General features: G+C 38.8%; 1 protein-coding gene and 1 non-coding gene across 2 annotated transcripts; both read left to right on the top strand.

Annotated features, from left to right (window-relative positions):
- Positions 1-21400: 21400 nt before the first annotated feature.
- On the top strand, positions 21401-21507 carry LOC148804438 (small nucleolar RNA R71). The gene has a single exon (XR_016081741.1). It is a non-coding gene; the product is annotated as a small nucleolar RNA R71 (small nucleolar RNA).
- A 24727-nt stretch (positions 21508-46234) lies between these two features.
- On the top strand, positions 46235-51027 carry LOC148804437 (uncharacterized). The gene is made up of 5 exons (XM_088901320.1): positions 46235-47212; positions 47417-48854; positions 49092-49179; positions 49513-50453; positions 50989-51027. Exons 1-5 carry the CDS (start codon positions 46263-46265, stop codon positions 51025-51027), a joined length of 3456 nt encoding a protein of 1151 aa, XP_088757446.1. The 5' UTR covers positions 46235-46262.
- Positions 51028-72089: the final 21062 nt, after the last annotated feature.

The following is a 72089-nucleotide window of genomic DNA, read 5'->3' as shown; positions in this document are numbered from 1 at the left end:
GCTCAGGTTGGAAGTAGTTTCTCATTCCACACACTCCTTCCATTGAATTCATTTTCACTTATTTTGTTTTACCCCTTTTTTTCTTATTTTTTTTTAAATTTGAAATTTTAATTTTGAATTTTAATTTCAAATTTAGATTTTGAAATTTAAATTCTACAATTTAATATCAAATTTGAATTTTTTAATTTTTTTTACTTTCTCTTTTTTTTTTGTTATTATTTTTTATTTGAAATTCGAAATTTAAATTCAAATTTTGATTTTGAAACTTAAATTCCTGAAATTTAAATTCAAATTTGAATTTTTAATTTTTTAATTTTCTCTTTTTTTTGAGATTTGAAATATAAATTTTTGAAATTTAAATTCAAATTCATATTTTGAAATTTAAATTCCTAAAATTTAAATTCAAATTTGAATTTTTAAACTTTCAAAGAAAAAATGCAAACAAATCGACCACACGACCTAGGGCTGACCTAGGGTTTCCTAAACTAGTGGTTCATCAATGTGAATCCTCTTAGGTTCACTTGGAATTACACCACTTCCTTTGGTTAGCCAGGTAAGAGGTGGGGATGTGGGAGGCTCCCCTTGCTCTCGCAAGGACCTAATTAAGTAACCACAAAACCTACTTTGGCGTAGCCGTTTAACCTCTTTCCTTAGACACCAACCGTCGGTTATGGAAAGTAATCACAAGCTTTCCTAAAATTCAGCACACCTTTGAATCAAATGTGAGGTTTCCCTAAAGGATCTTGCTATCCAAATTTTAAATTAGGGTTAGGGTAAACTACACGTGAAGGGTGGTGATTTTTGGGCCAAGGAATGATGACGAAATCCCCACCTTATCTTATTTAAGTTGGATGCCCTTAAAATGGATTAATGAAAAGACAAAATAAACACAAAATGAATGCAACTAACTACAATGCATGAGCAATTATTTTTAAAATGCAATTCAGCAATATAATATAAAAGAATAAAATAAACTAAGCACAAGAAGCAATTAAAATTAAAAGAAACCTAGCACATTCACAACTAACAAAATAATTTCAGCAATTAAATAAACCTATATGATGCATGCTCTAGAATATCAAACCCTAAATGATGGAATGCAAAAAAAAATATTTTTTCGATTTATTTATTTATTTATTTATAATTTCAAATTTTAAATTTAAATTTTGAAACTTGAAATTCAAATTTAGATTCAAATTAAAATTTGAATTTAAATTCAAATTTGAAAATTTAAACAATTTCCTATTTAACAAGTAATTATTCAATTAAATAACTAAAAAACGGGAATTAAATAATACAACAACTAATTATAACAAACAGAAAACAAAAGAATTAATTATGCCAAAAAGATTAACAACACCAAAATAAATTCTAAGAAGAAAATTGCTATTCTAAAAATTAAACCAAAAATAAAATAAACAAAAGAAAATTATGCGGCAATAAATAAAATAAAATAAAATAAGCGATTTTTTTTTAAATAAAAGAAAAAAACAAACCTAATAAGATAGAAATTTGAACAAGAAATTAAAATAAAGAAAGAAAAATAGATCTAGAAACAAAACTGAAGAAAAAAATAATACTAAAAAAATAAATAATTCGAATCTAGAAAAAAAATTAAAAAATCAAAAATCACTATTCAGTTGAAAAAAAAGAGTTCAAAAACAAAAATAAAAAAATAAAAAGTAAAATGGATCGACTACACCTCAAACACAATCCAATTTCTCTTCTCTTCTCTTCCGTTCCGCAACACTTCGGTACCCCACCTTTCGCTATTATGTCCTACAAAATCAAAGAGAAATAAGAATTAAAATAAGATTACAGATCAAGTAATCAAACGAAAATAAAAAAGAATTATGAAACAGATCCAAACAAAGCAAATAAAAAATTTTCTCCGTTGCTTCCCGGCAATAGCGTCAAAAACTTGGTGTCTCTGGAAGCGTGTCATTAAACACCACGGAACACCAGTTTCAATATTTATTATTTTTATCGTTTCTCAAACAACTACTAATGTAGTAAATGGGTGAGAATGGGTCGTACCCACAGCGTAGCAAATGAAAAATTAATATATACATAGATCCGGACAAGAGAATGCAATCGAGAATGGCAGAAAATACGAAAATAAAATCTAGTATTGTTGAAATTAAATGTTTCGAATTTTAATAAGACAACAGAGATCCCTCCTGACAAGAACCGGGCGTCCGTCCTTTCTACAACCCTCGAACCCCTCGAGACACCTTAGCCTTGAACCGAATGAATGCAGATCAGCAAAACAGAGAAACGAACAAGAATTAAGTCTAAAAGATTGCAAAAAATAACAGAAAAGAAAAGAATGGTTGATCAGATTCAGTGGCGGTAGTTGTAAAATGGTTGAACAGCTTGCAGAAACCCCTCCTGACAAGAACTGGGCATCATCCCTTTCTACAGCCCTTGAAAGAGGGGGGCGGCAGCTGGGTTTTAACAAAAATATGGGTGCCCTAGGGTTTAGAATGAAGGGTTAGGATGGTTCTAGGGTGATCCTAAGGCTGAGAAGAAAAGGAGAAAGCACCTAATATTATGTTAGGCTAAGATTTAGTGGCTAAAGGATAAATGGTGAAGATTAAAAGTTAGGTGGCTCCTAGAGTTAAAATGCTAAAAAGAGAGTGCCCCAGAACGGATGGTGGAGATTAGAAGGGATGGAAGGAGAGGATTTAGCAGTTAGGGGCGACTAGGGTTTGTTAAGAGTGAAAAGAATGGGTTAAAAGGCGGCCTAGGGTTTGCAAAGGTGTGGGGAGCATGCTAATACAATAGGAGTGGCGCTAAACTGAGTTTAGCAGGTAGGAGGCACCCTCCTGCTTTCAGTTTTTCACAAAAACACCCCCTCTCTCAGTTGTACTTTACACCAGCTTCCCAAAATCTGCATTTCAGCCATGAAACTTCCCAGTTTTCTCTAGAATTTACACAGACCCTCAGAGGTCACAACATTGAATTTAACTAGGAAACGGGCATACTTTGACTATTTTAAGGCCGAAATACCCCTAAAATGATGCCCTTAAGGCATCAAAATGCAAAGTTATCACATCCTCCAACTTAACCATTGCTAGTCCCTTAGCAATGCAGCCTTAAAATTACACTGATCATAGAGATCTTTCCCATCTCAAGATCATCCCTAACAGAATTAGTCAAGCACCTTGATTCCAGAATTCTCAGACTCTATCTAGATTGGTATTAGGCTTAAGGGGTAAAACTATCTTACTTTGAATATTACAGAAACTTGACTTAAAAATCTTATTTACCCTTCCATTTGCAGACTGTCTTGATAAGCTGAGATTGATTTTTAAAATCAGACATGCATTCTTCTTATCATTTTTGACAGCGGATTTCTTCCCCTGAGTTTGATATGAATTAGTTGTTTGATTTATGAATTTAAAATAATTGTTGGAAGTTTATCAACTTAATATGGGTTTTGATTTTTTTTTATTTGAGTTTTTACGAGTTTTGGTTTTTGAATTCAATTATTTAAAATGTTTGATGGAAGTTTTTTGGTTTTGACTTTCCCCCTTTTTTTGAGTTTGTTTTGATTTTTGAAAACATGTGATGGAAGTTTAATATGGATTTTTTTTTTTGGTTTTTACGGGTTTTTATTTTTGAAAGATTTTAATTTTTGTTTGTTTTTTTAGGTATTTTGATTTTCGTTTTGGGATGGATTTTCAGTTTTGTTTTGGAATTTTACATGTTTTGATTTTGAACATATTTGATGGATTTCGATTTTTGTTTTCGGTTTTTTACAGGTTTCGATTTTAAAAATTAGTTATTTGATTTTGAGTTTTTACAGGTTTTAATTTTTGAAAATATTTGATGAAAGTTTAATATGAATTTTGATTTTTTTACGGGTTTTGATTTTTTATGTTTGATGTTGAAATCATTTTAGGAAATCATTTTGTAAACTTAACAAAGGTCCTGTGATTGCTATAGCGTGTGTTGTCATTCTGAAAGGTAATAAGATCCCTTCAGATAGGAGTTACTTGCGCATTAAAACTTCGATAATTCAGGCAACAAAAACAGTGTGGTGCAAAGTGTACGATGTTAAAATTAGTCTAATGCCCCCTAGCAACTGTCTGGATTTCATAAAAAGGTGGTTTAAGGATAAGGTGATTTGGTCATAACTTATCAAGCTTTCTGTGCTTTTGGACATACTACCACGCACCAGGGGAAAAAGATCATTGAATTCTATAATTGATCTTCTTTGAACGATTTGCCTGAATGTATCTCACATGGGATTTTTTTTTTTTGTATTAGGCCAAGTAATTGCTTTTGATTGACTTTAAGATTTTACACGAAGGCAAGCCACACAAGGTGATAAATTTTGATGGTAAGAGATTATGCCAAAGAGATTTTGATGAATTTGGATGGGTATTTGATTATGCCTAAAGGCGAAGTGCACAAAGTGAGAAATTTTGATGATTTTTTATGGGTATTCGATTATGCCTGAAGGCGGAACGCACAAAGCGAGAAATTTAGATGATATTTGATGTATATTCGGTTATGCCCAAAGGCGGACCACACAAAGTGAGAAATTTTGATGATATTTTATGGGTATTCGATTATACTCGAGGGTGAATCACACAAAGCGAGAAAATTCGATGATATTTGATGGGTATTCAATTATGCCCGAAGGTGGATTGCACAAAGTGAGATATTTTGATGATATTTGATGGGTTTTCGATTATGCCTGAAGGCGGATCACACAAAATGAGAAATTTCGATGATATTTGATGGGTATTCGATTATGCCCGAAGGCGGATCGTACAAAGCGAGAAATTTCGATGATTTTTTATGGGTATTCAATTTCGATGAAGACAGTTGGATGATTAATGACTTTTGGATTTGGACAACTTAGATGAAAGCAACTTGCATAGAAGGATTATGGAAAAAGACTTTTAGGTGGCTTTGGATTCGGATAGATGATACAAAGGACTTTGGATTAGGTGCATGCCAAAATTTTGGATTTGTTGAAAGATTTTTGGATGATTGGGATAAAAGATTTTGGATTTTTTTGGAAACTTTTGGATGATTTGAAAACAAATTTTTGGATGCTTTAAATGCAAGAAAAAACAGGATGTAATGCGATGATGCAAGGCCTATTTTTTGTGCCATAAGGGACTTTGATGCCACAAGGAACTTTGGTGCTATGAGAGACTTTAGTGCCACGAGGGACTTTGGCGCCATGAGGGACTTTGATGCCGTGAGAGACTTTGGCTCCACGAGGGACTTGGGTGCCACGAGGGACTTTGATGCCATGAGGGACTTTGGTGTCATGAAGGACTTTAGTGCCACAATGGACTTTGAAACAAATTTGATGATCAAGCACTAATTTGTATGCCATGGTGCAGGAAATGATTTGCCCATCTAGAAGCTTGATGATTTTAAAAAGCAAGGTAAACATGTGAAGACCTTTTTTTTCTTTTCCTATGATGATGGGCCATTTTGAAACATTTGGGTTGGAGAAAAGGATAATGCATATGATGCAGGTTGGGAAGATGATGACAAGAGGTTGAAAAGGATTAGGTGAAAGGTGATAGCTTATTTCTGACAAAACAATGACACTCAAAAGAGCCTGTTTTCCCTTATTGTGGTGTGAGATATGATGATAGCAACACTATTGGTTTTAGAGATATGCGTCTTTGAATTGTTAAATGCCAATTGGAATTTCACTTCAGGAAAATGTTCGAGCAAGAGGTAATTGCCCCTCCGAGTAGATGTTGAATCTTCACAATTTTGCTGAATTGAACTTCTTGTGCCTTGATATATTTGCCCTAAGTTTGGAATGTATCTTTCTCTTTTTCTATTTTTTTTGTCCTTTTTGCCCCTAGTTTAGTGTTTCCAGGTCCGACTTCTTTCTTCTTCTTCTTCTTTTACTTGGGGGGCTACACTTGATTCTGTCATTTCTGCTCAGTCACATACACTGTAGCTGAGTGAATTTCAAGCTCATCTCCTTTCATTTCCTCTATAAATAAAGGCACAACTCAGGCTTGGGGGGAGGCCTGAGAGGCAACCTGAGGAAGGGATAGAAGAGAGAAAACCTGAGGAAGTCCCCTAAAGAGAGAAAGAGAGAGAGAAAAGGGAGCTTTCTCCCAACCCATATTGCCTCTTGTTCACTTGAAACTGGAAGTAACCTAAACCCAGATTCCAAATTCGCCTCATCCATTTTCAAGTAGAAGTTGCTGCAACCGAAAGCACTCCCTAGCTCAAGAACTTTTTCAAACTTCGTTCTACCTCATTTTGAGCTGCTGGAAAAATCCCGTCAAGGCACAAACGGAAGGTAAGTCTTTTTTTAGTTTTTCTGGGCTCCTTGAGGTTCTAAAATGTTGGAGAATCATTGCTTGCAATTTCTTCTTGATTGAGAGTAAAGGCAGAGAAGGGAGGGTCTTAGGGAAATCAGTACCTAAGACCCGATAATATCACTTCAAAATTGGTCTTAGGAGGAGTTGAAAGCATGTTCCCCCAGATTTAAGAAATTCTTGCAACCATTTCTGTTTTTTCTGAAAGAAACTGAGCCTAAACAACTCCCGTGTTGGGCTGCAACAGCAGCTTGGAGAGAGGGGTGCCTAGCACCTTCCCTCTCCCAATCCTTGGACTCGAAATCTCTCGGTTGTATGCCTTTTCCCTGGAGGACAGAGTCACTATCAAAGGCCTAAGTTGCATCTGTTCAAATCCAAAAATGAGGGCCCATTTTCTCTAAAAAATGGGTGGCGACTCCAACTCTTTTGAGCCAGCCATGAGCTTCCCAGAGCTCACAACTGGCGACTCCACTAGGGACAACTGGAACCTTTATTGGGTGTTGTTCAGATTTGGTTTCTTTCTTTTTGTTTTGTGATTGTAAGTTCAAGACTTGTTGGTTTGCAATTCAAAATCGCACCTCAGGAAGGTTGGGCATGATAGACCTTCCCAGCATAATCACCCAAAGCCATTCCCATTCCATAATCGCACCTGAAGCTTAACCCAAAACCTTTCCTCTGTCAAGATCGCAACCTCTCGCAACTCCATTACAACCCATAACTTCAAAATCGCAGCCTCTTGTAGTTTCATTACAACCCAAAAATCAAAATTGTAGCCTCTTGCAACTTCATTACAACCCAGAACTCAAAATCGTAGCCTCTTGCAACTTCATCGCAACCCAGAACATCAAAATCACACCTTCCTTTCAACATCATCGCAACTCAGTCGAACCTTAACACAACTCAAATCAACCTCATTGCAACCCAGAAGCCCAAAATCTCAACTCAATCCAACCTCTTCGCAACTCAGATCAACCTCATCACAAACCAAAAGCCCAAAATCGCAACTCAGTCTAACCTTATCCCAACTCAGATCAACCTCATCGCAAACCAGAAGCCCAAAATCGCAACTCATTCTAACCTCATCGCAACTCAGATCAACCTCATTGCATCTCAGAAGCCCAAAATCGCAACTCAGTCCAACCTGATTGCAACTTAGATCAACCTCATCGCAACCTAGAAGCCCAAAATCACAACTCAATCTAATCTTATTACAACTCAGATCAACCTCATCGCAACCCAGAAGCCCAAAATTGCAACTCAGTCTAACCTCATCGCAACTTAGATCAACCTCATCGCAACTCAGAAGCCCAAAATCGTAACTCAGTTTAACCTTATCGCAACTTAGCTCAATCTCATCGCAACTCAGAAGCTACTTATCGCACCTTGGAACCTACCATCGCACTGTATTTCAGTCTTATCTTACCTAATCACACCTAATCACACCCGTTTACCCTCCCCACACCCGATTATCACATCGCAACCCCTGTTGTAGCGCACTGAATGTCTACTGCGACTAGCCTTCAATATAGCTGAAAAATCGTACAGTTCCCGTCTTCCAGGCCTCGCTTTTTCCTTTTTTTTTGGTTTTTTTCCTTTTTTTCTTTGTTTTCTTTTGGGTTTTTTTCCCTTCCCTTATTTTCCTTTGGTAATCTTTCAAAATTTGTTGTTTTTGCTTTCTGTATAACTAAATGTGATTAGCTTAGTTCTGGGTAGCAGTAAATCACATTTGTTCATTGTTTCTTTCCTTCTTTTTATTTTAGTTAAAAAGCACTAAGAGAACCTACCTTCTACTAGATCCCTAAATGTGGTCACTTGAAAATTTTGTAAGATTGCTTGAAAACTTAAGCATGTGGCTGCATTCTCCCCTTTTTCTTTTGCTTTGTTACTTTCCTATTCAATTTTCTTGCATGCATGAACACTCACAGTTACACACACTTTCATGTAATTAAAATTAGAATCCCATTTCACCTATTAGAGGAAGGGTAGTAGGTGTGTGCCCTTGGATTTTGGTCCTTAAAGGATCCACCAAAACCTTCAAACTAGCCACCAACCAAAGAAGCCCATTTGTCCATGGGTGGAGGTTTGAAGGCTAGCAACCATGTTGGAACCTTAGAATCTAGAACTCCCCCAACAACTTCATGCATTGCACTTAGAGTACCCATACATAGGAGCCTTAAATGGAAGTAGGATAAAAGGACCTTAGCATAATTTTGACTAGGAAACTAAGAGTGTTGCACTATGTGGTTTCCATCCTTAAAAGTAAGATCAAAATAAACCTTAAATCCCTTAAAGAAAAAAGAAGATTAATTTAGAAATACATCAAAGTACCCTTTAAACTATCAATGTTACGCCCAAGATCAAAATCCATTAAGTTCTCCAAATCTAAAGTTTTCATTTGAAATACTTAGAGAAGCCTATATTGCCACTCAAGGTTGTTATTCTCAAGGCTAAGTAGATGCATGATTCTATGAGTTCAAATCTTGGGAAATACATCAAAACACTACCCTAACCCACACTCCAGGAGTTTCAAGTGGATATATATGGAAAGGGTCTAACCCTCCCTTGACTAGTATCAAATGATGCTCCATTCCTCAATTGAACATTAGGCCAAGTAGATATTTTGCCTTATGAGTAGCTCTTGAAAAATATCATCAAAAGGCCACTTCAACCTTCATTCCTTCAAAACTCCGAGATGTCAAGTAAGTACAATATGGTGTAGGGTTTGATATTCCCTTAGCCAGTATCGAAAAGAGATTCTCATGATCCTTCAAATATCTTTCTTGCTCTTCTCCAAACTAAGTAAATGTTTGACCCTATGATTTTGCTCTTAGGAAACAACATCAAAAAGCTTGTTGTTCACAAACATGGTATAGAAACTAATTACTCTTGGCATTTCCTTCAAATCCTAACCTTATCTAAAACCCAAGAGTATTTTTAATTACACCACTAACTAGTTAGGTCCCAAAATTAATAATAATAAAATGAGGGAAAAGAACAAATGTGCCAAACAGCATCGAATCCCAATATCTAACTATCAAGTCAACAAAAACACAATAAAGGAAATGCCCGTAAATTAAGGTGAAATAAATTTATCAAACCCTGAAATTCTATTATAAGGATTATCAAATAAAGTCTCTTTATCAAATCCTAACTCACATAATCTCAAGTCAATTGCAAAAATCAACATTCCACAAACTTGAACAAATACCAAAGTTCATGAATGCTCTTTCAAAGCTTAATCAAATTCCTCAAACCCCAAAAGAGTTTTCAAAGCTTCTTTAAACATTGTATTTGTTTTCCAACTTCAAGCTCAATCTTAGTTTTTTACTTTCTAAATGCTTTTTAATTTTCGACAGAGGTTCACTAATTTAAGACATCCCCCTTGCATGACCTAGTCTAGTTGACCATAGATTCCGGCACATCCCTGCTAGGTTCCCTTGACCCACTCCAAGGAAGCTATCCTATCTAATCACCTACACACCTAACCTTCTTAGGACTCTTCTAATCAGTAGTCACACCTACTATAGAATTGACAGCCCTAGCACTTTACACCAAGTCTATTACCTCAACCTTACCCCTAGCACCCTACACCTTCGCAAGTCAAGTTTAACCTTGACCCATCTTGCTTAGGATCTAATATCTAGTTAGGCAAGTCATGGCAGCCTCAATAGCTCTAGGTGCATACTAGGGGGAGGTCAGTTTTGTCGTGGTTTTCTGTTGTTTTTGCCTGCACTTCATCATTTGCATGAGTATATCGCATGTCATCGCATGTTGCATCCCTAGAACTAGTCCTTAGCCCACACCAGTTTATTCCCACCCGTTAGATGCCTACAACCTAGATTGATACCTTTGTAGAACCAACAACATAGACCCTTGAGACAACCAACTTTAAAACATCTACCTAGCCTAACTCCAATAGAGTAAAACAAAAAGATACATCACAAATCAAACAAAAGTTCAAATCCCTCTTAAACCTAAAGAACCCTTTTAGGATCACCATGGAGCAAACCTCTCATCAACTTCTTGAAGGGATGAGAGATCCATCATATATATGGCCAAACCCTGCAGAAAGGTTGGGCAAAATTTCAAAAATTTCTCTCTCTCCCGTCTGGGAATCGCATTCCCTATTTTAGAAAACTGCATTTTTAAGGATCATTCTTGAAACAAAACTCGACCTGATCTGAAACCAAAGGGAGGAAAGGGATATGCCTGATACGAAGTAGCAGTAACTCCCAATGAAGGTGTTCACGCCCAAGGAGAAAACCAAAACCCGCTTCCACTGAAGATGACACAGTGCGTAGTGAAGCAGGATCAGTAGGACGACTCTTTAGCAAGAACCGAATTCTTCAGCAATAATAGAGTAAAGGGCTAGTGAGCACGACTTCAGATTGTTTCTTCATCCAATAAACGATATCAATAACTCTTCTTGATCAGTTCGACAAGTGGAGATCAAACTGGGTAAGGATAGCAAGAACAAAGGGAGAATTTTGTAGGTTGTTGTATGTAAAACTGAGGAATTCGCCCCCTATTTATAGTCTTCTTTGGATCAGCCTCCTAATTTAATAAGGAGAGAGTTTCTTGATCCAAATCAGATATTTGGATCTGGACTCTTAAATGGATAAGACTTATCTTATCCTTCAGCTAATCCGAATCAGATTATAAATCAGATCTAGCCCCTTTTAATTAACTGACTTAAGCCCAGTTCGAATTGGGCCTTAGGCTCATTAAGCCTATGTGCTCACTTACATCTTTAACCTGCTGCCCAATTGGCTCTTTTTGTATGGCGTGGGACCCTTAGACAAGAGGTCGAGAAACAGTTAGGGAGAGAAATTAAAGCCCTTCGATCCGATCGAGGTGGCGAATATCTCTCTGACGAATTCAGGGACTACTTAAAGGACAATGGGATAGTATCACAATTAGCTCCTTCTGCTACACAACAACTTAACGGTGTTTCAGAGAGGAGGAATAGGACCTTATTAGATATGGTCCGGTCGCTTCTCATACACTCAGAGTTGCCCGCATCCTTTTGGGGTTACGCATTAGAGACTGCGATTTACGTGCTGAATCGGGTTCCAACCAAATCGGTTCCGAATACTCTATATGAACTTTGGACCGGAAAGAAACCAAGTGTTAGACACTTGAAGATTTGGGGTTGTCCAGCACACGTCAAAAGAACGAGTGCAGACAAGTTGGAATCTAAGACCAGCCGTTGCCTATTTGTAGGCTACCCAAAAGGCTCTGTAGGTTACCTTTTCTATGACCCAAGTGAGTAGAAAGTGTTCTGCAGTCGAAATGCACAATTCTTGGAAACTGACTATATCCTGGACACCCATCGTCAGGAAGTTGTTCTTGATGAGGAGAGCTCAGGAGCAGTGGGAGATGTCCCACAAATTCCAGGTAGTGACCAACTTAAAAGATCCACTCGGGCATCCAGGCCACCAGTCCGTTATGCTTATGACCAGGATAGTTACCTGGTGGAAACCTTGACCAGTGAGGAGGATCCCGTGACTTACGCGGAAGCTATGTTGGACATAGATTCCCAGAAGTGGGTGGAGGCCATGAGGGCAGAGATGGACTCAATGGAGACCAATGGAGTCTGGACTCTAGTAGATCCGCCCTCCGGGGTAAAGACAATCGGTTGCAAATGGATTTACAAGAGGAAGAAGGGCCCCGATGGTAAAGTTGAGACCTTCAAGGCTCGTCTGGTGGCGAAAGGGTACACTCAGAAAGAGGGCATCGATTATGAGGAAACCTTTTCGCCTGTGGCCATGCTTAAATCCATTAGGATCCTGCTAGCTGTAGCAGCATACCATGATTATGAGATTTGGCAGATGGATGTCAAAACTGCATTCCTGAATGGAGATCTTACTGAAGATATCTATATGCAGCAGCCGCAAGGCTTCATTGTTGCAGGTCAGGAAAACATGGTATGTAAACTTAACAGATCCATTTATGGGCTTAAGCAAGCTTCTAGAAGTTGGAACATCCGTTTTAACTCTGCTGTCAAATCGTTTGACTTCGAGCAGAATCCGGATGAACCCTGTGTCTATAGGAAGTACAGTGGGGATAAGGTTACCTTCTTGGTTCTGTATGTAGATGACATTCTACTCATTGGGAATGATGTAGGAATGTTAACTACGGTGAAAGTATGGCTTTCGCAGCAATTCTCCATGAAAGATCTTGGAGAAGCCTCCTATATACTGGGTCTTCGACTCTATAGAGATAGATCGAAGCGGATAATAGGATTATCCCAATCTGCTTACATTGACAAAATAGTCAAAAGATACAGCATGGAAAACTCCAAGAAAGGAAATGTTCCTTTCAGGCACGGAGTCACTCTCTCCAAGAAGATGTCTCCCAAGACTTCTGAGGAGATTGATGGCATGAAAGACGCTCCCTATGCCTCTGCCGTAGGGAGCATCATGTATGTCATGCTGTGCACTCGTCCTGACATTGCTCAGGCAGTGAGTGTAGTAAGCAGATTTCAGGCCAACCCAGGGCAGGAGCATTAGACTGCTGTGAAAAACATACTTAAGTACCTTCGAAGGACAAAAGAGTTTTGTCTGGTGTTCGACGGTAGCTCACTACAGATCCAGGGATTTACAGATGCCGATTTCCAGTCAGACCCAGATGATAGAAAGTCTACATCTGGATATGGTTTCACGATAGGATCGTGTGTTGTTTCCTGAATGTCAGCAAACAGGGGTCCTAAGTAGCAAATTAATAGTCCACAACCCAAAGCCGAAAGCATTGCCGTAAGTGAAGCTGCCTTATGAATGAAGGTGTTCATTCCTGAATTTGGAATTCAGCACATCACCCATTCCACTGTTGTATGACAACGCTGGACCTACGGGAGGATAGTGTAAAGAGGTAGCATCAGCGGAGAATGTGGTAGACCCATTGACTAAGCCACTATCACAGAAAGTGTTTGAGAAACACGTGGAAAGCATGGGACTCCGGCTAGTACCTAATTGGACCTAAGTGCAAGTGGGAGCTATTAGACAGTTTTGTATGCCCTTAGCTTCAATCAGAATGATGTACTTTATGAGTTTATTGTAAATGAATAAAGATACATATTGGATTCATGTTCCCTTGGTATGTTTCTATGTAATACCCTTAAATTGGACACTTAATGAGACTCGTGTTAGTTTAGAATGTTCACAGCCAGTGGGTCGGTCTGGGGAGACCTATCCTGACAAGGCTGACACTATGGTGCCACCAAGTCGGTTGGGGTGGCCTATCTCAGCTGCCAGGGTGAGACCCTAGGCACATACAGTGTAGGATTAATTGAATCTTTGAACTGGACCACATTTCCAGTATTGCCCTGGACCTTGGAGATTGATGGGCAAAACTGGAAAGTTACACCCGACCCCTTGACTCGATTATGATACTACACTAGGTGTCGGATTGGACTGTCTTTGATGTACCAATCAGTGAGATCCTTAGCGGGGGTCAAAACCTGGGTATGTTGGGACAGCCCGAGAATTCATCTGAGTGGGTGATCATAGTGACAGGATCAGCCCCTTTGTCGAACAAAGGTAATGATCGGGGATGCACTCTCATTGATGGAAACCAAGACTACCGGCAGCCGATTTCAACCGTTGAGATTTGTTTTGCAAAATATATTTTATATAAGATATAAAAGTATATATGTATGGTTTCTAAATTGTTTGCAAGAAGGTTTTAATTCCCGAGATCCATATAAGTGGAGAGTGCAACACTGTTCCTTGCAGCCGAGGGAGAGGTCCTCTCTTGTCGGGCAGTGTATGATCATTATGGACTGAGAGGTTAAGTGTAAGACCATTGAGGTTAATACCTGATGGGCTAATCTTGCATCTGCCCACAGTCCCTGGGTGTTACAAGGTGGCTTGGCCCAAGGACCTCTTAGGGTAAGTGTTGGGCCAGTAGAGCCCATTTGATGGGTTTCAAGGGGTGCACTGTCTTTAACAGTGTATTCGGCCAGGCCTTGTAACAAAGGCTGGGCCGAACCCATGTGGCTGATGTGTAGATCAATGCTTGGGTCCCACGCCATACAAGGAAGCCCAACTGGGCAGCAGTTAAGAGGGTTAAGTGAGCACATAAGCTTAATGGGCCTAAAGCCCATTTCGAACTAGGCTACTTATTTAGTTAATAAAGGGGCGAAATCTGAAGTGGATCAGCTAATAGGATTGGGCTTAGACCCTATCCACTTAGAGAGTCCAAGATCTAAATAAGATTTAGATCTGGAAACCTCCTAATCAGATTAGGAGATGGCTGATCTGATCTCCAGATAAGATAAGGATTATCCCTTATCACTTAAAGGGATTTCTGAACCAAATATGATTTGGATTAGCAACTCCTAATCTGATTAGGAGCTGATCCCTTTAAGACTATAAAAGAAGAAGGGGGCGGCAGCCTTTAGAGACACAATACACACAGATCATCAGGTTTCTTTGGTGCTGAAATCCAGAAGAGAGAATTCTGCTCCCTGCAAATACTCTCTTGCCGCCCTGCTTTCCAGTTCGATCTCCACTGGTGGGAGAAGTCAAGATTGGATCTTGACATCAGTCCTTTGAGAAAGGATTGAAAGGAAGCTGTGCTCACGTGCCATCTTGCTGATTCTTGCGAAAGACAATGTTCTTGGAGAAGAACACTGCTGATTCTGCTCCACCTGCACTGCGCCATCTTCAGTGGGAGCAGTCTTTGGATCCTTCCTCGGGCGTGAACACCTTCGTTAGGAGATATTACTTCTCCGTATCAGGTATAATCCTTCCCACTTCTTTTTGGTTCAGATCTGGTTCAGTTTATGGTTCAGAATTGATCATTGAAAATATGATTTTCTAAATGGGGAATACGATTCCCAGTTGAAGGGAGAGAAAAATTTTTGAAATTCGCCCCTTATTCCGCAATCTTTTGGGCGTCCATAGGATGGATCTCTCATCCCTTCAACATGCACCTTAGGTCTTACCCTAGCAGCTGAGATAAGCCACCCCAACCAACTTGGCGGCACATCAGTGTCAGCCTTAGCAAGATAAATCTCCCTAGATCTAACATGAGTCTCATAAGTGTTTAGTTTAAGGGTATTACACAGAAACATACCAAAACACATGAATCAATTATGTACTTTTATTCATTTACAATAAATGTCATCAAGTACATCAATCTGATTGGAGCTAAGGGAATACACTGTCTAACACTTCCTACCAAGCAAGATTTGTTGATTGTGCTCTACCAAGAAGAATTGGCCAGGATGAAGGAAAACATGAAGAACATATGAACATGTTAACCAGAAGAAATAATTGAGTCCAATACTTTATCCCCTTACCCCAATCTTGACATGGATCTAGAGCTCACATCCTCCTTTATTGTACGGACGCATCTGAGCTTGGATCTAAAAGCTTAAAAGGAGTCGCTTTGGATTGGTATACCCAGTTCAACCTAGACACTCAGAGGACATGGGGCAAATTAGAGGAACATTTATCAAGAGTTTTGTTGATCTAGAACACCTTTGGAAGACGTAGGACAAGTTTTCCAAGATTTTCATCAATTGCAAAAGGCTAGTGCATGCATCGAATGAGGCGTTAAGGATGAGGAAATCCATCTAGCATCCACAAATCCACTAGTTGAGATCAAAGAACCTACTGTAGTTGCCACCACACACAACCTTCCCCCTTCATCGAACTTTAACTAAAAGAATCAAGAGACGATTCAATCCCCTCCCTCTGTAGTATCTATTGCTTCCTTGACTGATTAAAAGCGGACTTCCAACACCTTTATTACCTAAGCCAATTCCCAATCTCCTATTAAAGAGCTTCAAGGACTGATGCACTCAATGAATAATTGCACAGTTCTCAAGGTCAACATCCAAGATCTAATCAACGTCGGATATCCCTTAAAACATAACTAAAATATGTAATTAGATTTGTAACATATTCAAGAACTACGACTAATCTAATCCCCCACAAGGGGTACGTAGGCAGCCTGGGCATTGGCGCTTGGGTGCAACTACACCTAAAACCTTAGGTTATCCACCCAGACACCCTCTAGGTACCAACCCAAATAGTTTAGGCTTTGCTTGCATCATCTTTGCATTCATTCTACACATGTTTGTATTCCATCTAAAGTCTAATGCTCCCAACAGGAAATATAGGTACACCTACCAGAGATCATGTCAAAATCCAACAAGAGATCGAAGAACCTCGAAAAGCAGTGAACCTATTAACCTTCAAAGTTGATTGGCTAATCTCCTGTATAGGAGAAATACCACCAGTTTTTGTTTCAAATCCTACGCCACCGCCTCAACCATCCAAGAAAGAAGTGAAGAAGTCCAGCCCTTTACCTTGCCAACCTTCCCAACTTTTGCCCATCCTAGCCAAGAAATGATACCTTTATTTATTTCCTTGGAAACCTCATACGGATCCAAAGAATTTCAACCAGAAGGATTACTGTGCCTACCATCAAGGACCAAGACATGAAACCAATGAATGCTGGCAATTGAAGTATGCCATCCAACGCCTCATTGATGATAGCCAATACAACCCTGGGCCTCAAGCTTATGGGCATTCTACCACCTAAAGAACATTTGCATTAAACTTTGTTTTTCCTTAAAAGCTTAGTGTACTCGATTTTTACTTAATGAAATCTTGTTTTGTGCCTTCTATCAATCTGTGTTTATGTCCTAATTCTTACTTTCGACAAAGCAACGAATTCAACTAGGCCAAATTTATCCTTCCAATGTATCCAAATGTAATGATTGAAACCTCGCAACAAGTCGCATTGATATGTACTTGAGAAAAGTTAGTCGCCGAATGGAAATTTAAAAAAGGAAATGTTTGGCGAAGGGGACAACCCTAGGTAGTATAGGCACTGGAGGAAATAAGGCATTAAATCAAATCCGCAACAGCTACTCCAAAGTCAGCATCAAGTCATGAAAACCACTACCAATTGTTAATCAATCAAAGAAAGGACTGGAGGCCATTTTTGGTTAATCATTTCCCTCGGTCCCTCATCATTCATTCAGACGATAGTCAGCCCATTTGAGCCTTTCATCAAAATCCTTCTTTGAGAAAACCTACAACTTTCCAAAGATGCTTGAATCAAAAGAAAAAATTAAAGGGCAAAAAAAAAAGAAAAAAAGAAAAAAAAAAGAAAAAGAAAAGGAAAGAAAAAACATGAAAAGAGCATGAAAATAAAAATGGGCAAAAAGGACCAGGGGCAAGTTCACTAAAGGACCCCAACATTGTCAATGAGTAATACTTCTCCCTTGAAGGATCAATCGGGAACAAGCTTAACATGTATTTCTTTTCATAAGTCATGCATCAATCAAGAGACGAAGGGAGGCCATCTATCAATCAATTCACCATGTCTTTGATCCACAAATCAATCCTCTGAACCTCCTCTTTGATTAAACCCCATGTTTCAAGAGGTAGATGTCAAATGTTTGAATGCCCTTACTACAAGTAAAAAAAAGGGGGAATAAAGTCAAAAGGAAAAACTAAGTCAAGAAAGTGCAATTTTGAAAAAAAAAAAAGAAAAGAAAAACTGGGGCAGCTAAGATAAACATCTATTTCCGACTTCATCCTAACCCCACCTCATTCTTCACCCCAACAAAAAGTCTTCCTGGATCAAGAAAGATGTATGGCTCATTAAATTGAAAGACATGAAAAGCATTTCACATCTAAAGGGAATAAAAAAATAGAGAAAAAAAAAGAGGAAAAGAAGAAGAACCAAAAAAGAAAGTGCTAAAGGCCCCATTTGTCAATTCAAGCATCTAAAACCTATGTCAAAAGAATATTTGAGTCTCCTATCTTTCAATTCTGAACCATGTCCTATTTCACTCAAATTGGCAAAGATTCTTCAAAGAAATGGGTGTTCAATCAAGCTTTCTTGTTTGGTGAAACATTTTTTTTTTCGATTTGGGGGTGGTTTTCACGAGTTTTGTGTGTCCAATGGGAGCTTGGGGCGTGCCAGACGTTGCAGCCCCATATTTGGGGTTGATAGTGGAAAAAAATGTAAATTTGATGAACTTTTTAAAGCTATTTTGTCTTTTCTTGGTCTTAAGTAGGGGTTTGTTTGGTATTTTGAGCTTTTTGGGTCTATTAGGCTTTGCTTGATTGGTCCAGGTGTTCTAATGGGTCAAGAATGGGTTTGACATCAGCCATCACCCTTTTAAGGCTTCAGGTTGGGCCAGATGATGTGGCAATTTAATCTGGTGCGTCAAAATGGTATTTTTCTAGTTTGATGGTCAAATGAATGAGTTTGGTCATGAAATTTGGCATCTTGGGGTTTTTTGGGTCTCTGAACACAATTGTGAGGTATAATTGGACAAATGGGGTCGGGATCATTGAGATCTATGGCTGACAAGTTTGGATCAACGAGATTTACTGAAATATAATCTTTATTTGATGAAGGATCAAATGGGGGAATTTTAGGATGAAATTTGGTGAGTTGGCACTTTTAATCATCATGAATCTAATGGAAGTGATGGATCTTTGATCAGAGGTGTGGATTGATTGATTTAGTTCAGATCATGGTCTTAGCTTATGGTTTTCCAATTAACAAGAGGGTTTGAAATGGAATCTTACTTTTTCAACGGTCAAACGGAGGTGTTTGGTTATGAGATTTGATATGATAAGGTTTTTTGGGTCTCTGAACACAGTGGTATGGTCTGATTTATCATATGAAGTTGGGATATTGGATGGTAGGTTCTAATTAATGAGATTTGTTGGAATATGATATAAGCTTGATGGGGGGCTAAATGAGGGAATTTTGAGTTACAATTTGGTAGGTAGGCATGGATTAGGGTGAAGAGTCAAGTGGATTGTTCTGATATATGAAATATAAGGTCGATCTTGATAATCATTCTGGGCCATCCAAATGAGATCTTGATGTTTTTGCGGTCGATTGTTGAAGATTCGTGGTGGGATTTGCTAGTTAATTATATCTTAGTGATCTTGGGGTGATGGATATATTGGATTTGATTTTGGAGTTGGAATTTGGATATCGCATAAATTGGGGCCATTAAAAAGGAAGTTGGCGTGATGATACCAGCATCTAGCAGCTTGATGACTTCTGCCTTCACCACCTCTTTCATATTTGGGTTCAGGCGTCTTTGGAGCTGAATTGAGGGCTTGCTTCCATCTTCCATCAAAATTTTGTGCGTATATATAGATGGGTTGATGCCCTTGATGTCGGCTACCTTCCAAGCCAAAGCTGTCTTGTGTTCCCGTAACACCCGCAACAGTTTTTCTTTTTGCAATTGGGTTAAGGCTGCTGATATGATCACCGGTAGGGCTGACTGTGCCTCTAAGAAAGTATAGTCCAAATGCGGTGGGAGTTGCTTTAGCTCAAGGATGGGTGGCTCTTTGATTGAAGGCTTGCTTTCTGGCATTGGCGGTCTATCCAAGCTCTCCAACTTGAGGAACCCTTTCCCTTGAAACTGTGGATTGGCATTTAGGTATGCTGCCATGCTTTGAATCTCTTCATTTTCTCCCCTTGTAGCTTCTCCTTCTTGTATGGATAGCTCAAGGGGATCAGCCAACCTGCTAACCTGAAAGCAACCATCAACCGCATAATCAATAACATCAATCATGTAACAAGAGTCATCACTAGAATGTGTATGTTTTGTAGCATCAGACATTTTAAAAATGATTTCCTCATCTTGAATCCTAAGGCTGAGTTGCCCTTGTTGGACATCAATCATTGCCTTCCCCATAGCTAGGAAAGGTCGCCCTAGGATAAGAGGGACATCAACGTCATCTTGCATGTCTAACACAATGAAATCAACTGGAAAAATGAATTTGTTTACTTTAACAAGTACATCTTCTATGATTCCCCTAGGATGCTTTATGGATCTATCAGCTAACTGCAATGCAACTCTAGTGGGTTGGAGTTCTCCCAACCCTAATTTCTTAAAAACAGAATATGACATCAGGTTTATACTAGCTCCTAAATCACACAATGCCTTATTAATTTTCAAACAACCTATAGTGCAAGGAATAGTGAAACTCCCTAGATCTTTCAGTTTTTGGGGCAGCTTGTTGAGGAGGATTGCCGAGCATTCTTCATTTAGTGCAATTGTAGCCACATCTCCCAGTTTCATTTTGTTTGCCAATATCTCCTTCAACAACTTTGCATAATGTGGCATCTGAGTTAAAGCATCAGCAAAAGAAATGTTAATACGTAAACTCTTGAAAATTTCAAGAAACTTATCGAATTCTTTTTCCAATTTGTGTTGCTTTAACCTATTCGGAAATGGTACTTGCGGTTGTTGGCTTTTCTCCTTCTTTGAATCAGCTTGCTCTTTCTCCTTGTTTTCAGTTTCTAGGGTTGCATCTACCTAGTCTTCTGCCCTTGCTTTCTTCTCCACCTCTTGCAGCTCCCTACCACTTCTCAAAGTAATGGCCTGCACTTGCTCTCTTGGATTTACATTGGTATTGCTGGGCAGAGTGCCTGGTACTCTAGCTGATATCATTTGTGCTAACTGCCCCACTTGATTCTCCAAGTTCTTGATTGATGCTTCTTGGTTCTAAAATCTCATTTTTGCACTTGCTATGAACTTGGTCATCAACTCCTCTAGCTTAGTTTTCTTCTCCGACTGATTGAAATTTTGGGGGAAGGGTTTCACCGCAGTTTGATTTTGCTAAGACTGATTCGGGTGATTCCTCCATTCGGGGTTAAAGGCACGAGGGTACTGATTGCCTTGCTGCCGTTGTAAATTACCAACAATATCTACCTGCTTGGGGGACTGCACAAACTAATTTCCAACTTGACATTCAGTGCTGATATGACCTCTCCCACACCATTCACAAGTCACAGTCTAAACATGCACGGCTACTATCTGCATCTCATCTATCTTCTTGCTGAGTGCACCGATTTGCGTAGATAGGGTTGTATAGGTGTCCACATTGTGAAGTCCAGACTGTCTCTTAACTTGGGCTCTCTCAGAATGCCATTGGTAGTTGTTAGAAGCCATCTCCTCTATGAGTGCATGGGCCACTTCAGGGGTTTTGTTATTAATGGAACCCCCAGCTGCAGCATCCATAATAGTCTTATTAGCTTCGGTCAACCCATTATAAAATGTTTGAACTTGCAGCCATACGGGAAGTCCATGATGAGGGACCTTCCTTAGTAGTTCTTCGTAACGCTCCCATGACTCATAAAATGACTCTCCGTCCTATTGAAAGAAGGTGGTGATATCATTCCTCATCTTTGCTATCTTAGACGGAAGGAAATACTTGGATAGGAAACAACTGGCCATTTCTTCCCAAGTAGAGATCGATCTAGCTAGGAAAGAGTTCAGCCACGTCTTAGCCTTGTCTTTCAATGAAAATTGAAACAATCTGAGCCTCACTGCATCATCACTAACCCCGTTGTGAATGAATGTGTCACATATTTCCAAGAAGTTGGCGATGTGAGTGTTCGGATCTTCATGAGCCAAGCCGCAGAACTGAATTGTGTTCATTATCATCTGAACGATAGCTGGTTTGATTTCAAAATTGTTGGCAGCTATTGCTGGTCTAACAATGCTCGAGGTGTTCCCGATAAGGGTTGGTTTGGCATAATCCATCATGGTCCTTTGTTCGGCCATCTTTGCACTTTCAGCTCTCCCTTGCTTAGAAGCTCTAACGCGGCGACGAAGAGTTCTTTCAATATCGGGATCGTAGGTGATGCTCTCCTTTTCACTTTTGCGTGTCATAAACTGTACAAGTCATAGTCATAGAAATACTAATACACACATATCATAAACATAATGTACAAAATTAAAATTAGATTAACAATGACAAATGGTTCCTAATATTCTTGTGATAAATCCCCGGCAACGGCGCCAAAAACTTGATGCGTATTGCTTACACTAGCAAGTGCACTAACCGATCAAGTAATACAATGATGAGTAGAGTATCGTTCCCACAAGGATTTATCCAACAACTACTAGTAATGAATCAGCCATTTGTTATCTGATAAACTGAATTATTAAACAAATCAAAATCCTAATTCCTAACTAGCAAGCTATCCTAATCAGTTCGGATCAAACCACCTTCATACAATGAGAAGAAGAGTTGTATGTGAACACTAGCAGATTCGGTTCAGCAATTAAACCACTAAGTTATTCAATTGAATTGGAATTCAGCCATGGTTTGGTGAAACCCTAATGGCATGAGTAGCCTCTCTCGAGCACAGCTCACCCTATATATGGGTGACAATTCTTATATCTCTATCAAGAATTTAATCCCCATGGACGCATTAAGAACAAGAAAGTCGAAGGGCATCAATTCAGATCTGAATGATCACCAACCGAACCATACAAATTATCTCTAAGATGCATTAGATTCGGTTTCTTGATTAGCAGATCTGATTACCTAAATTCTTTCTCAAGCAATTCAAGCAATTCAAGCAATCCAAGAACTAATAACAATTCGGCCAAGATTATTCTAGCAATTAAAACCCTAATCAAGAAACACCAAGAACGAATCCAATCAATCGAATAACCTAAGAGAATTAATTATAGATTTGAATCATCATCATACATGGTTCGAATACTAGCAAGAAAGAAAGATTAATTGACAAAATTCCATGAAACCCTAGCTGAATTCGATTACCAATTGCGCAAAACCAAAGAAGAAGACAACCTAGAGTTCTTGCTTCAATTTTCGATCTCCTTGATGTGTTTCTCCTCCAATTCGCATTCAGCAACCTTCTTCTTCCTCTAGTTCTTCTCTTCTTTCTTCTCTCGCACCTCTCTTCTCCAATTCTCCTTATGGGGGTTCAAACCCTTTTCTCCCCTTTTTCTTCTCCTTTTATACTCTTCTCTTCAGTCCTCTCTCTTCTAAAAGATAGTCGCCTTCAGGAGCTTCCACTTGGGCTGCAACTTCGGCTGCACTTGAACCGCCCACTTTGGTGGGCCGAAAGGTTTCCCTTGGAGAGTTTCAGCTGGGCTCTCTCCTTGGTGTCCCCCATAGAGTGTAGCATTGGGCTTTGCTTCTTTATGGGCCAAAAGTGCTCTCCTTGGTGTTTCTCAGGTGGGCATTTCTTCTAGATGGGCCGAATTGTTTCCCTATTTTCCCTCTCAGCATGTCTTTATACTATCTCCTGAAATCATTCTCAATTAGTGTAAGAAATCATGAAAATTATCATCAAAACCTTGTATAAAACAATAGAAATGATGTGTAGCCTACACACACATCAATCCTGTCGACCAGGTGTGAGCTCCGGGAAGCTCATGGCCGGCTCAAAAGATTTGGAGTCACCACCCATTTTTTAGAGGAAATGGGCCCTCATTTTCCATGGGAAAGGCACACAACCAAGAGATTTCGGGTTCTAAGGATTGGAAGAGGGAAGGTATTAGGCACCGCTCTCTCTAAGTTGTTGTAGTATCCCAATACGGAAGTTATTCAGACTTAGCTTCTTTCGGGGAAAAAACAGAAATGGTTGCGAGAATTTCTTAAATCCGAAGGAACATGCTTTCAACTTCTCCTAGGACTGATTTTAAGGTGATGTTATCGGGTCTTAGGTACTGATTTCCCTAAGACCCTCGCCTCTTTGCCTCTACTCTCAGTCAAGAAGGAATTGCAAGCCAAGTTTTTCCAACATTTCAGAACCTTAAACAACCTAGAAAAACTAAAAAAAGAGACTCACCTTTTTGTATGTACCTTGTCGAAAGATTTCCAACAGCTAAAATGACTTTAAACGAAACTTGAGTAAGGCATAGAATTGAGTTGAGCTTTTTGGTGTTAAGTTTGGAAGATAGGAGATGAGGCTTCAGCTTTGGTTCAGGGACTTTGGAATTTCAAGTAGAACGGGTGGATTATAGAAGTTGGAAAACTGCCCTCTTCCTCTCTTATTCTCTTTTCTGGGGCCTCTCTTAGGTTTCCTTTCCTCCCTCTCTTCAGTCCCCCCACCCTTTAAGCTCGGATTAGATCAATATTTATAGAGAAAGGGAGTGGGGTCAGGTCTGAATTCGTTCAGCTACAGTGTCTGGAAATTAACAGAGGTTTTACATACAAATAGGCAAAGGTTCTTCAAAGAAAATGATGCCCAATAAAATTTTCCTGTTTAGTGAAAATCATTCTTCGATTAGGGGTGGTTTTCATGGGTTTTGTGCGGCCAATGGACACTGAGGGCGTGCCAGACGTTGTAGTCTCATATTTGGGGTTGTCAGTGGCAGAAAATGTAAACTTGATGAACTTTTAAATGTGGTTTTGTTTTTTCTTAGCTTTAAGTGGGGGTCTGTTTGGCATTTTGAGCTTTTTAATGGGTCAAGAATGGGTCTGAAATCAGCCATCTCCCTTTTAAGGCTTTAAGTTGGCCAGATGACGTGACCATTTAATCTAGCGCATCGAAATGACATCTTTCTAGTTTAACGGTCAAATGGGTGAATTAGGATGTAAAATTTGGCGGCCTGGGGTTTTTTGGGTCTCTGAACACAGTGGTGAGGTTTGATCGGAAAAATGGGGTTGGGATGATTGAGATCTATGGCTGACAAGTTCAGATTAACGAAATTTACTGAAACAAAATCTTTATTTGATAAAGGGTCAAACGGGGGAATTTTGGGATGAAATTTGGTGGGTAGGCATTTTTGAACATCCTGAATCTGATGGAAGTGATGAATTTTTTATCAAAGGTGTAGATTTACTGGTTCAGTTCAGATCACAGTCTTCTGGTTTTCTAATCAATAAAAGGGTCAGAAATGGAATCTTACTTTTTCAATGGTCAAATGGAAGTGTTTGGTCATGAAATTTGTTGTGCTAGGTTCTTTGGGTCTCTAAAGATGGTGGTCAGGTCTGATTGGTCAAATAAGGTTTGGATGATGGAGATTTATGGAATGTGAGCTTTTAATCAATAAGATTCGCCAAAACAGGATCAAGGCTTGGTGTTAGGTCAAATGAGGGAATTTTGGGATAAAATTTGGTGGGTTGGCATTTTTGACCGTCCTGAATCTAATGGAAGTGATGGATCTTTGACCAGAGGTGTAGATTGACTAATTTGGTTTGGGTCTAGGTTTTAGCTAATTATTTATCAACTAACAAGAAGGCTTGAAATGGAATCTCACTTTTTTAATGGTCAAACGGAGGTGTTTGGTCGTAAAATTTGATGTGCTAGGTTTTTTTGAGGGTTTGAACAAAGTGATAAGGTTTGATTGGCCATGTGAAGTTGGGATGATGGATTCTAGGCTCTAATTAATGAGATTTGTTGGAATAGGATCTAGACTTGACGTAGGGTTAAACGCGGGAGTTTTGAGCTACAATTTGGTAGGTAGGGCTGTTCACAAATAAATTCAAACCGACCAACCTGGCCTGACCCAACCCAAGTTGGCCGGTTTTTCTTCATTATCAGTCGGTTTCGGGTTACAAAGATATACAAAACCGAACCGAACTGAGTTATGTGAAAAAATATATATTTTGAAAAAATATCTATTAAATTTAGCTATTTTAGTTTTAGATAATAAATATATATTCTAAAATATATCAGATATATATTTCTGAAATATATATTTTCAGAAATTAGAAAACATATATTTTGATATATATATATATATATATATATATATATATATATATATATATATATATGTTTTGGTTTTAAATATATATTTCCAGAAAATATATATTGAAATATTATATATTATATTAGCACTTTGACTTCATGTGCATTGTCCAAGCTTGGAGTTGGTTAAAACCCAAACCGACTCAAACTGACTAGGTCGGTTTTACTTAATAGAGGGTTGGTTTCGGTTCAATCTATAGGTAACCTGACCAGGTCGGGTTGGTTAAAAAAACATTAATAAACCAACCCAAGCCAACCCGTGAACAGCCCTATTGGTAGGTTGGCAAAGATTAGGGTGAGGAGACAAGTGGATGGTTTTGATATGAGAATTATATGGTCGATCTTGGTAATCATTCAGGACCATCCGAATGGGATCTTGATGTTTTTGCGGTTGGTTGTCGTAGATTTGTGGTGGGATTCACTAGTTGATTGTTTACTAATGATTTTGGGGGGATGAATATGTTGGATTTGATTTTGGAGGAGTTGTAATTTGAATATCGCATGGATCGGGGCCGTTAGAAAGGAAGTTGGCATGATGAACGGTGGAATTTAGTCATGAAAATTGATGTGTAACTAAGTTGTAGTTTCTCAAGTATGGAGGTGATGTCTGATCAAGGTTCTTGTTTGTCCTATGGATTGCAAAAAAAAGGGGGGGGGGGTATTTTGGGTTTTAGAGAGTGTCAAGTCAATCTGGTTGTGTTTCTAAGTTTTCGGGGTTTAAGAGGGGGTATAAAAAGGTAGGGTGAAGGGACTGAGCAAAAATTGGTTGCTAACACTAGGAGAAGACCTACCAGGGTTATATTTTTATAAGGTCATGCCCTTTAGGCTAAATAACATTGGGGCGACCTACCAGTGACTTGTACACAAAAGTTTTTCTCAATTATTTGGAAATAAAGTAGAGGTTTATGTAGACGATATGGTTGTAAAGAGTAAATACTCTAAGACTTTAATTGCTGACCTAACCAATGTTTTCTCTGTACTTAGAAAATATAACATGAAGCTCAACCCGAACAAGTGTGTCTTCGGTGTCATGTCGGGCAAATTCCTCGGCTACATAATGAACCAACGTGTCTGATAAACCATTCTTTTCTTTTCTTTATTTTCTCTTTTGTTATTTTTATTTCTGTAACCTTTTAGATTTAATTCTTATTTGTTTCTCTGTTTTGTAGATCTGAATTCGTTCGGTTCAAGTCTAAGGTGTCTCAAGGGGTTCGAGGGTTGTAGAAAGGATGGACGCCCGATTCTTGTTAGGAGGGGTTTCTACAAGTTGTTTGGCCGATCTGCAGCTACTGCCATCGAATATGGATTTTGGATCATTTTTTTTATATTTATTTCTTTTATTTCCTTTGTTGATTCCCATACTTTATTATATTCTAATTTTTATTTATTGTTTTGTTTAAATTTAAAACATTTAATTTCAGCAATAATAGATTTTATTTTCATATTTTCTGCCATTCCCGATTGCATTCTCTTGTTCGGACCTAAGTATATATTAATTTTTCACTTGCTTCCCTGTAGATACGACTCGTTCTCATCATTTTACTGCATTTATAATTGTTTGAGAACCAAAAAAATTTATAAATGTTTAAACTGGTGTTCCGAAGTGTATAACGACATGCTTCCAGACACACCAAGTTTTTGGCGCCGTTATCGAGGAAGCACAGAGAAAATTTTTTATTTACTTTTTCCGGATCAGTTTCATTATTTTTTTTTGTTTTATTACTTGATCCGTTATCTCATTCAGTTCTTGTTTCTCTTTGATTCTATAGGACGGAATAGCGAAAGGTGGGGTACCAGAGCATTGCGGGACTACGGGATGGAAGAGAAGAGAAGGGAAATTGGATTGTGTTTCAGGTGTAGTCGTTCCATTTTATTTTTAATTTTCTATTTTTTATTATCAAACTCTTTTTTTATAGAATAGTTAATTTTGAATTTTGAATTAATTTTTTTTCTAGATCCCATTTTTTTTAGAATTATTTTGCTTCCAATTTGTTTCTAGATCTATTCTTCTTTATTTTAATTTCTTGTTCATTTTTTTCTTTATTAAGTTTGTGTTTTTCTTTTATTTCAGATTTAAAAAAAACAAAAACAAAAAAAATCGTTTATTTTATTTTATTTATTTTTGCAGCATAATTTTCTTTTGTTTATTTTATTTTATTTTATTTTTGGTTTAAATTTAGATTCATTTTTTTTCTTTTATTTCAGATAAAAAAATAAAAAACAAAAAAGAAAATAAAAAATTCGTTTATTTTATTTTATTTATATTTGCAGCTTATTTTTTTTGTTAATTTTATTTCTGTATTAATTTTTAGATTTGTATTTTTCTTTTATTAAAAACAAAAAAAATATAAATAAAAACAATTCAGCATATCTTTTTCTTTTATTTATTTTATTTTCAGTTTTTTTTAATTTGTATTTTTTTATTTTATTTTATCTATTTCTTGCATAATTTTCTTTTTGATCATATTATTTTCAGTTTAATTTTTAGATTAGCAATTCGTTTGTTAGAATTTTTTTTTGGTAGTTGTTAATTCTGTTTATCACAATTAATTGGTGTTTTATTTTCTATTTTCAATTATTATTTGTTGCTGTATTTAATTTCTTTCCTTTTAGTTGTTTAATTTAATAATTAATTTCTAAAAAGGAAATTGTCCAAATTTTCAAATTTTGAATTTAAATTTCAAATTTAAATTTAAGTTCAAATCTGAATTTAAATTTGAATTTCAAATTTCAAATTTCAAAAAGAAATAAAAAATTAAAAAAATTAATAAAAAATAATTTAATTTTTGCATTTCAACATTTAGGGTTTCGTATTTTAGAGCATGCATCATATAGGTTTATTTAATTGATAATCATAGCTAGTTGTGAATGTGTTAGGTTTTCATTCTTTTTATTATTTTAATTGCTTTTCTTGCTTAGTTTATTTTATTCTTTTATGTTATATTGCTGAATTGCATTTTAGAGATAATTGTTCATGCATTGTAGTTAGTTGCATTTGCTTTGTTTACTTTGTTTTTCCGTTAATCCATTTAAGGGCATCCAACCTAAATAAGATAAGGTGGGGAGTTCATCACCCTTCCTTGGCCCAAAAATCACCGCCCTTCACGTGCGGTTCACCCTCACCCTAATTTAAAACTTGGATAGCAAGATCCTTTAGGGAAGCCTCACATTTGGTTCAAAGGTGTGTTGAATTTTATGAAAGCTTGAAATTATTTTCCATAACCGGCGGTTGGTATCTAAGGAAAGAAGTTAAAAGGCTACGTCAAAGTGGGTTTTGTGGTTACTTAATTATTTTTTATTAATTAATGTTGGAATGCAAAAATTAATTTTTTTTGTGGTTACTTAATTTTTTAATTTTTTTTATTTTCTCTCTCTTTAATTTTTGCATTTCAAGTTTTAAATTTGCAATTAAATTAAAATTTTAAATTTCAAATTTCAAAAAAAAGAAGAATAGATTGGAGTTTGTGGACTGAGAAATTACTTCCAACCTGAGCCACAAATAGATTGGAACCATGTGTCTCAACAACTAGACAAGATTAATGGTATGGCCCAAAGTCTTGACGAAGTCCTTGCACGTTGTCAACAAAGTGGCCCATACCCAACCTTGTCATTCTATCCATTATGTTCCATCTATGCAAGCCCGACCCATCATCTCAACCAAGTACATGCGGCCCATAGATTTTTCCAACCCAATGCTAACCTATTCTCTAGTCCATTTAACCTTGGGTGGAAAAATCAACCCAACTTCAATTATAGGGCCCAATTCCAAGAAAACCCCTGCCAAATATGCACTCTCAATGGTCTGGAGCCCAAACTCACTCGGAATACAATCAGTACCATGGGACTTAACCGGCTCAATCATGTCAAACCTACACACAGTCCCAACAATATCATCATTCATCTAACTTTATGGCCCAACAATTTCAGAGGCCACAAGGGCAAAACCAATTCCAGCAGATGCATCCTAGGAATCAACCGGCCCAACCTTATCAGACTTACCCACAACCACCTCAAGCACGTATAGTAGATGACCAATTCATGCAACGTCAGCAGCTAATCCTAAATCAGCATCAGTCCCTTGATAGATTAGAAAGCCAAATAGGACAGCTAGCCGAAGCCAAGGCAAGAAGAGGAGTAGGGCAACTATCGAGTCAACCGGTTGCAAACCCTAGAAATCAGCCATCGGGTTTTCCTCTACAGCATATTCAACCACCTCTTAAGAACCTTCAATTTGAAAATAATAAGGCTATTATAACCTTAAGGAGTGTGCAGATTTTAGAGGACCCGGGAGTTAGTGAAGAAGAAAAGGAGCATGAAGACCCAAAGTTGGGGGGAGAAGAAGGAAAGGAAACTTTAGAAGAAGTGCCTATAGTGAACTAACCTATAGTTCCCTTTCCAATTGCACTCACAGTCGGGCCGGTGCTAAAGAACAAAGAAACTCTCAATGAAGAGATTAGGGAAGTCCATATTAACATCCCTCTCCTCAATGCGATCCAACATGTCCCAGCCTATGCCAAGTTTTTGAAAGAGCTATGTACTCAAATGATGGAGACACAATCGGCCCCACAAAAAATGATGCTCTCGGCAGATGTTAGTGCAGTACTCCTAAATCAACTCCCCCGGAATGTGAAAGACCTTAGTGCTCCTCTCATAAGCTGTGGCATCACTGGAATCACCTTTGATTGGTCAGTCAACACTCATTGAATTGTTATTGAGAATGTCATGGTCAGGATGGAGGGTTATCACTTCCCATTGGATTTTATCCTAGATATGACCCCAATCGAGGAGCTGAACCATATCCTGATAATCTTAACATGTGCATTTCTAGTAATGGTCAATACAAACACCAATCGTAAATCGGGAGAAATGAACACTTCATTAGGGAAGCAGAAAGTCTAGCTAAATGTTTGTAGTGGCCCTAAGTATCCAAACCTAGGGGAAAATAAGTGCAAGGTGGAATTAGTGGATGATCTTTTAAATGACCTGTTTACCCCTTGGTTAGCCCAGTTTGAGCCCTGTTTGTCGGAAGATAAAAGTGAGTTAGAGAGTGTAAATGGAAAAAGTGCTTGAATGTGTCCAGCTGAAGACATTAAACATAGCGTTGGTTGGGAGGAAACCCAACGTAGTTTTCAGTTGATTTTTGTCTCTAGTGTTAGAATTGTTGTTTCTTTTCTTGATTAGGGACCAGGTTGCAAACCTTGAACCCCTCAAGAAAACCCTATCCATTGTTCCCTTTGGCCCAAATCTTCCTTGCATCATTCTAGTCATACCATTAGGGACAATGACATTTAAGTTGGGGGGGGGGAGGAAAGAGAGAGAAAAATTGAAAAAAAAATTGTGAAGCTAAGCCTTTAAATATGGAGAATTAAAATTTCACTGAAATTTTTAAAATTTTCCATTAAAATTCCCAAATAGAAAAAGTTAAGGAAACAGATAAAAGAACCTTGAATTCTGTAGAAATTGGTAGCAAGTGATAGGAGTCAAAAATTGATCTTGTTTGAATATTGTCGAAACCGTTTAGAAATTAGAAAATACTCCCAAGTTTGCCCCTGTCAATATAGGAAGAGAAAGTTTGAGAAATTGGACAAAATTCTTCAAATTGTTAAGAGACAGTGGACTACCCTGAACAGTATTGCAAAAACAAAAAAGAAAAGAGAGAGAGAGAATAAAAGGTCAATGGACACCCTAGACTTAATAACCGGGTCTCTTCACCTCCTAAGTCAAGTGTTGAGATTCGCGTCAAAAGGAAAAGGGAATGCCAAATACACTTACTTAACACTTAGTAACCGGGTCTCTTCACCTAAGTCAAGTGTCGAGATTCGCATAAAATAGTGAAAGGTAACAACAAAAATAAGTTCAGGGGTAGAAATCCGTTGTCAGAAATAATAAGAAGAATACCTGTTTGATTTTAAAATCAATCTCATTTTATCAAGACAAATTGCAAATGGAAGGGTAAATAAGATTTTTAAGCCACGTTTTGTTAATATTCAAAATAAGACAGTTTTACCCCTAAAGCCCAATACCGATCTATGCAAAGTTTGAGAATGCTAGAATCAGGATGCTTGATTAATTCTATTAGGGATGACCATGTAAAGGGAAAGATCTATATAGTCAGTGTAATTTTAAGGCTGCATTGTGATGCGTAATTGCTACACTAACAAGTGCACTAGCCGCTCAAGTAATAAAGTGATGAATAGAGTATCGTTCCCACGAGGACTTATACAACAACTACTAGTAATATATCAGCCATCTATTATCTAATTAACCGAAATGTTAACATAATCAAAACTGAATTCCTAACTAACAAACTATCTCTAGCGAATTGGATCAAACACCTTTCATGCAGTTGAGAAGACAAGCTATATGTGAACAGATTTGGTTCAGCAATTAGTTCTCTAGGTCATTCGATTGGATTGGGATTCAACCTTGGTTTGGTGAAACCCCAATGTTATGGACAGCATCTCTTGAGCGCATGCTCAATTTATGCATGAGTGATGATTCTTATATCTCTATCAAGAATCTAATCCTCATGCATGCATTAAGATCAAGAGTTCTAGGGCATCATTGCAGAATTGAATGAAGACCAAATCGAATTGTACAAGTTATTTCTAACCTTGTATTCAATTTGGTTCTTGATTAGCATATCCGAATTTCTAAACTCTTTCTCAAGCAATCTAGAAACTCCAAGAATTAAGAACTGTTCGGCCAAAAAGAAATTAGATTGTCTAAATTCTTCATCAAGCAATTCGGACAGTCCAGCATACAAATTCAATTTAGCTAGCTATTCTAACAATTAAAAATTCTAATCAAGAAACATCAAGATTGAATGTAATCCATTCGAATAACCCTAGAGAATTAATTACATATCTGAAATTACATGAAACATGATTCAATTACAGCAAGAAAGAAGAATCAAGTGAGAAAATATCATGAAACCCTAGCTGAGATCATTTACCACTTGCGTAGAATTCAAGGAAGAAGATAACATAGATTGATCTTCTCCAATGGCTTCTTCTCCAAATTCGAATTCAGCACCTCTTCTTCTCTTGAAGCTTCTTGAATATCCCCCTTTCTTCTCTCTTGCGCGCCTCTCTCTCAATTCTCCCCAAAAGGATTTCGATCCAAAGGAGTTTGAACCCCTTTTTCCCTCTTTCTCTTCTCCTTTTATAGCTTTCTCTTCAGCCCCTCTCTCTCTCTTCTATAAAGTTTGCCGCCTTTAGGCTCCTTGGACTGCACTTTGGGCTGCTCTTGAGCTGTACATGGGCCTCCCTCTTGTTGGGCCGAATGGGCTCCCTTGGAGAGCTTCGGCTAGGCTCTCTCCTTGGGTTCCCCCATGGAATGCTGCCTAGGCTTCATGAGCTGAATAGCCCTCCTTAGGCTTCTCGGCTAGGCTTTTCTCCCAGCTGGGCTGAATTGCCTCCACTTGGCCTCTTTTCCATGGTTTTATGTTATCTTTCCCCTAAGTTGGTCTCCCTTGATAATTTCCTGAAATCAAGCTAAATTGAGGTAAGAATTTACACAAATCAACATCAAAACCATGCATAAACATCATAATTTATGTGTAATTTGCACACACATCACATTGCTAAGGGACTAACAATGTTTAAGATGGGGGTGTGATAACCCTGCATTTTGATGCCTTAAGAGCATCAATTCAGGGGTATTTTCAGCCTTAGAATAGTCAAAGTGTACACTTTTCCTAGTTAAAATCAATTATGTGACCTTTGAGGGACTCTTTGCAAATTATGTAAAAAACTGGGAAGTTTTCTAAGCTGAAGTGCAGCTTTTGGGAAGCTAGTGTGAAGACTAGTTGAGAGAAGGGGTGTTTTTGTAAAGAACTAAGGACAAGAGTGCCTCCTATCTGCTAAACCCAGTTGGCGTCCATCCTATTGCATTACCATGCTCCCCTCTCCTTAGCAATCCCTAGGGAGCCTTTTTAACCTAATATTTTCACTCTTAGCAAACCCTAGCCGCCCTTAGGTGTTTAATCTCCACCCTTCACCTCTTTTAATCTAAACCACTCATTTTAGGGCTCTCCTTTATAGATTTTAAACCCTAGGGCGCCACCTATTATGCTAATCCTCACCATTCAGCCCCTCACCTCCAAATATCAGCCACTCCCTCCATCTTATATCCCAACCATTCAATCTAGGGCACCATCTATTCTTTTAATCTTAACCCTTCAACCCTAGATGTTCTAATCTACACCCTCCATTTCTGGGCGCCCAAATCTCCGCCCTACATAATATTGGGCACCCTCTCCTATTATTTTCAGCCATAGGATCACCCCAAAACCATCTAAGCCATCCATTAGAAACCCTAGGGCATCCCTAACTTTGCTAAATCCCAGTTGATGCCCCCCATCTTTCTCCCTATTTCCAGTTGTGACCACCCTTCTCTATAAAAAGGGTTCCAGGGGCCCTGTAGAAGGGGTTGGTCAATTCACCCAACTAACAAGGCTAAGGTTTCTTGAGGAGTTCAAGGGTTATAGAATGGGAGGATGCTCAGATCTTGTCAGGAGGGGTTCTTGCAAGCTGTTCAACCATTCTGCAACTACCACCACTGGATCTGATCAACCATTCTTTTCTTTTTTTTTTATTTTCTCTTCGGTTATTTTTATTTCTACAACCTTTTAGATTTAATTCTTGTTCGTTTCTCTGTTTTGCAGATCTGAATTCATTCGGTTCAAGGCTAAGGTGTCTCGAGGGGTTCGAAGGTTGTAGAAAGGACAGACGCCCGATTCTTGTCAGGAGGGGTTTCTGCAAGCTATCTGGCCGATCTGCAGCTACCACCACCAGATCCGGATTTTGGATCATTTTTTTATTTATTTCTTTTATTTCCTTTGTTGATTCCCATACTTATATTATATTCTGATTTTTATTTATTGTCTTGTTTAAATTTGAAACATTTAATTTCAGCAATAATAGATTTTATTTTCGTATTTTTTGCCATTTCCGATTGCATTCTCTTGTCCGGACCTAAGTATATATTAATTTTTCACTTGCTTCCCTGTGGATATGACCCATTCTCATCATTTTACTACATTTATAATTTTTTGAGAATCGAAAAAAATTATAAATGTTTAAACTAGTGTTCCGAAGTGTTTAATGACACGCTTTCGGACACACCAAGTCCACCTTGTCCTGAATCAATTTGGACCCGACCCTTTTGGTGGGGTTTCTTTCAAAACCTTATCGAAATGCTGCCCTTAACCTTTTTCATTTCTTAAGACTAAAGTCTGAAGTCTTTCTCTTCTCATTTGAAAGAAAGTTTTCTAGTGACACTAGTCAAGTCCATCTAGAGAGTGGAGGTTGGAGGCACATTGCACAACACTACAACAGTTTGTTTGTCCATCCGCCATTTGTCTGTCCATCCACCATTTGTCTGTTTGGAAACCGTTCGTCCATCCATCCATCAAGGTGTTAATAGTTAACTCCAACTGATAGGTAGGATTTAAGATTTTTTACCCAATGATCAATGAATGCTCAATGTTTGATAGAAAGATAGGTAGGATTTAAGATTATCTTGTTTTGTTAGAGTGGAAGTTGTAAACCCATAAATATGTTTAGGAGAAACTCCTTTCTTTGGTTTATCCGTTTCACCCCCATTGAACAACTTATTGTGAGTGCTCCAAAGCAACTGAATCAACTTACCTAAATCTTCATTTCAGTGGCTTAGCCCTCCCAAATGGGCCTTTAACCACCAAAGTTTCTCAAAGATGCTACTACCTTATCGAAGCGAAGCATGACATTTGAACAATTTTTTGTTAAGCTGAAGCTTCAAAAATTAATTAATCCATTCTCCTTCATTGGCTGCTTCATCATAACAATTGGTCCTTGACAGCTGCTTCATCATAACTTCAAACTCAACTATTCTATAAAGTTAATATAAGAGATATAAGACAAATCATATTCCCATCGTTGGATTGGATTTTTGTGCCCCAATATGGTCCCATCTCTTTCCAAAAAATCATCAGAATGTGTTCATCCATTGCCATTGACCCTACATGACTTACCCTACATTATTCAATATTCACCAAACCAATAATTAAAGCAAAACTTAAATAATTTTGTGTACATATTTTGCCCTACTATCTACAAGAAAGAATGAAAGAAAATGTGGTTTCAACAAGACTTGTGACATATTGGACCTTCCTATTAGACAATGTATGCCCTTAGATCCAATCAGATTGATGTACATAAATATTTGTTTGTAAAAGAATAAAGTATGTTGTTGCTTCATGGTCATATTGGTGTGTTTTCTATGTATTACCCTTTAAATTGGACACTTATGAGACTCGTGTTAGTTTAGAATGTTCCCAGCCAATGGATAGACTTGGGGAGTTTATCCTGACAAGGTTGACATTGGTGTGCTACCAAACAATTGGAGTGGCTTGTCTCAGCTGTTAAGGTTAGACCCCAAGCACAGCCAGTGGGTGTTTGCAAAAAGCACTAAACCTGGACCAATTTCCAGTTATGCCTTGGACCTTGGAGATAGATGGGCAAAACTGAAAAGTTACACATAACCCAGACTTGATTATGGTACTGCACTAGGTGTTGGACTGAGTTGTGTTTGATTTGCCAACCATTGAGATCCACCAAGGGTCAAATACCTGGGCATGTTGGGGCAGTTTGGGAAATCTCTTGAGTGGGTGATCATAGTGATAGAATTGGCCCCTTTGTTGAACAAAGTGAATATCAAGGTTTATACTCTCTCTAATCGAAGCCTAAGCTATCGGTAGTGGATTTTATCTGTGTTTGAAATCTAGTTTTTGCAAAATATATTTATATTATTTTATGAAAATGGTTTGAAAAAGGTTTTAATCCTGGGATCTATCTAAATAGAGAGTGTGACCCTGCACCTTGCTGCCAGGGGAGAGGTCCTTTCTTGTCGGGTAGTGTTATGATCATTAGGGGCCGAGAGGTTAAGTGTAAGAGACCATTACAGGGCTAATTACTTGATGGGCTTTATCTAACATAAGTCCATTATCCTTGGGTCTTCATAGGGTGGCTGAATCTAAGGATCATTTAGATGTAAATGTTGGGCCTAGACTAAGCCCATACTGATTGGCTTAGGGATTCACTGCCCTAAGCAGTGAAATCAGCTTAATCTCTATCAGGGGTAGGGCCGAACCCTTATGGACTTATGTGAGAACTTTGTGGGGTTCCATGCTATACAATATCAGGCCCAAAGTGGCCATGCAAACACTTGGAGATGTGAGCCTTTAAGATAAATGGGCCGAAGGCCCATTACTAATATGATTAGTTAAGTGGTCACATGACAACAACTGGGTATGGAGCACTCTTATCCTTTTAAGAGGATAATGCTTATTAAAGAGAAAACAAGACCAGACTTGCACTCTCCCTTCTTTTGCTCTCTTCTTCTATCTTGTCTCCCAAGAAACCCTAATTCGACCTACGCTTTAAAGAACTAATTTTGATTAGTTTTCTTTTGGGTTTTTACAAGAAAAACATTGAAGAATATCAGTCTCACACATCCCACTCAATCCAAGCAAGTTGAATACCAAAATTGTTGAAACAAGTGTTATTGAATCGATTTCTCCCGTACACTGCACCATCTTCAATTGGAAGCCGATTTTGGGACTGTTATTGGGTGTGAACTTCCACCTTAGAAGATGTGATTTATGGTCTCCGTATCAGGTATAATCTCCTTTCATTTTGATTTCAAATCTGGTCTGATACAATGCAAGATCGATCTAGAAAAATTCAGTTTTTCAAAACTAGGAAATTGGTTCCTAAAAGGATTATAAAATTTTTTAAAATTTCGCCCAACCATCTAGCATGGTTTGGTCATCCTTAAGATGGATTCTAAACCTTTCCAACACTTCCATCCTTCTCATTCTCAATAGTCTAATTAACCCCAAAAAACATAATTAAGAGGGCTTGATAGATTACCCTAAAGCCCTTTTCAACCAATTAACTAGTTCCTTTAAAAATTGCAAGGCTATCCACTATCTATGAGAGAGAGAGAGAAATAAAATAAAATAAAAAACAAAATAATGATAAAACAAAACAAAAAAAATGGTTAGTTAGAAATATAATATCTGGTTTGCTACTTATTGTACTCAAGTTAGCTATGAGAGAAGGAACTATGTGCTAGTTCTTGTTCTTTTTTATTTGTTTTATTTTTTACAATAATTAATATTAGATAATTAGAAATATAATATTTGGTTTCATTGCTTGGTATATATAGGTCTATTTATTTAATTGCAAGTTGTAGTAGGATGGTGGAATTTGGATCAAATGAACCTTCTATTGAAGGCTCTCCATTAGTACAAGTCACTCAATCAAATGACAATGAAACCATAAGTACATGTAATAGGAAGAGATCATCAGTTGTGTGGAATGACTTTTCAATTACCAAGAATGCATCTGGTGGAGTAGTTGCTACTTGTAATAATTGTAAAAAAAAAAAAAAAACAACAACAACAAAACTTAATGGTTCTGGTAGCAATGGTACTAATCACTTGAGAAAACATTTGAATTATTATGAAAAAACAAGATTGCAAGGTTTTAAATTTGGTCAAGAAAGAAGTCATACAGATCTTGCAGAAATGATCATGAAGTATAAGTACCCTTTTAATATGGTTGAGCATGTATATTTTCATAGGTTTTGCAACAATCTTCAACCACTGTTTAGATTGGTTTCTCATTATACAATTAGGGCCAACATTATGGTAGTGTACCAAAAGGAGAAAGAAAAGCTTTATAATATTTTTGATGCCCTTTCTTCTAGAATTGGTCTCACTATCGATATGTGGACAACAGAGGACCAAAACATTGGTTATTGTTGTATTACTACTCATTTCATTGATGATGCATGGATATTGCATAAGAAGATTATTTCTTTTGTTCAAGTTCCAATTCCTCATGATGCAGAAACTCTAAGTAGGGTATTAATGGGTAAGATGACAATGCATCTACAAACGATGCAATGATTAGGCAGATTAAGAGTCATCTTACTAATTAGCATTTGCTTCTATTGTCTGGGGATTTTTTTATGTCCAATATTCAAGTCATATTTTAAATTTCATTGTTCAAGATGGTCTAAAAGTTATTGGACATGTGCTCCAAAAAATTAGAGATTTTGTCAAGTATGTGAACTCATCTCCTTCAAGGGATCAAAAGTTTCAAAGTATAATTAATCAAGTAAAATTGCAAGGTTTTAAAAGTGTATCCCTTGATGTGGGAAATAGGTGGAACTACATATATCTTATGTTGGAGTCTTCTTTGGCACTCAGGAAGGCTTTTTTTTTCATTTGTAGAAATTTGATCATGATTTTAAAATAAATCCATTTGATGAGGAGTAGAAAATGGCAACAGATTTTAAAAAGTGCTTGAATATTTTTTATGATGCCACTAATAAATTCCCAGGTTCTAAATATCCAACAACAAACCTTTATTTTGTAGCTATCTATGAAATTCAATTGAGGTTCCTTGAGTGGGTCAAGAGTGATCATGTTGAAAAAAGGATGATGGCAAATGAAATGAAGGCAAAATTTGATAAATACCAACATAAGTGCAACTTTATATTAAATATTGTCATGATTCCTGACCCCCGGTTCCAAACGAGATTGGTAAAGCTTTTTTACTCTCAAATTTATGGTGATAGTGGTTCTTATTACATTGATAAGGTTTAGCGTGCATTGGTTGATCTTTTTTTCTAAATATGAAGTTGATAACCTAAACTCACTTGTGGGTTGTAATAGTCCTTCAAATGTTAGAGAGAATAGTTCCTATATTAATTCATCTAGTGATGGAAATGGAAGTGGGAAAAAAGATCAAATATTCAGATTTTTTTATAGTTGGTGTGAAAATGAATGTCTTGATGATGACAAACAATGCAAAAAAATCAAATTTGGATCAATATTTGGATGATTCACTTTTTCCTAGAAATTAATATTTCAATATATATCTTAAATTGGTGGAAAGTGAATAATCCAAAGTTTCTAATATTTTCTAAGATGGCACACGATATATTAACAATTCCAATTTCCATAGTTGCATCAAAGTCAACATTCTCTACAAGTGGTAGAGTAATTGATTCAAGAGATAGTTGCCTTCTTGTAGATATTGTTGAAGCTCTAATATGTGGACAAGATTGGTTGCCAGATTTAGATATGAATAAGTAAAAGAATGTTATTTCTTACTTTATTTTTTAATTAAGATGTTATTTTTTACAATGTATGTACCAAAAAAATGCTTTCACCATTGAAAACAAGATCTAGTAGAGTTTGGTTGGCCATTAGAAAATGGTAAGAATTTGACAATAGCTCAATAAATTAAATCATTTATTTTTCTTTGAATTTAAGTAAGTGAATATATCCTTGATTTTTTTTGTAGGATTGGATGAACGAGAAGATTGACTTAGGATATTGCATTTGAAAATTGCTTGTCACTTGTGATGGTTCTTGTACTAATGAAGAATTGGAGAATTCAAAACTGGACTTAGACTTGTTATTGGATTTATGGTTGAATGAGTTGTAATTTGTAAATTTATTGGGATTTTATGAATAGTTTTGAAACTTTTTAAATGGTTTAAGACATTTAAAAATTGACTTTAGCTTGGAAGATGTTGAGAACTTTGAACTCATATCTAGATTTGATCGTTAATGGTTTGAGAACTCTTTTAGCAAGATTATTATTGTGTTTTATTAGTTTTTATGGTTATTATTAGCTTTTAGCTGATTTTTATTGTTATTAATAGGTTTTACTTAATAACAAGTTTGTTATTATTATAACAGATTTGTTATTATTATGATTATAAGATGTTTGTTATTATTATAACATATTTGTTATTATTATGATTATAATATGTTATTATTATAACAGGTTTACTGGTTTTATTATGATTATCTTTTAGCTAGTTTTATTGCATTTTTAACATGTTTTAATTGCTTTATTATAACTTCTTTTTAACAAGTTTTATCTATTGCCTTTTTAGTAGGTTTTTTTTTATTATGTTTTAGTAGGGTTTTCGTTGCATTTTAGGTTTTTACAGGGTTTTTGTTGCATTTTTAGTATGGGTATTATTAGCATGCATATCATAATCGAGTCCATCGGGTTGAACCCGATTGTCCCAAGAACCGATCGGTTTGGTTCTGGGTCCAAAATTATAACCCTATAGGGTATGGGTCGATTCCGGGTCCATGAGTTCTCTTATCGGTTCCTGGACCAATTCTACTTGGTTCCAACCCAAAACTGACCACTTGATAGCCTTAACTGGGTAGACAGGGATGTTGGTCATCGCAGTGGACTACTTCACTAAGTGGGTTGAGGCCAAACTGCTAATATCTATCACAACTCAGAATGTATAGGGATTTTTCTGGAGAAATATAGTCTATCACTTTGGCCTCTCTCGTGTGTTGATCTCTGATAATGGGAAGTAGTTTGAAGACATCAAGTTCCAGAATTGGTGTGCCAAAATGGGGATCCGACATAACTTCATCGTGGTGGCTCATCATCAAGCAAACTAGCAAACCGAAGTTACCAACTGCGCTATCCTATGAGGACTCAAAAGTTCAACTCTCCCGAGCTAAGGGTTTGTGGATGGATGAGCTTCCCAATGTCCTATGGGCATACCAAATGATGATTAGGACAACAACAGGCAAGACCCCGTCCACTTGACATTTGGTACCGACGCCGTCATCCCCACTAAGATCGAGGTATCGACCTTGCGTTCTTAAGCGTACGAAGAGGAGGAAAATGACGACGAGCTGCAAACAAACTTGGACTTAGTGGAGGGACTTCATGACAGTGTACATTCGGACCGCGACATATCATCAGAGAGTAGCTTGGTACTATAACACCTGAGTTAAGAGACACCAATTCCGAGCCAGAGACCTAGTGCTCAGGAAGGTTATGATGCCTAAGCCTGGTTCGGAAAAGTTGGGTCCTAATTAGAAGGGGCCTTATAGGATAAGAAAAGTTATCAGGCTTGGAATGTATAAGCTTGAAACTCTCGAAGGGAGGCAGGTCCTTCGTTTGTGGAATATCAATAGCTTGTGCAAGTATTACATATAAGAGTTTTTCATAGTTCTGACCTGCATATGTTCAAGTCTAGAGAAAAGTACCAAGTATAAATTGGCACTTCAGCCAACAAGCTACTAACTCACGAACCAGACCAGCCGCTTCGGCAATCTGGTCGAGCCAACCCACGCTATTAGCACCAAGGCACCTCAAGGTGACCTGGTTTACCAACCTGCACAAGTCAACGCCTCGGCAATGTTTCAACTTAGACATTTATAGCAAGCCAATTCACTTTTAGCACCTCAGCCTATGTATACCCCGGTACCTCGCTAATGTTTTTACTTAGCCAATTTTTCCAAGATGGGAAAAAGAAAAAAAAAACATAAAGGGGTCATGGCACATGGGAGAAAAGTAAATTTCATTAATGTTAAAAAAAAATGTGGTTTTACATTAGCATCGCAAAAAAAAAAAAAAAAAAAAAAAACTTTGAGAGCCATGCTCGGAGGCTGGGTTACATGATGTATGTATGGGGGGTCCAAGAAAATAGGCAATAAGATCAAATGTTTTGGGGCTCCTCATTGCCCCCAGAGTTTGCTTCCTCTACACTAGCACCAAGACCATCTTCTGCACCGCCCTTGACCTTGTCCTCCTCAGAATCTGGCTCCTAATTGACCTGGGTCATCATCTCATTAGTGCATGCTGAGCACTTCAACTTTCCTAGGTCAAAGTCCAGACATAACGAGGGTATGGACAATCGGCATAGCTTAAACACTTGACGAAAGGTGCCAGTTCCGAACTCCTCCCTATGCTTTAAAAATCCCAAGGAAGATTGGTACTCTTCGACTGCGTGGGCCTCGACAACACGAATGTCTTCAATGAACTTTGATTGTCACTCAACGAGCTCGACTTCCTTTTTCCTCCAGCTCATGGCGTTTGTGCTCCAAATCATCAAATAGATTTTTGACCCTCATTGCCAAGTCGTTGCTCTTGCCCCATTCTTGTATCGATTTGGCCTTTAGGTTGGCAACGAGTTTGGCAGCTCGTTCAAGATGAGTCCTATACTTAATCACCTCTTCCTTTAAGGTGTCAGCCTTTGCCATGCTTGCCTCGGCCTGCCCCAACAAGGCATGTGTCGGGGTGTTCGCCTGAGAAAGAAGAAAAAATGTAGTCAGTAAGGAATGATGAGCATGCTTAAGTGTAAAGGAGACGATTGGACCCTTACCATAAGACAGTGCATGGCTCTCCCGACGAGCTAACCAGGGCATGACTCACGAAGCTTTGTGACCTCTTCAAGAAAGATGGCCTGCTAGCTCTTCTCCAAAGCTGTCTAAAAGTCCACGATGGAATGCCTTTCCTCGATCCAACCCTCAACACCCGATGTGGCGGTCGCCTCGGCCTTGGAGGTGGGCTGGTTCTCCTCGAGAGCCCAAATGACATTGGATCCTAATGCAGCTCCTTTTGGTCGATCTTCTCTACCAGGTCAACTATCAGCACGAGTTCGGTGGCACTCCATCTAGAAGGCTCAGGAGTGGCGACCTGAGGGGACACCTGGGGAGCTACCTTCCTCTTCTTTCTCTTCATTTCCTAGAAAAGCCCCGAAGTAGGTACACCCGATTTGTCTCCTATACAAGAAAATTGAGGTGAGTTGAACCGTTGAGTAAAAGAAAGAGAGGTAAAATGCCTAAGTATGGGATGATGACCTACCTGGGGGACTCAGCCTGGCCTGGATCAGCTTCTCCTTAGCCAAGAACTCACTCAATTGTGACCTCTTGTTCACTAAGACTTGCACCCTTGTTTGCATTCACTCACTCATGGTCTCCTCCTTGGCATCCCTGGTGCCTTCTCTCCATTCCATAGAGAATGGCCATCCACTGTTGAGATCCAAGAAAAAGTACTTCTTCTAGTTTGGTAGGATAAGTAATAACTCTAATTCTCGGTGGAATTCCTTTTCAACTGGCATATGCCGGCAAAGACGGTGATATTGTAATAGTTCAGCACCTAGGGGATGAATAGATGAAGAGGGAATTGGAGACCTGCCTTTAGAGCCTCGTCGAAGACGGTGACTTCATCCTCATAATGTTCCCAGGGGTACTGCCCCAAAGGAAGGGAATAACCAAACTGGTCTAGGATCCTGTACTGAGCTATGAACTCAAAGGTGTCTTCGACTTTCAACTTAGTGGGACCAAACTCAAATTTAGTCTTAGGCGGTTGACGAGAGGATGATGCCCCTTTATGGGAACCTCACCATTCCTAGACTGAGGACCCCTCCTTGACCTGTTTGACCTAATCCCTTTCTCCCCCAGACTCAATACTAGACATAATCTAAAAGAACGAGAAAAAAAACAAGACGAGGGAGAACGACTCATCGAAAGCGAAAAGACCGGCCTTGCCAACTACATCGACTACCTCAACCGCACCGAGCTCTGCGATCTCAAAAGCACCAACTTCTTTAGCATTAGAGATGAGTGAAATGGGTCCCCAAGGATCCTATTTATAGATGGGTAAGTTAGGTTATAGACGGTTGGAATCATTTGGATCTAACGGTCCTAAAGGGCGCGGTAGTTCGTATATCGAGGTGAAATCAACTTAGTGTGTTTTTTATGTCTGCAGGGCCTAATGTCCACGTGGTGTCTGCGTGATGAGACAAAAAAGAACCCTATTTTTATCCCCTAATATTCACACTTTTACATTTATTTAGCACTTAAATGGACTCATTACTCTTGTATTTCGATTCAGGGCAATAAAGAAAGCAATTGGAAGGAAACAGGCCAATTCGAATGATTTTGCACAGTTTTGGCGACAGTCAGTGATCTGGGCCTAACTCACAATTCCAGACTCCGAATTGGGCAATTCAAGAAGCATTAGAAAGAAGAAAGAAAGGCTCACAACTTTTATGTTTTTGGTGTTTATTGATTCGGTCCGCATCGAGTACGAAACCGGGCCCAAAGTCAGAGCAAGTTCGCAGCCAGGCCCATTTAACAGCTAAAGCCCAACTCGCAGAAGAACCTGGAAGCAGCCCAAGTAGCAGAGAAGCCCAACTCGGATACAAGAGTCTAGAGTCCTAATTCGAATGTAATCTTCCAAGAGGGAGAGAGTCTTATTAGATCTAAACTTTGAATGTAATCCTATAAGGATAAGAAGGTTGGGGATTAGATAAGAGATAGGATAGGATTAGTTCAAAGAAGATCAAGACTCCCTAAAAATAAGATGATCTCCTAGAAGGAGTTGGAAAATAGCCCTCTCCTTTGGCTATATAAAGAGGGGGGCGAACCAGCTCTAGCATCACTTACTCTCAGATCCAAGAGATCATCAAGAAGACCAAGAAGCTCAAAAAGGCAGTTCGGCTATGGAGAAGAAAAGCATGGAGATTTCGCAGATCATGAGTAGCTAAGCTTCTTTTTTCTGGTTCAAGGGGGGAGGTTCGATTGTGTCATTGTGAGGTTCTGTAATTACTTTATTTTCTTGCTTTCTAATTCAAGTATTCATTGATTCTTATTCATATTTTTATTGGATGTTGATGTTAATTAGTTTGACAAATTGAATTAATGTTGATCTTCCTACTGCTATCCATGATTTCGGTGATCCGTAATTGTCACGAATAATGGTGCAAGTAGCAATTAGGTTGATTTCTTTTTGGGTCAATTGTTCGTGATAGCCTTTGACCAATGTTTTAACATGATTCAATCTAAAGGAATCGATGGAACAAGATTCAGTAATTGCAGTTATCTCAATTATTGTTATTTTGGTTTAACTGTTTTCACAAATCTTAATGCTATCACTGTTTAATATGGACGCTATCGTACCCAGTTGAGTGGTGATAAGTGTTGATCGAATGCTAGGTTTGGTCAACTGAATTAGGAAAACACAAGGTTTATTATGGCTATCCTAATAAATCTAAGGTTAAATGCTTGAATTGCAAGAATGCTGAAATGTACCAAGGATCGATGGCCAATCAATTCAACCCGAACCCTTGAACCAGAATTCGGTAAGACTGATTTTCTCTTGTTTAAGTTGCTATTTATTTTCTTTTCTTTTAATTTCAGTATTTAAATTCTCTCACTCAATTACATTACCCATTCGACTAAGAGATTATTGATTTGCTCCCTGTGGGATTCGACCTAGAACCACTTTTACTGCAAATATTTTATTGTGGGACTAGTATTCATTTTGAGGGCTTCGACAAACCCGTCAAAATTTTTGCGCCGTTGCCGGGAGGCAACGTTAATTTCTTAGCTATTACCTTCTTTTGTTAATTTTCTTGTTTATGACTCATGCTTCTCAACGAGGTGAACTTCAATACAACCCCGTAATTGAGAGGACCACTCGTCGTTTAAGAAAGGAGGCGAAGCAAAGGAATGATCGTTCACCTAAAAGGGTGAACTCAGATTTCGATCTACCCACTTGTGATTTTCCCATCTTCGAAGAAGTAGAAAGAATGGCTGACAGAGAGAGGACATTAAGGGAGTTGGCTGCACCAATTATGAACCAACAACCCTTATGCATCACGTACCCCACTCTTGAGGTAGCCTTTGAACTCAAATCTGGTTTGATTCAATTATTACCTCTATTTCATGGTTTCCCAGGTGAGGACCCTCACAAACATCTAAAGGAATTTCATGTCGTCTATTCAAGCATGAAACCCCACGGTATGACCGAGGACCAGGTAAAACTCATAGCCTTTCCATTTACTTTAAGAGATAAAGCAAAGGATTGGTTGTATATTCTCCCTCCCGGTTCTGTACGCACATGGGATGAAATGAATAGGATATTTTTAGATAAATATTTTCCTGCGTCCTGGGCTGCGAATATAAGAAAAGAAATATGTGGAGTTCGGCAGTTTGGTGGTGAGACATTATATGAATATTGGGAAAGGTTTAAGCAACTTGTTGCTGGTTGTCCCCACCACCAAATTCCTGAACAATTGTTAATCCAATACTTCTATGAAGGGCTTCAGCCAATGGATAGAAGTATGGTCGATGCAGCCAGTGGAGGAGCTCTAGTGAACAAGACACCTGAAGCGGCCAGGGAATTAATCTCCAATATGGCCGAAAATTCTCAGCAATTCGGTACAAAGACAGAAGGTACCATTAGAAGGGTTAACGAGGTAAGCCATGCAAATTTAGAAAACCAGATTTCTGATTTAACTGCTTTGGTTAAGCAGCTCGCAGCAGGACAGTTACAAACTACCAGGGTGTGTGGTATCTGTTCGATCCCTGGACATCCTACGGACATGTGTCCATCATTACAAGATGGCCCGATGCAGCAAGTCAATGCCGTGGGAGGATTCCCGGGCCAGCCCCAACGAAAGTATGATCTTTACTCCAATCATTACAATCTGGGGTGGAGAGATCATCCAAACTTAAGCTACGGGACCCAAGGAGGACAGTAGAAATATCAACCCCAATTTTTCAATTGACAGCCCCAGTTTTCAACACCCATCACAGCGCAAGGCCAACCCCCGAATTCAGGTATGTCTTTGGATGATATAGTTAAGGCTCTCGCTACTAATACTCAGCAATTTCAGCAGGAAACGAAAGCTAGCATTCAGAATTTGGGGAACCAAATTAGCCAACTTGCCACTTCCATCAGCAAGTTGGAGGCGCAGAACTCCGGGAAACTACCCTCACAAACGGTAGTTAATCTGAAAGAAAATGCAAGTGCGGTGGTGTTGAGAAGCGGAAGAGAGTTGCAGTCCCAACCAAGTTCACCATCGAAGGCAACCAAAGAAGAGGAAAGACAAGGGTCAAACAACAGCCCCATTGAGGTAAAATCGGACCCCCCTCTCCCTAAGGTTACTAATGTTGTACCACCTTTTCCTAGCAGGTTGGCAAGTTCAAAGAAAGAGGAATATGAACAAGAAGTGTTAGAAACCTTCAGGAAGGTGGAGATCAACATTCCCTTGCTAGATGCAATAAAACAAATCCCTAAATATGCAAAATTTTTGAAAGAGTTATGCACTAACATGAGGAGGCTGCAAATTGATGAAAAGGTAAGAGTGGGAGAGAACGTTTCAGCCATGATCAAGAGGACCCTGCCAGAAAAGCATGCTGATCCAGGTATGTTTACCCTACCCTGTGTGATTGGCAATAAACGAATCGAGCGTGCCATGCTGGACTTAGGTGCATCTATTAATGTCATGCCATACTCGATTTACTGTGCATTGAGACTAGGTCCTTTAAAGGAGACTAGAGTTGTTATTCAATTGGCTGATCGTTCTAATGCATACCCAGAAGGGATTGTTGAGGATGTATTAGTGCAGGTTAACGATTTGATCTTTCCAGCTGATTTTTACATCCTGAAGATGGAAGAAGACACAGCCACGAGTTCAGCCCCACTTCTATTAGGTTGGCCATTCATGAAAACGGCCAAAACCAAAATAGATGTGGACGAGGGTACCCTCTCCGTCGAGTTTGACGGAGAGATTGTAAAAATTAATATTTTTGATGCAATGAAATATCCTAGTGAGTGTCATTCAATCTGCCCTATTGATACTATCGATTCGATTGTGCAGGAAGTCTTTGGAGAGGAGGACATGGACGATGAGTTGGAATATAAGGCACAATCGGACAGGGAGGAGGAGATCGATGCATCCTATGATACTCCGGAACCTGAACAGGAGGTAAGTACTTCTGATGTTCAATCGAAGGTTTCTCACACAAGGCTGCTGCCCTCTGCTTTGCAGGCTCCGGAGCTGGAACTAAAGACCCTATCTGATCACTTAAAATATGCCTACTTGGGCGAAAAAGAGACACTGCCTGTGATCATTGCAAAAGGGTTGACTGAAGAGCAAGAGGAGAGGCTCATCAAAGTCCTAAAGGACCATAAGGAGGCGATTGGCTGGACCCTAGCCGACATAAAAGGGGTCAGCCCCTCGATTTGCATGCATAGGATCCTTTTGGAAGATGATGCCAAACCGGTTAGAGAACCACAAAGGAAACTCAACCCAGTAATGAAAGAGGTAGTAATGAAAGAGGTGCTTAAACTGTTAGATGAAGGGATAATTTATCCAATTTCAAACAACAAATGGGTAAGTCCAATTCATGTTGTGCCTAAGAAAACTGGGATGACTGTAGTAAAAAATAAAAATAATGAACTAATTCCCATGAGGGTACAAGGTGGCTGGCGAATGGTAATAGATTTTCGAAAACTCAACTTGGCCACTCGAAAGGACCATTTTCCCCTACCCTTCATTGATCAGATGCTAGAGAGGCTGGCAGGTAAGGCTTTCTTCTGTTTTCTCGATGGATTCTCCGGGTATTATCAGATTGTTATTGCGCAGGAGGACCAAGAGAAAATGACATTCACTTGTCCATTCGGCACCTTCACCTACAGACGAATGCCCTTTGGTTTATGTAACACTCCGGGCACTTTTCAAAGATGCATGATGAGCATATTTTCTGATTTTATTGAAAAATGCATTGAAGTGTTCATGGATGATTTTACTGTTTATGGTGATTTGTTTGATGACTGCTTGAATAGTTTAAGTAAAATTCTGAATAGGTGCGTGGAAACAAATCTTGTCTTAAACTATGAAAAATGTCATTTTATGGTGAAGGAGGGTATTGTGTTGGGACATGTAGTTTCAGCCAGAGGAATAGAAGTCGACAAGGCAAAAATTGATTTAATTGTGAGTTTACCTTACCCTACAAATGTTAGGGAGGTTCGTTCTTTTCTTGGACATGCAGGCTTTTATCGCAGGTTCATCAAAGATTTTTCAAAAATTGCCCTGCCATTGTCCAGTTTGTTGCAAAAAGATGTGCCTTTCGATTTTGATGATGAGTGCAAGGAAGCATTTAACAAGCTTAAAAATTTATTAACCATTGCACCAATCATTCAACCACCCGATTGGAACTTGCCTTTTGAGATCATGACGGATGCAAGCAATTATGCAGTAGGGGCTGTTCTAGGGCAGCGAATAAATGGGAAGAGCCATGTCATTCACTATGCTTCCAAAACGTTGAATGTTGCACAGAGCAATTACACAACCACTGAAAAAGAGCTATTAGCTATTGTGTTTGCTTTAGACAAATTTAGGTCATATTTGCTTGGCTCTAAAGTGATTGTTTTTTCTGACCATGCAGCTTTGAGATACCTACTAGCAAAGAAGGAGTCAAAACCGAGGCTGATAAGGTGGATACTCTTGCTCCAAGAGTTCGATCTAGAAATCAAGGATCGAAGGGGAGCTGAAAATTCGATGGCTGATCACCTAAGTAGGTTGGTGAAAGACGAGGACTCCTCTCCCATCTGTGAGTTGTTTCCTGATGAGCAGTTGTTCCACATGAGAGGTATGACTCCATGGTATGCTGACATTGTGAATTACTTGGTCACGGGAATTTTGCCTAATGACCTTAGCAGACCCATAAAGAATAAAATCAGGTATGAGGCGAAATATTATGTATGGGATGAACCCTACCTATGGAAATTTTGTTCTGACCAAATGATTAGGAGATGTGTCCCTGAGGAGGAGCAGATGTCGATTCTAAGGTTTTGTCATAATTATGCTTGTGGGGGCCATTTTGGGCCAAAGAGGACTGCTCGAAAAGTCTTGGATAGTGGGTTGTATTGGGCCACCCTATTTAGAGATGCCTACTTGTTTGTAAAAACTGTGAAAGATGTCAACAAACAGGTACACTATCTCGTAGGAATGAGATGCCTCAAACCCCCATTCTTATATGTGAAATATTTGATGTTTGGGGCATTGATTTCATGCGACCCTTTCCCCCCTCTTGTGGTTTTTCTTACATACTTTTGGCAGTCGATTATGTCTCAAAATGGGTGGAAGCCAAAGCCACCAAAACTGATGATTCTAAATGTGTTGTAGGGTTTATAAAGTCTAACATCTTCAGTAGGTTTGGCATTCCTCGAGCCATCATAAGCGATCAAGGGACCCATTTTTGCAATAGAACAATTGAAGCCTTATTGAGAAGATATGGGGTGCATCACCAAATTGCCATTGCTTATCAACATGAATATGGAAGAAGCAGGGAAGGAAAGGAAGCTTCAGTTGCAAGAGCTGGAAGAGTTGAGGTTAGAGGCATACGAAAATTCAAGAATCTACAAAGAAAAGACCAAATCGTTCCATGACAATGCACTCTTAAGAAAACAATTTAAAATTGGACAAAATGTCTTATTGTATAATTCTTGACTTCAACTCATGCCAGGTAAGCTGCGTTCCAGGTGGATGGGTCCGTTTACTGTGACTAACGTTTTTCCCTATGGTGCAGTAGAGATCAAAAGTCACGACACAGGTAAGATCTTCAAGGTGAATGGACATCGATTGAAGTTGTTCCATGATGATGCAAATGTCCCCTCTACGGTAGACATCTCATTGGACATTCCTCGGTATTCATTGGATTAAAGGAGCAAAAAGAGGACGTCGAGCATAACGACGTTAAACAATTGCGCTTTTGTGAGGCAACCCATTATGTTTAGTTAATTTTGTTATTTTATTTGGTTTTGATTTTTGTGTTTAGCAGGAACCTCAAAAAAGCGAACAGGGAAGTACCCCCAAATCCTTCTACTTTATGCATAATCACATACATTGGGGACAATGTATAACTTAAGTGTGGGGGGATTAGGGAAATCTGATGGAAATTTGGGATACCTTACCATCTTGAAATTTTTGCTCCCGGAAACTTATCCTTGAATGATTTCAACTTATCAGGAATCATGTGCTTAGGCTGAATAGATAAGATAGGATGCAAGCATGACTAACTGAATCTTTCTTGGCTGCATATGGTACCTCATGATTTTAATCGATCAATAGGCAAGATGCATAAGGGTTTGATTGATTTTCACATATTTATCTGTCAAACATGGTTTGATTATTCTAGAACTTGTTGTGGTAGGCATATAGAGACCACGATCAATGAATTCATGGATCAGGTAGTGAAACCCTATGATTCTTGTGAAAAAAAAGGGGGGGAGTTTGAAAATAAAATCGTGACTAATGTGAGATAGAGCATAAAATGCACTCACATCCAGAAATGAAAGCAAGTGTGAGATGGAGCATAAAATGCACTCACATCTTGAAAAGAAGGCAAGGGTGAGATGGAGCATAAAATGCACTCACCCTAGAACCCCAACCCCATTCAAGCTTATGGCAATAAGCACACCTTGTTTTGATTCAAAAAAAAGTAATTGCATCTGGCCGAATTGGTTTGTTAAAAGCAATGAGCACCCGTGCAGTCCAAGGAGTTTCAGCCCTGGAAGGCTTGTCTCCTTGACTATCGATTTAACTTGGGACCATGAGGAATGGTGATTTGCGATCACTCTAAGACAAGAAAAAGGGGAGAAAGAGATGAAAAGGGAAAAGTTACCAAGTCTAGACTAAAGCATGCAATGAACCAGGCCTCATGTAGAGAAAAAGAAAGATTGAAAATCAGTAGTTGGTTTCTTTTGGGTTACTTGAGTTTTTTCCTTGCCCGAGGACGGGCAAAGTTTAAGTGTGGGGGGATTTGATGAGACCAAAAAGAACCCTATTTTTATCGCCTAATATTCACACTTTTACATTTATTTAGCACTTAAATGGACTCATTACTCTTGTATTTCGATTCAGGGCAATAAAGAAAGCAATTAGAAGGAAACAGGCCAATTCGGATGATTTTGCACAGTTTCGGCGATAGTCAGTGATCTGGGCCTAACTCACAATTCCGGACTCCAAATTGGGAAATTCAAGAAGCATTAGAAAGAAGAAAGAAAGGCCCACAACTTTTATGTTTTGGGTTTTTACTGATTCGGTCCGCATCGAGTACGAAACCGGGCCCAAAGTCGGAGCAAGTTCGCAGCCAGGCCCATTTAACAGTTGAAGCCCAACTCGCAGAAGAACCTGGAAGCAGCCCAAGTAGCAGAGAAGCCCCACTCGGATACAAGAGTCTAGAGTCCTAATTCGAATGTAATCTCCCATGAGGGAGAGAGTCTTATTAGATCTAAACTTTGAATGTAATCCTATAAGGATAAGAAGGTTGGGGATTAGATAAGAGATAGGATAGGATTAGTTCAAAGAAGATCAAGACTACCTAAAGATAAGATGATCTCCTAGAAGGAGTTGGAAAATAGCCCTCTCCTTTGGCTATATAAAGAGGGGGGCGAACCAGCTCTAGCATCACTCACTCTCAGATCCAAGAGATCATCAAGAAGACCAAGAAGCTCAAAAAGGCAATTCGGCTATGGAGAAGAAAAGCATGGAGATTTCGTAGATCATGAGCAGTTAAGCTTCTTTTTTTCTGGTTCAAGGGGGGAGGTTCGATTGTGTCATTGTGAGGTTCTGTAATTACTTTATTTTCTTGCTTTCTAATTCAAGTATTCATTGATTCTTGTGCTTATTTTTATTGGATGTTGATGTTAATTAGTTTGACAAACTGAATTAATGTTGATCTTCCTACTGCTATCCATGATTTCGGTGATCCGTAATTGTCACGAATAATGGTACAAGTAGCAATTATGTTGATTTCTTTTTGGGTCAATTGTTCGTGACAGCCTTTGACCAATGTTTTAACATGGTTCAATCTAAAGGAATCGATGGAACAAGATTCAGTAATTGCAGTTATCTCAATTATTGTTATTTTGGTTTAACTGTTTTCACAAATCTTAATGCTATCACTGTTTAATATGGACGCTATCGTACCCAGTTGAGTGGTGATAAAGTGTTGATCGAATGCTGGGTTTGGTCAACTGAATTAGGAAAACACAAGGTTTATTATGGCTATCCTAATAAATCTAAGGTTAAATGCTTGAATTGCAAGAATGCTGAAATGTACCAAGGATCGATGGCCAATCGATTCAACCCGAACCCTTGAACCAGAATTCGGTAAGACTGATTTTCTCTTGTTTAAGTTGCTCTTTATTTTTTTTTTCTTTTAATTTCAGTATTTAAATTCTCTCACTCAATTACATTACCCATTCGGCTAAGAGCTTATTGATTTGCTCCCTGTGGGATTCGACCTAGAACCACTTATACTGCAAAATTTTATTGTGGGACTAGTATTAATTTTGAGGGCTTCGACAAACCCGTCACTACACATACCTAGAACATGATCCACCGACCAAGCTGGACCGAGTGAACCAATTCGATCCCGAACCGCCACCCAGATCGTCATCAAAGTCAGAACTTGGGCCAAAATCTCCTTAGATCATAACTACTCCCTTGTCGAGCTCGTCATGTTGAACTCGTGAGTGGGGGGCAATTGATGAGGGGTGATTTGGCCCACCAATAACAATATTCCATGTGGCATTCCAGAACTGTTGCATGACACCTCAACCCCACGTAGGCAATGACGTGGAGTCTACCTTGGGCACATCTCGTACACCTTGAGTTTCTCGGCACCACCTTGGCAGGATGCAGTCGGAAAGCTCAGGACTGGGGGCCGGTTAGTGACCTGCATGACACGGTGACCGACCTTTACTAGCGGCAGTCGGCAAACTGCCGCTAAAAGAACTGTTGCTAGACGTTCTAGCGGCAGTTTTCGCGACTGCCGGTATAAATCCTAAACTGCCGCTAAAAGATATTTTTAAGCTCATCTAGCTGCCACTAAAGGTTGTTTTAGTGACAATCGCAACCTAAAGGTTGTTTAGTGACAGTTGCGACTGCCGCTATAAATTTGCTGCATGTTTTTTAGCAGCAACCTTGGACTTCTTTAGCGACTGCTGCTAAAAGTACACTTTTTTTCCCAAATAACCTATTTTATTTCTAATTTTCTTCAAATTACTATTTTTTCTGTATATTCATTTAAACCGAAATAAAATACAAAATATGAAAAAACATCAATTACAATACAATTTTAAAAACCATTCTCCATTAAAATTATTTGAATCACAAACACATCTTAATTTCAATTTGATAATTTACCAGAATTCAATAGGGTCTTGAAATTTAGCATATTTAACTGATCATTTACAAAAATCCAACCCATATTTATTTGATCACAAGAAGAAAGACATCTCAGGTCTAGGAGTGAAGGAGAACATGTTCTCGCCAAATAGCTCAAAAAGAGAAGCCAGCAGATGTCCAGCATCCACATCCTCCTCCCAAGCCTGACTGAGGCCAGTTGACATCTTGGCTGCTCGGCCATCGTCCTCCCTCTTACCGCTGCTGCCTGAAATGCTATCGTTTGTGACTTGTCCAGATGATGATGGCCCCAAATTGGACTGCCCTGAAGCAGCAGGAAATCCATCAACGGTCCCTTGCATGTTTGCCGGCAAGGAGATAGGAGGTAAAATGCCCATTGGTCCATCTGTTGCGACTTTCTTGGCGGGTAGTTGCTGCATCATGTCATCCTTTCCTGCCTTGCGTTTGTCTTCATTGAATTGAAACAAAACATTACAGAACAATGTGACCTAGCGAGGTATGGAATTCCACTGAAATCATACTTGGCATTGTCATTATGACTCTTCCATTGGTCCTTCAGACTGAACCTGCAGGTGGAGCCAGCAAACCTGGGAACATCTTGAGATGGTCATACATGCATTTACCTGCTGGACACTGCAAGGGGCATGTCATTGTTACTATCCAATGTAAAGCCATGGTGAGACTCCTTGACACTACCAACAAGAAAAATAACTATTAATAAAACGTGAGCAGGCAGAAGCATAAGGGAAAAAAAAAGAGCTAATGGAATCTAGGTTCAATCATAACTAAGGAATGCCGTGGCCAGCCACAATATCATAGATTCACACTGGACCTACTTGTGTCCTGGAAAGTACATGAAAGGATGTACAGATTGAACACAAAAAAGAACAAAACAAAGCCATTCTAATTGACCAGTCCCATGCTTCATAATATCTTACCACAGCCTCTCTAGTCTATTACTTAAAAAAAAAAAAAAAAACTTGAATTCTTGTACATTGACATTGTGCTGCTAGAATTACTGAGGGTACGTTACATTTTTTTTTTTTTTTTGATGAGTGGATAAAGAGAATTGTGTTACTATAAAGAGGGCAAGATGCCCACAAAGCAAAGCTATACAAGTATCATTAAAGCATGTACGATGATTTTACAAAAAAGAATTCAAAAGATAATTGAAATCCAATCCTCTTTAAAAGCTGACAAATGAAACTCCAGAAAATTGATGGCAACACTCTGGCTCATCGGACTAAAGACCACTCAATTTTGCATAGCAGTTCCTCCGCAGTAAAGTTTTTCCTGAGGAAAATCCTGCTGCCCCGTGGGGAAGGGCATCAGATCCCACAGAATTCTTCCCTTAGCAGACAGAGGAAACAACCATCTCTCCAGGAGCCCAGTCACTGACTGGGGAATTACCACTACCTATGAAAAACTTTAGGAAGTGATTCCAGATACGATGGGTAACTGGACACTTTGAACAGTATATAAAGTATAAACAGGATAGATATATGGATTTTCATTTTTTTTTTTTGACAGGTAATATATGGATTTTCATTGATAAGCACAAGGGTCCAGAAGAAATAGGGGCAGGCCAAAAAGGATATAGGTTGAAGTTGTGTCAAATGATTTGATGATCAATACTTTAACAATGGATTTGGCACTGAAGACAGTGGAACAGCGAAACCAGATTCATGTGATCCCAAATTACTGGGACAAGGTTTCATTGAGTTAAGTTGTTAGTTATGTTTGCAGTGTCTAATACTTGTATATTTCATAATGTACTGCATCATTTATATAAGAATGTTTTATGATATCAAAATACTAAGAGTAAGAAATTAAAGTATAAGTGATATCTATCCAAAAAATAATAATAATAAAGTATGACTGATGATCAGATGAGTTTGCTCTCATTGATTAAGCCATGAGTACCTAATAGTATTTTCCATTCAAAGATTTGAAATTAGAAAAAGTTCAGCCGTATATTGCTAAATGGATTTTTTAGCCAGTAGGATGCTCATGACTTTATGAGAACATGTTCATAAAATCATCACTTCTAAAGTATACCTGCCAAGTCATACATCAAAAAAAAAAAAAAAGAAGACCGACTTCTGCATGTCATACCATGTTGGGTTCTGACAAATACCAACATGCACGTCATAATCATGCTTTGATTCTAGGCTAACAGTATTCTTTAAATGGAGAAACAATCTATGCCAAGCACCAGGTTCACTTCAGGATTGAACTATATGATACAACCATTCTTTTGCCAAACAAAACAAGCCTTTGCAGTTTTCCATGTCACAACAAAGGTTTATAGAATCCATGGAATAACATAATTGAAGAACTGCACAATGAGATAAAATAAACTGAACCAACCTTTTAGAGGATACAAAGAAGAAGCTTGAATAACAGCACATATAAATTTACTAATATAGCCAAGTAGCAACTGCTTTTGCAATTTTCTATGAGAAAATGGGATAAACAATAACAATTACTGGTTTGATATAAATCAGAAACTGTGATCAACAAAAGAATATGTTCAAATACTTACAATAAGAGGTTGTCAATGGACTGTGCAGAAATTGGGATCCCCTTGGAGCTTGCAGAGCAGGTTGAGGAGATAAAGGGTCCCCAAGGTGCCTACCACTATTGCTGAATGAGGAACGTCCAATTGGAGGGCTGTAGAGACTCCCCCTTCCAAAGTTGGATCTACCATAGGGATCAACCTCATAATAGCTCTGATATCTGTCAGTACTGCCTATGGGAATGGAACTCCTGCTTTCCAGGCCAGATCTGTTGTATGGATCAATGCCTCCGTAGTGTGGTCTGCCGAAAAGGTCATCTTTGCCATACCCGTGTGCATTACTGTCATCCCTAGGAAGATGACTCCTACCATAATTTGAGTAGGTCCCACTCTCCAAGAATATCAAAGGTGTTTGATATTGCAATAATAAATATTTCTTTGATATTATAATGGACAGTGATTCTCTAACAATATTATCAGAGAATGAAAGGAATCAAATAGTTCCTGGAAACCTTGGAATTGGTGGGATCTCTGACAGAGGTTATGTAATGTCTGGGTTGGCAAAAGCTTAGGTCTGTTTTCTGGGGCATAGAGAAGTTTGCTAGAAGAGCTTTTGAAGCTTTTGATAGGAGTAAGAAGGAAGAGAGACTGAAGAATGTGCTGACTGTGACTTTGTTTTTCTCAGTGTTTGCTCAAGTGTTTCGTTTTCCTCTATTTTATATATAATTTGTTTTTCCTGTTCTCTTTACCTATTCAATTTTGTTTTGCAGGGTTTTCACTTGGGCTGTAAGAAGTGTTGCATTTACTGTGACTTTGGTTTCTATTTTGAAGGGGTCTGGGGGTTTGGTTCTTCTGTTATGTCTAGGGTTTCATAGCCAATGGTACAAAGTGATAACATGTGCAGACTGCTCACTACTGAGTGATAACATGTGTTGCAAATAGATTACTTCTGTGCCTATCGGTGAAGCGTCTTGGCAAGGCCAGTATATATATTCTTATATTTATCTAACAGTATTGGGGAATTCTTGTATTTATCACTACTGAGTGATGACTGCTCACTACTGATCACTGATCACCAAAACCTCTATAAAATTAAGAATATTCTGACCAGTTAACATCCCAAATTCTACTATTTAACCTCCCAAGCAACTCTCACCAAAACCTCTATAAAATTAATAACCATTCAACGTCTAAATCTAATTTAGAATATTTGATATGGATAAGTTCATTTTTTTCAAAAACAACAGCAGCACCATGCCCTTTCAATCTTTATATTTATTAGTTATTTTAACACCCTAGAAAATGGATGTCAGAGCAAGTGGCACATAGTAAAAGCATAAAAGCGTCAGTAAACAATCCAATAATGAAGAGTAGTTTATACGATTAAACAAAAAATTCACAGAAGACCCATACTGAGCTCCACTCTTTGTATTATGCAATCTGCTATCAGATTCCTGATAAAGATAGAAACAAGTGTACATTAGTTCTAACTGGTATATATTAAAGATAGACACACAGTCTGCTGAAAAATTAATTACTGAATGGGGTATGTATCAACCAATAGGACTCAGTGCTCCCAAAACATTCTTTATCATGATACAACATGTCTGCATTTATCAAGAGGAATTTGCTGCTCAAAATGGCTCAGTGGGCAGATATTTAATGATAAAACAAAATGCCAATAACTAGTAGAAATGTGAACCTTGAAGCATTTTTTTTTGTCCTGCCAAAAACATTAATACCTGCTTGGGCCTTGGCAAAGGATAAGAATCACTTGTCTCAATGTAATTTGGTACCCAATACCCATCCTGAAAGAACAGAATATGGCTGAGGAAACTTGACTGCAAAGATTGAGGAAACAGCCTTGAATAAAAGAAAGGGTTTTCAAGGAAAGTTTACTTTCAAGACTGACTGAAGAAACAAACAGGAATTTTAATTGTAGGGAAATAAAAGTAGGACCATGAACCTGCCATCTCATAGACAGCATCATTGGCCCAAAATATACAGAAGCTGCTTTGTTTGCATGGCCAGAGCCCAGGGAAACACCAATTCTAGTAGGGCTGCAACCAACATAGAGGAGAATTTTAAGTCAACATGATATGCATTTAATTGAATATCAATTTGCATTTCAAAGGGAAAAATGAGCTTGTACATACACACCATTTCCCAAGAAAATATGCACAGATAGCAGTTCCAGGTCTGTGTGAAGCACCAGGGTTACTTTCTGTTTGAGGTACCAAGACACTGTTGACCAATCCTTCAAAATGTTTAGGCTCTGATTCTTAGACATGCTAGGCTTCTCTGTTTAACCAATGCCGAACATTCACTGGACTGCAGTAAAAAATCCCTAGGAAAAATGCGCTGCAATAGTACAGTGTTGCAGGAAAAGCAATTGACAAAATAATTAGATTTCCATTTAGAGAGGTAGATGAGGGGAATGTTTATTATATGATATTCACCTCATCACTAATGTATAGAAATTTTAACAAGAGAAAGGAATTGGTGCCTAGGAGCAAAATGAAAAGTACATAGCATGTTTTGCTGATATGAAGTGGAAATAAGAGTAGTAAGGACAGTTGGAATAAATTGAAGGAAAAACCATTTAAATGAAACAGAGGGGTGTTAGGCATACAATTGAAGTTGGGTACGTACTATCTGATGTTCCAGAGCACAAAGCTTCTGGGAATATCTGATGTACCAGACATGCAATCTAGAAGCTTGTGAGGTCAACCCAAGTGATAAAATACTCAATGCTGTTGACAAAATAATGGAAACACAGCAGACCCAAATTATCAATATTCAAATTATTTCATGTTTGAAAATAAGCACTTATTCATGTTTGAAAAAAAAAACCCAGAATAAGTGCTTATTTTGAAAACAAGCATTTAAAAATAAGCCAGAATTTTTAATGAAAAATCCCCGCTCTTCTCTCTCTCTCTTCTCTTTTTTTCTTTCTTTCCTCATCTCTTCCTCACACCACTGTTGTGGGGAACACAATGTTGGGGACCAACAGCCTGGGCTGTTGTGAATGTTCTTGGGAATGACACGTCAACCCATTCAGTCCCCTGCTTGTCTTGTTGGTCAAAAGAACATTGAGAACAATTACTTTTTACCCAACATTATTCATGGTAACGTGTCATGCCCAAGATGTTCCCAACAGCCAAAGTTTTCCTGATAATGAGGGTCATGGGTTAACCTTAAATACTTTATTTACATCATTTCTTAAAATTGAAAATCTAGTTGTTTCTCACTGTAAAGAATATTATCAAATGCAAAGACTTATTAAACAATGCCATCAACTGACCTCAAATTTCAAAAAAAAAAAAAGCACTGATTAATTTCTTGTATCACTTAAGGGAAATCAAGCAATTGGCCTGGGACATCATTGTGGCAGTTAATTGGACTCTGAGGTCAGCTAATTGTTTCGCTGGTTTACTAGCTCGACAAGGAGTTAACAGGATACATATGTTTTGGGAAATTGTCAATGTAAGCTGTATTGTAAGGCTTATTTAATTGTCACTTTATAGTTGTTGTTAGTAAGCTGATTTCTTAAGATACTGTCAGTTAGTTACTTGTCTTTTTTTTTCTTATTAGTTTGGTTCTAGGGTGTGCCGCCAGGGGCATACTTGTAATTTCTATTCTTGGTCCCTCCTGTTTTGAGCAAGGTTTCCTTCTTAAAAAATCTTGGACGTGGAAGACAGGGAAACCCTAGTAGGTTACTAGCAGAAACCCTAGCAGATTTCTGGCGGCACTTCCTATGTTTTTTCCTTGGTCGTAATACCAAGGAAACCCTAGTCGGAGAAGGGCGATGCTGATACAGACTCCCTTCCTTCTCTGTTTGATGCTGTGAAGTCGATTTCAGGTTAGCACCTTCGTACAAGTGCTGAACAGGTGTGTTCTTTGTGTTTGTCTTCTTTGGCCGATGATGTGTAGGGCTTATTCCTTGGTTATATATATATATATATATATATATATATATATATTGGTTTGGATGTTGGATTGTTAGACTGTATGAACTGCAGTCGGACTGATAGTAATGTCTGCCTTGGTTGTGTTGAACTGATTACCGGGTTGGTTTAATGATTGAACCTTCTCAGAGTTGATTCCAGCAGTGTCTTGTTCTCTTCCTCACATCCTAGAAGTAAATTCCTTGAGAGTTGGTATTTTGTTTGTGGCTGTTGTGTAGTTGTGTGGTGTTTGGACTATTTTTCAGCAGTATCCAATGGCAAACTATGAATCAACTTCATCGGGGGCTACACCAACCCGCAGCACAGCGGGTATGGGAGGTGAAAACATGATTTTTATCATGCCAATTACCCCTTTAAATGGTCTGAACTACCTGGAGTGGGCTAAGAGCATAAAACTCTATGTAACGGCAAGGGGTAAAGCTGGTTACATTAATGGAAGGGTGAAAGAACCCAAGGGTGAGACAGCTGAACATGATAGGTGGGACCAAGAGAACAGTATGGTGATGTCTTGGCTCCTCGTAGCCATGGAACCTGATGTGAAGAAGAACTTTATGTGGGCAGACACTGCTAGTGAGATCTGGGAACAGGCCAAAACTACCTATTCTGAGCAAAGGCATTATGCCAAGGTTTACTAGTTACAAGCTGAATCTTCAACCTGTAAACAGGGAAACTGTAGCTTGTCTTCATATTATTCAGCCCTTACCTCCATATGGAAAGAATAGGATCATTATCAGGCTATAGAGTGGAAACATGATGATGATGTTAAGGCCTACAGGAAGCTGGTCTCTCAGCAATGTGTGTTTGCCTTCTTATTGGGACTGAACCCTGCATATGAACCGTTGAGGGTTCAGATCCTAGGAAGCAAAGAGTTGTCGACGGTTCACGAGGTATACTCCCTTGTTCAATCGGAAGAAAGCAGGCGGAATGTAATGGTTACAGCTGAGGAGGAGCAACAAGTTGCTTTGGCTGCAATGAATAATTACTCCACGGGAAGAAAAGTGACACTAAGAAGACTGATGATAAAGATAAGTTGTTCTGTACCCACTGTCGGCGTTCACGGCATACATGTGACACTTGTTGGGACATCCACGGGAAACCCAAGTGGGCAGTGAAGAATCAAGAACAGGGTAAAGGTCAAGGTCAGAAGAAAATGAACACAGCTCAGAATGCAGCGCATGTGGCAACCCAAGATACTCAGGTTGTCGGTAGTACCCGGGACCACCCTAATAGATCTGACCCCAAGGAAGGTATAATGAATTCCTTCAGAGAGCACCTGGAATCTTATGGTAGGGCTTTGCGACAAATGGACAGCTCAGTCACTGGCACTCCCTTTACTTCATTTGCATATACTTTAGGTAATACGGCTTCTGCATTCCATGTCACTCCCACGGATTCCCCTTGGATCATTGACTCAGGGGCCTCCAACCACATTACCGGTAAGCCGAACTTGTTTCAGTTTTATAGCCTTTTGTTAGGAAGGGATAGAGTGAGACTTGTAGATGGTACTTTTTCCTCCTTTACAGGCCAAGGATCAATATCTCTTCCCCATGGCCTTAACCTAAATTGTGTATAGAATGTCCCTCAACTTCCTATAAATTTGCTTTCAATTAGTAGCATTACAAGCTCTTTAAACTGTAGTGTAACATTTTTGGCTAACTCATGTGTTTTTCAGGACCTAACTTCTGGGAGGACGATTGGTAGAAGGAGCCTAGTGGATGGTCTCTACATTCTCGACAACAAAGCTGGTCTCTCGGTGACATCCTCAGAGTCACATAGTCAGTCAAATAAGAGTTAAATTTTTTTGTGGCATAGTCGTTTAGGTCATGCTTCTTTCGAAATAATAAAGTCTTTGTTTCCGGTTTTATTTAAGTCATGTTCAATGTCAGATTTCCAGTGTCAAACATGTCAGTTGAGCAAACAATGTAGAACAACTTTTCATTCAAGTAATAAAAGATCAAATGTTCCTTTTCATGTTCTGTATTCTGATGTATGGAGGCCTACCAATGTAATCTCTGAGGGCGAATATAAGTACTTTATCACATTGATCGATGATTACTCTTGCTATACATGGATAATTCCTATGCGTAGTAGAGACGAAGTTCTAAAGATTGTGAAAGACTTCTAGAGGATGGTATTTATGCAGTTCCATGTTGAAATACAGATCATCCAATCCGACAATGCAAAAGAATACTTCCATGGGGAGCTCAATGAGTTCTTTGTCTCCAACGGATCTATTCATAGGAGCTCATGCGCCAGAACACCACAACAAAATGGTGTTGCAGAAAGAAAAAATAGACACCTCCTTAAGGTAGCTCGCGAGATGATGTTACACATGAATGTTCCAAAAAAGTTTTGGGTGGATGCTATACTTACAACTGCTTATGTCATCAATCGCATGCCCTCCAAAGTGCTGAACTACATGGCCCCTCATCGGTTATTGTACCCTCAGTCTCCTTTATTTTCCATTCCCGTGAGAATCTTTGGTTGTCGTGCCTTTGTCCATGATTTGTCTCCATCTCGAGGTAAGTTAGACCCTCAGTCCATTCCTTGTGTCTTTCTGGGGTATCCCTCCTCTCAAAAAGGGTATCGGTGTTTTGATCCCGTTAGTCGTAAGTTCTTTGTGTCTATGGATGTGTCCTTTGAGTATGAGCCATTCTTCCCTACTTCTCCTCAAGGGGAGAGTGGTAGTGTGGAAGAGGAGAAGCAGGTCCAGGTATCTCTTCCTTCTATTTCGGACCTTGCTCCCTTTCGTGTCTTCCAACGTACACGTCGTAGAGATCAGCGGTGTGATAGAGATATGGAGCAGCCAAACACTTAGCAACCGACACCATTAGACTCCCAGGAGGTAAGTCCACTCCCTAACCCTACTCCTACTGTGGATGACCTTGACATTCCTATTGCCCAACGAAAGGGAGTCAAGTCATGCACTACCAAACACCCCATTACCCATTTTGTCTCCTATGATCACAATTCCCCCTCATATCGAGAATTCCTATCGGCAATTGATTGCATCTCTGTTCCCAGAAATGTTGCAGAAGCCTTAAAATGCCCTGAATGGACAGATGCCATGAAGGAAGAGATTAATGCTATTCACAAAAATCAAACTTGGGAATTGGTGGATCTTCCAAAGGGGAAATACCTCGTGAGGTGTAAATGGGTGTTTAAGGTCAAGCACAAGGCAGACGAAACAGTTGAAAGGTATAAAGCAAGATTAGTAGCCAAAGGGTACACACAAGTATACAGGATTGACTATGATGAGACTTTTGCTCCAGTAGCTAAGATGTACTTAATTAGGGTTCTCCTGTCCTTAACTGCTAATCTTGACTGGGAATTGCATCAACTAGACATAAAGAATGTTTTTTCTGAATGATGATTTGGAGGAGGAAGTATACATGGTTCAACCCCCTGGATTCTGTGCCAAGGGAAGTGAAAATAAGGTGTGCAAGCTGCGAAAGTCACTTTATGGCTTAAAACAATCTCTCAGAGCCTGGTTTAGTAAATTTCACATGGCAGTTCAACAAATGGGATTCAAACAATGTCAGTCTGATCATACACTTTTTGTGAAGAGATGTCAGGAGCTGTATTGATAGTGTATGTGGATGATATCATCATTACAGGAAGTTGGAGCTCAGAGATACAGAACTTGAAACAATTTCTTGCATCTAAATTTGAAGTGAAAGATCTAGGTCCCCTGAAGTATTTCCTTGGGATTGAAGTTGCCCGCTCAGAAAAGGGTATCTGTATCTCTCAAAGGAAATACACCCTTGATCTATTACAAGATACAGGCAAATTAGGTGCAAGGCCGGCAAATACTCCCATGGATGTTGACCACAAGTTAGGTGACTGTGTTGGTGAACCTCTGAAAGATGTGAAACAGTTCCAAAGGTTAGTGGGAAACCTGATTTGTTTGTCCATGACCCATCCAGACATTGCCTATTCTGTTGGGGTCCTAAGCTAGTTCATGCACTCTCCTAAGAAACCACACATGGAGGCAGAAGAGAGAGTTCTTAGATACTTGAAGAAATATCCCGAAACAGGCCTACTATTCAGTAAACACAATCACCTAAACGTAGAAGTCTTTACAGATGCTGATAGGGCAGGAGTTGTGGATGACAGAAAGTCCACAAGTGGGTATTGCACATTTGTGGGAGGAAATCTAGTGACCTGGAAAAGCAAGAAACAAAGTGTGGTAGCAAGGTCAATGTTGAAGCTGAATATAGAGTTATGGCACATGGGGTGGCTGAAGTCCTTTGGCTAAAGAATCTTTTATGGGAGCTTAGAGTTGTTGTTCATAGTCCTATGTCCTTTTATAGTGACAACAAGGCTGCAATAAACATCGCCAGCAACCTTGTCCTACATGAGAGGACCAAGCACATTGAGGTGGACAAACACTTCATAAGGGAAAAATTGGAAAGAAAAGGGAAATTTGCATCCCTTATGTCAACTCCAAGGAACAACTTACTGATGTCCTCACAAAGGGGCTTCCACACTCGCGGCACAATGAGTTATGTGACAATTTGGGCATGATAGACATATTCAACCCAACTTGAGGGGGAGTGTTGTAAGGCTTATTTAATTGTTACTTTATAGTTGTTGTTAGTAGGTTGACTTCTTAAGATACTGTCAGTTAGTTACTTGTCTTTTTTTTTCGTATTAGTTTGGTTCTAGGGTGTGCCACCAGGGGCATACTTGTAATTTCTATTCTTTTTATTAAGTTAATATAAATAGAAAACTGGTGGTTGCCAGTAGTATCTTTTCCTCTCAATCGTATCTCCCTTTTTTCTTCTCTTTCTTTCTCTCTCTTTCTCTCCCACTCTCCATGAATCATTACAAGCTGAATGAAAAGGTCAAAGTAATTCATGAGGATTAGGTGGTACAATAGTCTACAAATGGGTTTCTCAACATTCTTTTATTAATCAATGAAATTTTCATTGTTTTTGTTAGTGTAGGGGTATTTCTGTCTTTATACTTATATTGAGGTTGTTGATCTGTAATATTATATTAGAACTAGTGTCCCTCACTTAAATAAGGGCACATGTGTCTTTTTCATTCTATTAATAATATAAAAACATGTCTAGCCGAATGGGGGAGTGACTTTTTACCCTAATTCGAACCAGACTTTTCTTCTCTCTTTTTCTCTTCCTTTCTCTCTCTCTTTCTTCCCTCTTTCTTCTTGACTGTTATCAGACTAACAGAACTCAAAGGCAGGCCGAATTATAACATGGTATCAGAGCTCAACCAAGCAACTCGGATCCGCTCTGCACACTCAATCTAGGGTTTTCCCTTGATTTCTCTGCCATCGATTGGAGATAAGGGAAAGGGCTGAAAAGGAGTGGCCGCCCTCTTCCCTTGGAGGTTTCTATGCCTCTAGTTGTGTCTTGTGTGGTCGGTTGTTGTGGTTTCTAAGAAGCCCTCCCCTAATCAATGAAGAGAAGAGGGTTGATTCGTGTGGTACAGTAGGTGTCTTGTGTGGACTGATTTTCTTCTCGTGTGGTTTGTCTTTCAAGTGATGAGGTAAGAAATTTCTGTGCATATTTTCTGTTATGAATCAAATGGGAATTATGTTTCAGATCGTATGATGGAATTTCAGACTGTAGTGTGCTAGGGTTTATGCTGTTTTTGTGTGATTTGAAGGAGGAGTGGTGCTCATATAGTAGTGAGATTTCAGGCAGTCGTAGGGTAGGGTTTGGGGTGTAAAGATTGCAGTCTCCAGCAATAACAAGTGTTGAAACCAGTGTTATCAGTGTCATCAAACAGTGTTCAGTGTGCCGAATTTAGTGATAACAGAATTCAGCATTGGGAGATAATAGTGATAGCAAATCTAATGTGATGATACCTACTGACTACCTGAATGTTCAAATGACCTCCATTAAACTGAATGGAGAGAATTATATACCTTGGGCTAAATTTGCAGAAGTTCTTTTGAAGGCAAAGAAGAAGGTGAAACACATAAGGGAGGAGAAACCCTCCACTGATTCTCATGAGTATGAAGATTGGGAACAAGAGGATGCATAGATTATCACATGGTTATGGAATAGTATGGAACCCAAGATTAGTGTAAATTTCATGTTTCTTGACACTGCCAAAGATGTGTGGGACCATGCTAAGAAGTTGTATTTTGGTCAAGACAATACAGCCAAAGTATATCAGTTGTATCAGGAATACTTTAATCTGCAATAGGGCAATCAGAGTCTTAAGGAGTACTATGCTAGTATGAGAAACATCCGTAATGAGTTGAATGTTTATCACCCATCACTTCTGATGTCAAAATTCAGCAACAATAAAGAGAACAACTTGACGTGACTTGATTTTTGGTGGGGCTGAAATCTGAGTATGAACCAGTACGGGCTCAGATACTAGAAGGGTCGGCTCTCCCTTCTTTAGAAGAGGTGCTTGCTCGACTTCGGAGGACTTCTATTAGATCTACTGAGAACTCTACTGTCTCAAATAGATCAACCTTTGTAGTGTCAAGGGGCCATGGTGTTAGAGGTGGAGCTCGAGGAGCTCAGTCTAGCCGTGGTGGTAGCAGTGGTCTGGTATATGGCCGGAGTGGTGGTGGTGGACCTACATATAACCATGGCGGTGGTCGTACTAGAGGTAGAGATTCAGGGGGAGTCCATGGTAGAGGGTGTGATTCAGGTCCGAGGAGATGTACTCATTGTGGTATGGATGGATATACCATTAATTATTGCTATGAATTGCATGGTCCACCCTCCACCTGGGCCAATCATGCCATGACTAGTGACACTAGTTCCAGTTCCAAACAGGAGAATCGTTTAGCTGATCAGATGCCTCTTACATCCAGAGATGGTTCCGAGAAGGAGATGATGAGTGTTCCATGTGATGAGTATGAGAGGTTTGTCCAATCCATATCTCAGCAGAACACGACTACCTTCACACACTCAGGTATGGCTTGTTTGGCATCCACACCCAATCCTTGGATTATTGACTCTAGAGCCTCCGATCACATGACTGGAACTCCAGGTGTGTTTTCTTTTCTCTCTCATTGCTCAACATCACAATCTGTTACCCTTGCTAATGGTTCTACATCCTCTATTTATGGTGTTGGTAATGTTGACCTGGACCCTGTATCCCTATACTTAGTTTTGTATATCCCTATCCTCAGCATCACAATCGGCAGTTTTAATTGACTGCCGCTAAAGATCAATATTTCTAGCGACAATCGCAAAACAGCCGGTAGTGATGACTCCTGCCCCACCTGCTTCATAGGCAATTAGATAAGCTCAATTGCTTTATGTGGAAGTCGTCTCTGAGAATGAAACCATCTCTGAACAAGGTGGACCGACAAGCCACGTCCTCTTGGAGATCTCGGACATGCAACGTGAAGGCCATGACAACTTGCGCCTATATAAAAGCGTCTCATTGATCAAAGAAGATACACACGATATAGATCTCTGAATCCTCTAGCCATCTTATGCTATTGCATTTACAAAGCTCTTCGCTAATTTAAGCATCGGATTGTCCATTCCGGGTAAAACATCTGAGGTACTATGATTTTTATTTTCTTGCAGCTCAGCCAATCGACCTCACCACCTCGACATCTGAACTATCCTCTAACAGGGAGCATGAGATCCCACACCATTACAATTAATTTAAAATTAATGAATTTAAATTGAGCAAGTGGTTGGGTTAGTTGGTTTTATAACTGAACGTAATTCAATTATCTCATAGAATAAGAATACGAGAAGTAAGTTTTTCATAGTTTGTGAGCTAGATTTTCATATTTGTTTCCATATACATAACGCAAAACTTAGTATTAATAGCAGTAAAAAATAATGAATTTAGTGAATTAGCGATTGAAAGAAGGAAAAAAATCTGTTTCTCACACAAGTAACTCTACATATACAAAAATATCATAATATTATTATATTGTAATCATAATATAATAATATTTTTGTCAACGGATAGGGAGAAATTGAAATAGTGGTTGATGTCAATAATAGTAGTTAACCAAGAAAGACATGGTTTTTAAAACCAACCCGGAGACTGAACCGGTCAGGGGTCTGGTTACCGGGTCGAACATTTGGCCTATTCTGACAAAAAATAAAAATATTAAAAAAATTAAAAAAAAAATGAAAAACAGTCAAAACTGTTCAAACAGTTCGAACGATTAACCACCCAGGACTGTGATTTGCTGACCAAAATCAATGGTTTTTATGAAAAATCCGGTTTTGAGGAAAACCGAATCGACCACCCGGCTGGTTCCCGGTTTTAAAAACCATGAAAAAAGAAGTCAATAATAGTATAACTGCAAAGAAAACAAAGTGATAATGCAATTTTAGTGAAGGGGAACTATTGCCATTTGATCAATTTAAATGGTGGTGACTATTGCCACTTCGTTAAGAATTGAATGGGTCAGGCCTAGAATCCTGGGCCCAAATTGCGGCCTTACTGCCTTAGTAGGCTTATGTGTTTACTTGTGATTGGTTATTCTAGCCCACAATACACAGAACACAGTGATGCAAGGAACAGATTGAGGCTTGTATGACTCCGCAGCAACTTATAATTCACATAATTCATTAGATTATTATAAACAAATATTCATAAATTATAAATAAATAATCATTTATAATGCGGTCATAATAAGTTCTTCCCATGGGTTAAGAAGCCAGTTTGTTGGACCAATAAGTGCTGGATTTGCGACATATATCTCAATCTCATTTCATTGAGTTTACTCAATCTACCCGGCTGACTGAGTAGAAAGTGAGGCAATAACCTTGCCCTACTAAAAACCCATTGGAGTTCAGTAAATCAGATTGAGCTATATGTCGCTAATCCAGCACTTTGACTGGTCCAACCTCAACCCATGAGAAGAACTTATGATTTGTGTGGTCCTAAATGATCTATCATACTATAGTTGGTGCAAGGTTCTAAATGTAGATACAGACCGATATGCCCCCATCGATCTGTATTGGTAAACGTTTTATAGTGTGTTTTTTTTTTTTTCAATCCTGTTGAGAGGATGGTATAGGACCAGCCTTTCTACCTCTGAAGTAGGTCAAACCCTAAGTTCATATATGATGATACGTGGCAACATTTTGATTTTTGAGTTGGCGTTAAGGATCAATTTTTGCAAATATATAGTGTAAATACATACAAAATAATACAAAATTTATGATTTTATACTGTACATGTTTACATTTGTACTGTTTCCAAACTGAACCCCAAGGTTCAAAATATAGGGTCACCGAAATGCCTATTTTTAGGTTTTTGAAACTTTTTGTTTTTAATTGTTAAATATAAGTATTCTATTCTAAATCCTTGTAAAAGTAGGAGACTAAAAAACTAAAAAAATAAATAATGTATCGATCATCGAAAGTGCCGAATATGCATGGACGTATCAGGTGTGTGATATCTGATGCATTAAACATTGGACAAATATAGGTATCACGAGCGATGATGATACTCTGATATCTTCTAGGAATAATGACATCAACTCATCAAATTCATTTTTTTTTTTTTTTTTGTGTTCGAGTAATCGAGTTAGGGGCAGTTTGATGATAGTTGGTTGCCCAATTTCAGTGCGGGTGAATCGGGTGATCATGCGTTAGGCCGGGCCAGGCTTCGGGCTTATCACCTATCAATAGGGCTATAGCCCGGTTCAGATTCTGGGCTTGAAATATAAGCCTGGACCTCGATTTACATGGCTCAGGTCAGGCCAGGCGGGGTTTGTAGCTGTAGTGGTCGATAAGCTCCATTTATAATAAGGTTTATATTTTGGTGAAGGATGGAAAAATTCTATATGACTGATATTAACCTAGTGAAAAAAGTCCCAGGTATACTGTTGTTCCAAATATCTGAACCATATAGTTTTTACAAATTATAAGCCTCTTTAGTTTCAAAAAAAAAAACCAAATTTCAGCACAGCCTGTCAATGATGCCCGAGATGTAACATCTAATTTGATTATTTCGGACTCAGATGACCTATGTAACTTTGGATCGGATTCGAATTATCCATCCAATTCAATAAAAATCCAATTCCGATATATATTTCATATTAATACTATCATATATAATATATATTAAAGTCTATTTATTTTTGATGAGGGCGGATTTGGTCCTCCAATGGCATTGTGACACCTGGCACCTCATGACAAATAAGTGCTAACTACACCAGGTGGCTCCTCCCAGGCAGTTTACTGCTTACAGGCAACTCGCCACTTACAGGCAGTTCACCACTTCCAGACAACTCGCTACCATGCAGCCTGGCACCTTACAGACAGCTCGCCATCAAGCAGCTCGGCTCCTCACAGGCAGCTCGACCACCGCATGATAATTCCAAGGAGCTCACCACCATACCCCGCATTCTACGGGATTGTGACTTGTAACGGCTATATTAGCTCACCCACTCCCCAATTTAGGCGGAAATAGGCCACCTTACCGGCTGGTTGCTTTATCCCCACCTAACACGAAAACAGGTCCCATCACAGTAGGAATCCGAGAACTGCTCCACCAAACCCGCGAAAACTCCAATATATAAAGACCTCACCCCTGAGAGGAAGAGGTATGAGAAAAAATGAGGAGAGAGGAGGAAAAAGAAAAGGGTGCTCTCTAGCTCTCTAGCTCTCTCATTCAACATCATTTTTAGCTCACTATTGTGTGCTAACTTAGCCATCGGAGTGTCTCCACTGGGTAAGCCACCCCGGGTTCTCTGATTCGGTTCTTGTAGGCAACCAGTTCTCGCCGTCTACAAAGATGAGCAAATCATCTCCTACAGGGAGCAGCCGGGTTAAACTACACTAGGGAGCTCCACTTCAGCCCTTGAGTCATTGGCCACTTGGGAGCAAACAAGATGACGAGGTACTTATCCAAAAAAAATGATACGTGACCAGAAACGGTTACATCAATTGGCGCCGTCTGTGGGAGTATGCTATAAAAAGCTAAGTTCTCATCCTACAAAAAACTAAG

This window comes from Nelumbo nucifera, chromosome 1 (assembly GCF_055504915.1).
Source record: "Nelumbo nucifera cultivar China Antique chromosome 1, China Antique-T2T, whole genome shotgun sequence".
Taxonomy (NCBI): domain Eukaryota; kingdom Viridiplantae; phylum Streptophyta; class Magnoliopsida; order Proteales; family Nelumbonaceae; genus Nelumbo; species Nelumbo nucifera.
The sequence above is the reverse complement of the archived record's forward strand: the minus strand, read 5'-3'. Positions and strand labels throughout refer to the sequence as shown.

Bases quoted from the DNA above. Each gene is read 5' to 3' on its own strand.
- LOC148804437 (XM_088901320.1), top strand. From the start codon at position 46,263: ATGGCTGACAGAGAGAGGACATTAAGGGAGTTGGCTGCACCAATTATG. The intron at 48,855-49,091 runs GTAAGTCCAATT...GGGTATTATCAG, and splicing joins CAATTTCAAACAACAAATGG to ATTGTTATTGCGCAGGAGGA. The intron at 49,180-49,512 runs GTAACACTCCGG...TTGGACATGCAG, and splicing joins ACGAATGCCCTTTGGTTTAT to GCTTTTATCGCAGGTTCATC.